This window comes from Lynx rufus, unplaced genomic scaffold (assembly GCF_022079265.1).
Source record: "Lynx rufus isolate CCGP_SWC_20201006 ecotype Redwood Valley unplaced genomic scaffold, mLynRuf1.p SCAF_8, whole genome shotgun sequence".
Lineage (NCBI taxonomy): Eukaryota > Metazoa > Chordata > Mammalia > Carnivora > Felidae > Lynx > Lynx rufus.
This window is the reverse complement of record NW_025814896.1, coordinates 763134-832294: the sequence shown is the minus strand read 5'-3', so window position 1 is coordinate 832294 and position 69161 is coordinate 763134. Positions and strand designations below refer to the sequence as shown.

Genomic DNA, 69161 nt, shown 5'->3' with positions numbered 1-69161 from the left:
CCCAGCAAACTGGGACGGCCCGGCTCTCCAGCTGCCTTCACGCCGCCCGGCTCCTCCCCCCGCCTGTGCCGTGGGGGCCACGCCCTCTGCGTCCCGTGATTCTGTACTTGCGGATCTGTGGCCGCACGACCCATTACCCCAAAACCCAGTGGCTTCCAACAACGACGACCAGGGGCGCCCAGCTGGCTCGGTCGGTGATGCATGCAGCTCCTGATCTCGAGGTTGTGAGTTTGAGCCCCATGGTGGATGCACAGATCACTTAGAAATAATAAAACTTGGGGCGCCTGGGTGGCGCAGTCGGTTAAGCGTCCGACTTCAGCCAGGTCACGATCTCGCGGTCCGTGAGTTCGAGCCCCGCGTCAGGCTCTGGGCTGATGGCTCAGAGCCTGGAGCCTGCTTCCGGTTCTGTGTCTCCCTCTCTCTCTGCCCCTCCCCCATTCATGCTCTGTCTCTCTCTGTCCCAAAAATAAATAAACGTTGAAAAAAAAAAAATTAAAAAAAAAAAAAAGAAATAATAAAACTTTAGAAGAAAACAAGCCACAGTGGCAAGCATGGGCTGTGTCTCCCGGTTCCTGTAGATCGGGACTCTGGACAGGACCCAGCAGGGACCGTGGTCTCTGCCCCAGTGTCCAGGGACTCCGCCGGGGGCTGGAAGCATCGGAAGGCTTTCCTCAGGCAGACGGGAGCCCTTCCCGTGGCCTCCCCACGCGGCTTCGGCTGGATTCCAGAGGCGAGCGTCCCAAGGGAGAGCCAGAGGGGAGGCACGTTGTCCTCCCTGCCCCGTCGTGCCCACAGGGGGTTCCTCTGGCTGTGCGGAGGCAGGTCTCACGTGCACGGGAGGAAGAACCCAGCCCTGCCTCACGGATTCTTGCTTCCAGCGCTGTTTTCAGAGAGCGTGGTGGGGCGGGGCTCCCCGAACCCCAGCGGGCCTCCTCGTGCTCCCGAAGGGAAGCCTGAACCTCCCCAGGTGGCTGCAGGGACCCCCTGAATCAGGTCCGGTACCTGGGACCCCACCCACCTACCTCTTCCCAGAAACGCTCTGTCCCACCCACACCTTCAGGGCCGTTGTCAGCCACGTCACTGACACTCATGGTCAAGGGCAGAGCCAGACAGGCCCGTTCAAACCCGCTCTGTTACCTCCTGGTGGCCACTTCCGGGCACTGCCGTCCTCTCCCCGGGCGCCTCTGGCCAGGATAGGCTCTTGGACACTCGGGTTCCTCTCCCGAACGGGGAGGGGGCTGGGAACACAGGGCACATGGCAAGTGGAGCACGAAGACCGGCGGGGGCTCATCCCGGAAGAGGCTCTCAGCGGTGGCCCCCTCAGGCCCTGCTTGTCCCCTCCCCTGGGCTTCTCCCCTTAACCGGCCCCTCCATCCCCACGCCCCACCCCATCAGAAGCTGGAAGGGGGGCAGGCGAGGCTGCGGGAAGGGTCCCTCCCGAGCAAACCCACAGGAGCAGGGGCAGTGTGGGCGCTCCCACCCAGCGCGCTCGTGTCAACCCATCCCCAGCCCCAGCTGGACCCATCTACAGGGGGCAAGCCTCTCCCCCCGGAGCTGGCAGGCCCTCATTTTGCGCCTGCTGCATGCACGGCGGAACCCAGGAGAGGGCCGGTGGAGAGGCACAGGTGCATTACCCTGCTGCAGGGAGGGGAGCGGGTGACTGCGGCTCGCTGGGCACCGCGTGTGCTGGCTCTGGGACAGGACGGAAAGCACCCAGCAGCCCTGAGCCCTGGAAGGTGGCGGGGGCTGGGTGCCGACACGAGGGAGCACCGGGGAAGGTGACCCGGGACCAGGCCCCCTCGGGGAAACTTCGTGGAGGAAGCCGCCCTCCAGCACCCCGTATGAGGTCGGAGGGCAGGGCAGAGGCTCCAGGTGCCCCCACAGGCTGGGTCTGCATCTGGGGGGTCCAGGGCCCCAGACCCTCCCTTGCACAGGGCAGGCCACGGGCAGGGTGGCCGCTCGGACTCTCAATGCCTGAGAGCCAGGAGGGTCTGGTCTGTGCAAGCGGCAAGGAGGAGGCTAACACAGACCGATTCTAGTGCAAATGTCAGACCAAGCGTGCGATGAACGTGAGCGGCTCTGAATGTCAGGGACAGCCCTGCTTCCAGCCGTGTGGCTCCGGAGGTGTTCGTCCAGCCCCCCGGGCCTCGGGGCCACCGCCCTCCTGTGAAGCCACAGGGAGCCAACCTCAGGCCTTGTTGTCTCCGGTGCAGAGCAAGAGCCCAGTCTGGGAAATCTGGCCCCAGGAGCAGGGTTCCCGAGAGCCTCCCTCCAAGAGCAGGGCTGCAGATGACAACATCAGGTCTGCTGAGTCCAGACCCAGAAGACAAAAGCTAATAGGTACAAAGTGACATCTGACCCAGAGTTGCCAAACCAACACCTGAATTCGCTGCCCTGGGCTGGAGTTGGGTCACGAGAAAAAGACTGAAGGTGTCAGTGGACCACAGGCTGCCCAGGACTTAATTTGGCTGCATCACAAGAGCTCTCCTACCTGGAATGAAGGAGGGGACAGGGCCTTTGGCCTTTGCCAGGGAGGGGGCCCTGGGGCCCTGGGTACAGCTGTGGGCTCCACGCCGAGGAGGGTGTGGGTGACTGAATTACCACAAGGCGGCCAACGCGGGTGTGAAAACTAGGTCATCTGAGGGCAGTGGACAGGCTGGGGCAACGGAGGCCGAGTGACCACCAGTCTTGGGACTGCAGGGCTGACCGTGTCCTGAGTCAGAGAGGATGGAGGTGACGTCTGGGGAAGGGAGACGAAGGCTGCCACCAGGACCACAAACCGCTGCCCCCCAGCTCCTCCGACCCAGAGCTCTGCGTGTCCCTGAGGCTCCCGCGGGCCCGGGACCCGGGGCGCCTGCGGCCGCTGCTCCTCAGTGCTCTCGGCGTCCTCCGGGCTGGGCCCCGTCTTGGTCCACTGGCCGACTGCACACCCCGGCGGGTGCCACCCAGGGTCGCTCCAGGCGGAGAGGCACTTGGGACAGCCCCGGTCTTCCGAGCCGCCCACCGGCCGACCCCTTCCCGCTCAGCCTGCCTCGGCCGTTCCCATGTGAAAGTGTCGGCAACAAGCCAGGCCCCAGCCTCGATGTTACACCTTCCTCTGCACGGAAGGAAAGGCCAATATCATGAGCTAGACCGTTTCATTTTTAAATTGAAAATTAAGTTACTTTTTTCGCGTCTTATAAAACCAGATAATGGCCGCAACCAGGAATGGATTCCCGAGGACCCAGCAGTGCCGGGCTTCTAGAACTTTCCTGGAGTCCACCCCTAGCATGTGCCCAAGGACTCGGGCGCCCAGGCCAGGGACAAGCGAAGGGACCTGGGCCTGGCTGGAGAAAAGACACTCAGGAGGCGGAGTCCTCAGAGAACGGGATAGGGCAGAACGAAGGGGCCACAGGTCACCCGCAGGATGCGGGTCCGGACGAGGGAGGGACCCCGGTGCAGAGCGCTGTGGGGACCCCCAGGAAGAGGCAGGGCTGGAGGAGGGCCTGGCGGGCCTAGGAGGATTTGGGAGGAGGGCAGAGGACAGGGAAGGAGGGAGGGGGCAGCACAGAGAGTGGAGCCCTCCTGGTGTGCTGGAGAGACGGGTGGTGAAGGCCCCCCCCGGGATGCTCCGGGTGAGACTTTCCCCTCCAGGCACTGGGGAGCCATGGAAGACTTCAGAGTAGGGAGTGCATGGCCAAAGGGGCAGAAGCCTTGAAGGAGGAGACTGAGGCCGGGAGAAGAGGAGGAGAGGGCCGGCCAGGTGGAGGGGAGCACAGAAAGTCTCACGGACTCGGGGGGGAAGCTGGGCACGTGCACACACACGGAAGAAACGTGGCCTTCCCTCTGTTGGGTGAGGCACGAACGGGCCTTTCCCTGGGCTCACCCTGGGGTCCCTCCTCTCTCTTAGTAAACTCTCTCTCCTGCCTGCGAAAGCTCGAAATTTCACAGTGGGACCCCGACTTGCCCGGTTTAACAGCTAGGGGCAGGTGTATGGGGCTGGGAGGAGCCCCCGCTGGCTCTGGGTCCTACCTGCCGCCTGGCCGGCCCCCCGCCCTGGCCGAGCAGCCCGGGGCCCTGTGGCCACCTGCAGCCCACTCTGAGGTCCAGCCCGGGTCTCGATTCCGCACCCGTGCTGGAGGGAGAAGGTGCAGGGGGAGGTGGGTGCGTGCAGAGGGCGAGGTGGGTTTCTCAGCAGGTCACGATGGGACAGCAGGGAGAGACCACGGCTGCAGACGGGGGCGACTGGGAGCCCGGCGTGGGCACGGTGCACAGGGGCCGCGGGAGAGTCTTCGAGAGGGGAGAGGGTGGGCTCCCGACGGCATTGAGGCCAGGGCACCGGACGAGGTACCCCAGACAATCCCAAGACTACCCGGCCTGGCTCAGCAAGGGAGCCCCTGATCCCCAGGCCCTCTGCCCCCAACACTCAGAGCCCCCCATGCCCGCCCTGAGGCCTGCTCAGACCCATAGGATCTGGGGCGGGGCTGGCTGGTGCTGGAGCAGGTGAGGAGGGTGGGGGGAGGCCCAGCCCCGGGGCGGAGCGGGAGGGAGGGCACGGTGCCCACGGCGGGGAGGAGGGTGCTGCCCCCTCACACAGCCCCCTCGGGCCTCCCTGTGGACCCCCGCCACACTCCACCGTGCTCCCCATAAAGGTGCTTTCAGAGGAGAGGGAGCGGGAGCTTGGGGTGCTGCTCCCTCCGCCAGGGCTCTGCGCAGTGGAGCCGGGCCCGGGGCGTGTGATAAAGGTCAGCAAACAAGCCTCGTGCGCCTGCGGGGACGGAGCTGAGGGGCGTCCGGAGAAGGTCAGGGGAGGTTTGTTCCGGGAGCTTCCAGAAAGTGAGACTATAATAACAGGTTCGTCCGGGGAGGGCTGGCGTCCGAGGTCGGGGGACAGGCCTGGGCTGGTGCCCCTTTTGTGCCCCAGGCTCTGGGTCCAGTGAAGCCCGACACAGCAGTCCCAGTAAGGAACGGCTCCTCCAGGGGCCCCCGGCGTTGGGTCCAGGCTGCTCCAAGGGCCCAGCGGAACCGCTGACCCAGGCTTGGCCGCTCGGGCCGGCCTGTGACCACCCCACCAAGCCGGTGCCGCCCCCGGGTCTCCACAAGGACCCCCTCCTGTCGGCTGCTTCACGGACGTCGCGGGGCCCATCCGGATCCCCGGAGCCTGGCCTCCCATCTTGCACACGCGTGTGCTCACACACGAGCCAGCGAGGTGGCGATAACCCCTCGGCCAAGGCCACCTGGAGGCCGGAGCTCTCCCGGCAGGAGCTCACACTGGCCTCGTTTGTGGACTGTGTCTGACTCTGACCTCAGTCGCAAGTGGGGGAGGGACAGGGACTGGTCTCCACCCAGGGTGAAGGTTCCAGAATCCCAGGCGGGAAGCTGGAGGGTCCACTCGGAGTCCCCTTGGCCTGGGCCTGGCCTGGCCCCGGCGGGCGGCCCTCCTCCCAGTGAGCGCTGCCCCCTAGTGGCGTCCTGGACGCAGCGGCTCCAGAAAGGGCAAGAGGGGGTGTCCAGGCGGCCGCGGGCAGTGGCATTCGCCCACCAGCCTCCCTCGAGCCACGCCCTCGTCCCATCTGCCCCCCGTCCCGTCCTCCCGCTGACTGCGGCCCCACTGACCCTCTGCCAGACATCATACGCACTCCTGGGTGCCCCCGGGGACGACACCTTCGGACACTCAGAGGCACCCGCAACCTGCCCCCACGCTCTGCTCCACAAGGACGCCCGCCCTGTGCCCCATCTGCAGCCGCCCCTCCCCCCCCCAGTCTGGACGCCAGTCAGGACGCCAGCTGCCCTCGTCCCAGCCGCCCCCACAGGCTGCCCAGATCCGGTTCCACCATCTGCAGCCTTCCCCCTCGTCCCCCACGGTGCTGGCCTCAGTGTCCAGCACTGGACAAGGGGGCCCATGGGCCCAGGAGACAGCGGGAGGCAGCCCTGTGCCTGGCGTACCGCGATGGGGACAAGGAACACGCAGACGTTCTCAGAAACCAGGGCCCCTGTGGCCGGGACACAGAGGGCGGCTCAGCTGGGGGCGGGCTCCCCTGTGAGTTGTGGCCGCTTCTCCACGCAGGCTCTGGGGCCACAAACCGGCCCCTACTTACCTCTCCCGCCTTGGTTCCCGCCCCGGGGAACGTGGTGATCCGTGCTCCCACCACATAGTGGGGCGGGGAGGGGGGCGGGTGTGCCCCGGCCGCCGCTGGCCTGACACACAGGGCTGTGCGGCCACGTGGGCTGGGCGCAGAGTGGCAAGGCAGGCCTGAATGTGTGGGGAGCAGCGGGGACCACGGGGTCACCCTCTGCCCTGTTCTTCCCCACTCTACTCTCTGCACCCTGTGGTCTGGAAGCCAGTGTCCACCCAGGGCGGGTGAGCCCTGCAGGGAGAACCTGGGCCGGGTGGGCTGCCAGAGAGCATAGGCGGGCACATGGCACCCGGCACGAAGGCCACATTTTCTGATCTTCTGTACAGATCGTCACTGGGTTTTAGCCAATGGAAGTAAGCAGAAGCTGTGTGTGTGTGTGTGTGTGTGTGTGTGTGTGTGTGTGTAACTTCAGAGACTGGTCCTTGAAGGGACAGGGTGTCCTTCCCTCACCCCCTGTTGCTGACTGGAATGAAGATGTAATGGCTGGACTCAAGCAGCCATGTTGGTCCTTGAGGTGACCCTGCGGAGAAAGTTATGTAGAGCACAGCCACAAATCAGGAGGGTCCTGGGTCCCTAGCACCAGAGGGCCACACTAGTCCAGACAGCCTCCCTCTGGACCATGAGAGACAAATATGAGTCTATTCTGTTGAACCCATGGTTACTTAAGGCTTCTCTGTTAGTCACAGCCAAACCTAACCCTAGCCCTAGGTGACAATTCTAGAGAAACTGAGCGAAACTTCTTGGCGCAGAGAAATGAGCCAAAGACCATCGAATGCAAGAGACAACGACCTTCTTCTCCCATGGCCACGGTGACGCTAGGGCGGTCACGGGCAGGCTCCTGCCTTCCTCCACAGCCTCCTCCGTGCAGTGCAGGGGGCCAGTGTGTGAGGGGGTAGCGAGGGACTCCTCCCCCCCCCCCAGAGCACATGGGAGCAGGGTTATTCACCAGGACCCCCAGAGCTGCAGAGAAATCTGGGCAGAGTGGATTGTGCTGGCCCAGACACCCAAGGGCCACACAGTGCAGGTTCCAGGGTTCCCGGGACGGCTCTGGAGCCCACGGCCCTCTGGCAGCAGCAGGGACGGGAAGGGGCTTTGGCGGGCTCGGGCCCAGGAATTCCTACTGCCTTAAGCTGACGACCTGCGGTCCTGTGTTATGGCAGCAAAGGACACGGACAGAGCCCAAGGCCTTGACCCTGGAGAGTCGGAGTCCCACCGTGGAGCACAGAGGCCTCACGCCGCCCGGCCCGTTGCGAGCAGGGCCAGAGGCCAGCAGCCCCGAGACGGCGTGCAAGAGGAAAGAGGCCACACACCGTGCAGGTTGAATCACTGTGTTTTACTAAGTGCACAGGTCCCTGTGGCAGTAGAACTTTCTGGAACTTTCCACATGCGTCCCTGCTGCCAGATTCCACCCCTGCGGTCCTGGGCAAAGCCGTACTGGGCCCCGCTCTCAGGTACAAGTGTCAACCTGACAGTGAGTTGAGTAAGTCAGCGTCTCGGCTGGTCCGTAGAAAACTAGAGTTCATTCCCTGGGCGTCTATCCCTAGAAAACGGACAATGCACAAGTCGAGGGTCAAGTGCGCGGTGGTAACACATTCACGAGAAGAAAGGCCGGTGGCAATGGTACAGGGGCGCGTACGAGTGGTGGAAAGTACACGGCAGTACTGAAGGCATTATGAGTATTCTTTGGAGCAAGAACAAAGTGCAGACAGCCAAGGCAGCGGCGCGGACAAAGGCTGCGGGGCGGCGAACGGGGCGCCGGGCGCGGGACGGGGCGCGGAAGGGCCCGGCGGACGTAAGGCTGGTGCCGGGTCCGCCGTCCGCTCTGCGTCCATCTGCGGAGCCGGCGGGGAGGAGGAGGCGGGGTCCTGTGTCGGTGCCCGGCAGACGCCGGGGGGCATGGGGCGACCTCGGTGAATTTCCGTCAACGTGCATTAAGGCAACGACATTATGAAACCCAGCCAGAGTTGGGCGTGTGGTGTGGCGGGGGAGGGCCAGCCGTGTGGGCCGCCCCTCTCGGGGCCCCCTCCCCCAGCACCTGACCTGCCGGTCCTGAGGGTCTCCCTGGCGTCCTCTGCCAGCCAGGGACACCACGCAGGGGTCCAAGACGAGAGGTCAGCCGGCTCCTCCGGTCCCACAGGTGCCTTGGAGAGGTTGACAGAGGGTCTCCCCTTCCAGGGAGTGTCTCTTCCGTGCTGTCTCTACCCTGTTTGCTAAAGCCTCTCTCCCTCCAACGTCTCCTCCTGGCGTCTGCGGTCAGCCCCCACCCCCACAAGATGGCATATCCCGTGACCCGCGGCCCCTGCTCGTGCACGCTCTGGGGGCTATGCAGCGTCCCGGCCTCGGCAGCTGGTGTTCCCAGGTCCCCTGGAGAGAGGAGAGGTGCAAGCCCCTAATCCCACCACACCACCTCCTACGGGAAGCCCTCCCTGGTCGTCTCTCCTACTTAGTGCTCAGCAGGGGCCCAGCGGAGCCTGCCCCCGGGGGCAGCCACACAGGCTCCCCTGGGCGCTAGAAGCAGGTAGCCCATTACTCCTGGGCCCTACCCAGCCCTCCCGCCCCTCACCCAGCATTGGTACATCCAAGCAGGTGGCCTGAGGACCGGCTCCGGGGTCACAGAGGGCAGGTCTGTCCACACCACCACCGGAGGCAGCGGGAGACCACGCAAGACAGCAAGTCAGTCGGGGAAGGGAGCGTCTGCCTCGGAGCCGGGGAGCATGGGGTGGGGGGAGGGGCACCAGGGGCACAGAGCCGTCCTGCTGCTCGGAACCCAGCCACCCTGCTCGGGTGCAAGATGTCCCCAAGCCCCCCAAGGGCTGTCAAACTGCCCCTCTGCACACCGTGTTTATTTCAAGGGCTTGTGACATCAGAGGGCGGGGACACTGTCGTCACTCTGGTCTCGCAGCATGACGTCAGAGGCAAACAAACGCCTGCACCACGGTCTGTACACTATTTACAGTTCGGGGTGAATACGAAATAGATACAAAGAGTCAGCATTTCTACAAAGGCCTCCCAGGAGCCCTCCACACCTCTGGGCTTCAGGAAGCATCTAGAACGGTCTCAGGGCCGAGTTCCATCCACAAACAGCAGAGGCAGGGGCACCTGCTTTATGGGGCGCCCCCTGAATGTGAGGGCCAGCAGAAGAGAGGGTGCCCCCCTCCCCCCCCCGCTTCTCTCCCGTGTTAACGTGCTGAATCCGTGAGCCTAATACAAGGGACAAGGTTAGTTCACGATGCTGCCCCACCTGGCTGGTTCGTGTGCTCGGGGACCAGGGGCAGCCACAGGGCAGTTCCCGCTCTAACCAGATGGGCTTCTACAGAGCACCCTTTGCAGTGTGGGGTCCCAGAGCGCAGGCACCTTTCCAGCCTCCAAACGGGCTTGAGGCGAGCGCCCCCGACGAGGGGAGCGCCCTCCCGTACGAGGGGCCAGGCGGGCAGGCCGAGGGAGGCCTCTGCCACCTGGCCAGGGCCCCTCCATCCTCCAGGGAGGCCCAGCGAGGCCATGGCTCATGAGTTCACGTGGGCAGGCAGGAGATGTTGGGCCAGAGGGTGCCGGTGAGGGACAGGGTGATGCCCGTGTGGCCAGGGAGGGCAGAGGGAGCCGGTCAGGGCCCCAGGGTTACAACCGGACACCCGGGCCTCCCCAGCCCAGCCCAAGTCACGTCGCGGCATCCGGCCGAACGGAGGCTCTGGACAGCCGCCGGGCCGGCTGACGTGAGGCGTGTGGGCCCCTGACGGGCCCCGGTGGCCCCTCTGCCAGACCTGCCCAGGAGCCCGGGACCGCCGGCCACCTGCCACTCGAAGTTGTTAGCTTCTCAGGGCGTAAAGCAGACAGATGCAGAGAGAGAGGTCAGACAAAGGGCCACCAAGGTCAGAAATGCGGCGTGCACGCACACCGGGCAAGCGTGTGAGAGTGCATGCACGTGGGCGTGTGCATGTGCGAGTACGTATGGGTGAGCGTGCATGTGTGAGCTTGTGTGCGAATGTGCACGCGTGCAGGTGAGCGTGTATGGGTGAGCGTGTGCATGTGAACTTGTGTGTGTATGAGTGTGTGTGAGCATGTGCGGGTGACCGTGTGCGTGTGAAGTTTGTGTGTGTGTGTGTGCGCGCACGTGTGCGCTTGTAAGCGTGTGTATGAGTGAGCCCGTGTGTGCGCATTGTGTGCATGTGTTGGTGGGCTGCACATGTGTACGTGTGCACGAGTGTGTGTGCACATGAGTGTGTGCGTGCATGTGAGCATGTGTGTGCCAAGTTACATCCCCGTGGGTGTGCTTGTGTATGTGCGTGTGCTGCACGTACGCAAGCGTGTACATGAGCACAGGGCCATGGGCTGGTGGGGGCACATACTCTGGCCTAACAAGTGCCCTTGTCTTAGGAAACCTTTGCCACATGTGCCAAGGGTGACTGGCCGGCTCCGTACTCCCATCACGCACACGCCCAACCAAGGGCTCAAGCTCCCTGCGGATGCCTCCAGCCTTTTCCTGCTATGCTTCTCTGAGGGTGGGACCCTGGGGCAGGGGGTGGGTGCCGTGAGGGACACGCACCGCCCAGGCCTCGGTCCGGGCGTCCCGAGAGGGGGCCTCTACGACATCATCTCCCAAAGCCGAGCCCCTAAACCATCCCCCAGAGCTGGGTGCCTCCTCCCTTCGGAGGGGCCAGAGATCTCAGGCAGGAGGTCTCTCATCCCCCCTGCGGACGTGGAACATGCCTGAGACCCCTCCTGCTGCGGCCTGAGAGACCCCTCCCCCTGTGCAGCGGCTCTGTGGACAGGGAACACGTCTGAGGCCAGCTCCTCCCGCCTGCAGGGACACACAACACAGGGAGCATGTGGGACGGGACAGCAACCTTTCTCTCGGGACAACAGGCGCCTCCACCCAGGGCGTGGAGTCCTCGATGGCCGAGACCCAACAAGGCGGGTCTGTCACTGGCGACATGCTCTAACTCTCACAGGGCCTCGAGATCCGACCCGGCCTTGCCTGGCTCAGGGGCCGCCCGCTCCTGCCCTGCCTGGCGGTCTGCAGCTGGAACCCCCCTCCCCCGTGCCGGGAGGGCGAAGGGGGCTCAGCCCAGAGGGAGATGGCGATGGGAGAGGCACCTTCCCCGGGCCACTCCGCACAGGCCACACCAAGGCCCACGGCGTCTGCACGGGCAGGGACTTTTCCCACCACCCTGAGGCCCGAGGCCGGAGAAACACAGCCCTGGAGAAGGACGGTCCTCAGCATGAGGGAGCCAGCACGGCCCCAGAAGCGCTCCTTCCCGGGCCCCGTGGCAACTTCCACACCTTCCCCTCCCGGAGGCTGGGCCCTGACAGCAACAGCGGTTTCCACCTCTGAGCCTGTGCCCTCCGCCCTCCGCCCTCCGCCCTCTGCTGTGGGCAAACACAGACCCAGCACAGCCACCTGCTGCCCGGCCAGCAAGAGGCGCCTATGGTGGGACCTGGGGTGTCCTGGCAAGGGGAGGGGACAGGCACAGAGCCCATAGCAATGGCCCCTGCCCGGTCAAGAGACATTACTCCCTAAAGAGCTCTGAGCACCTGGACCTCATGCCCGGGGCACATGACCCTCAGATACTGTTTTCCAAGCCCTTCTCCGAGGACAAAGGCAGACTCTCTCGCCAACCACTTCTGGTCCGAGTCATGACAGAGCTCCCCCAGGACCTAGTGTTTGGGGGGAAGTCACTCCATAGTGGGCTTGGCCGCGTCCAGCCCGACCACACGCAGGGGTCACTGCCGCAGAGATAGCCAGGGGCCCAGGCTGCGCTTCCAAATGCCAGATGCCTCCCACCCCACAGACTGCTGAGACTGGCTCAGAGCTGCTGTTCCTGGCGCCAAGGTGCCAACCACAGGAGACAAGGGCCCCTGCTCCCTGAGGCTCAGGCTGGAGATGGTCATCCTTGACTCCCAGGATACCAAGAAGTCACAGCCAAGGGACCAGTCAGTGCAGAGCGGGTGGGTGGACGGTCAGCCGCAGCAGGGACGAAGGAGGCACCCTACAGGACAGGGCTGCTTCAGCTCCACGGGGGGAGGGGGCCCCCCAACCTCTGGGGGGCTTTGAAGGCTTTCCCCAGGGGTTATAGCATCGTCCTGCCCTGGGTCCTGTTGAGGCACCAGTGGGGGAGCAGTGAGGCAGGGCCCCCAGGGAAAGACAGCACATGAACCTGCTCACCATGACCTACCCGGCCCTGGGGCCTAGAAACACCAGCCCGCAACCACCCAGCATGCTCCCTGCACACGGGGCTCTATCTGGTGCTGGCCGTGGCCTGGAGCACATGGGGGTGCCCATCCCCAGGTCTCCGGTGGCTGCAAGAGCCCCCCGCAACGGCCCCGTTCCAGAAGCCTGTGGAGCAGGCCCCTCCCCACAGGAGCCGAGGCCGGGAGGCCCTGAGGTCTCACCCCCTCCTCTGCAGGCCAGCAGCTCCCTGGAGGAGAGAAGGCGTCGTCGTGCCAGCCTCGCGGGGACAGAGGGACAAGACCAAGCCGCGCCCACGGGGCAACAGTGCTTCCTTCGGCCCAAGCTCCCTCCCCACGGGCCTCAAGGCCATCGATCCTGCCCCTCGCTGCCACCCTCACCGGGCCCTGCTCCTTGACCACACGCCTCTTCCCTACCGCCAGGGGTCTGTCCTCTGCCATCACCCCTGCTCACACCCCCGCCAGCGGTCTGCAGAGAGGGCACGGCCGGCCTGGCGGCCCCTTGTTAAGAAATAACTTCTGCCGGACTTCACTTCTCGAGACCAAGGCGCCCCCGCCCACGTCGCTGAGGAGCGTCCCGTCTGCAGACCTGGAAAGCCAGAGTCGGGGGGGAGGCGGGCGGGCGGCCTCACTTCCGCGGCCCGGCCCAGCCCACGTCGCCGAAAGGGCCCTCCCCGGTGGCGGAGCGCGGCGGGGGCCCGCACGGGGTGCACAGGTCCGAGTCCGTGTCCGACTCGCCCTCCGCGATGTAGGGTCTGACTGTGGCGCAGGGCGCCGCGGCCGCGTAGCAGCTGTGGAGGCCGTCCAGGTTCTCCTTGGACTGGGAGATGCTGAAGCCGCTGAAGGAACGTTCCAGCTCCTCGTGGTCCACGGACGGGATGGAGATAGACGTGTCGCTGTCCCGCAGGGCGGCCTCGTGCCGCAGGAACTCCGTGCTGGCCCTGTTGCCCCCGCTGCAGGCGGACAGCGAGCGCTCGTGGGCGGGCGGGGGCGGGATGCGCACCAGCGAGCCGTGGTCGCCCACAGGGGAGGTGCCGTGGCCCTGGCGCGGGTGGCACTGCTGCTGCCACGAGGTGGAGGGCGGGCACTGGGCCGGGGGCGCCGAGAAGTTCTTCTGGCCCGTGGAGCTGGCGGAACGGATCAGCTTGATGATGCAGCCGTTCCTGTCCCCGTGCTCGCGGCTGTCCTCGGGGCTGTGGTAGGGCGGCGCCGGCTCGGGCTCCTTGGCCCCGAAGTACGCCTCCGTCTCCGTCGGGGGGATGCCCATGCGCTGCATGTAGATGTTCACCAGAAAGTCCAGCTTCTTCTCCATGGACAACACCTGAAACAGGGGCCGCCGGACCAGGCCTGGAGCTGCCGGGAGGCGGGCGGGCACCCTCCCCCGCGTGGGCGCAGAAGCAAACGCACGAGGGGCTCTGCCCGCCCCCGACCCCACCCGCCAGCCTGTGTGGCCTCTGGGCCACCTTGCTGTCCACCGTGGGTCCACCCCTTGGAGCGAACCGTCCAGAGGGAAGGAAGGGCTGTGGCCTCCCCCGTTCCCCCCCCCCGCCCCCCACCTTGGGCTGGGGGGCCCTCCTACCTGCTTCTCCACCTTCCCCAGCCGGCCCATCATGCTGGGGTCCTCGGGCAACTCGGCCTCGGCTGGGCCCTTGGTGCGGTCCTTGTCTGTGATCGCCGGGCCCCGCCCCACGATCTGGTCCACTCTGCCGGGAAGAGACCCCACCCCCCAGCATGAGCTCGGGTGGGTGCGCCGGGGCCCGTGGCCCTTTCCTCCCGGGCCAGGCCATGGGCCCCCAGATCCAGGCTCCGGGCTGGGCCCGGAGCCGCCCGGGGCGTGGGGGGTGGGGGGCAGCAGGGCGCCAGGGCAGGTAGACGTGGGGCACCTGGTCTCGCCCTGCTCTCTGAGCCTGAGGGGCCTGCTCCCACCCACTGCGTTCCGGCGGGCGGCACATTAACGAGGAGTAAAGTGGAGAGGGATCGGACCGCTCACCCCTCAGCTGCCCTGCCCCCCGTGCCCCGCCCCCTCCCCTGAGCTTTACTCCTCTAAATGTGACCTCAGTCAGCCCAACCCGGGGAGGGGGGTGGGGGGGGCGGCCTGGGGAGGGCGGAGCTCCACGTCTGCGGCAGGAACAGAAGCAGATGATGAGGGCCGCGGCTCCATGCACACCGGACAGGGAGGGACACAGACCAACACAGGAAACCGCCGACGCACAACACGGGGTGGGGGCAGACAGAGCCACTGCCAACCAGTCTGTGCGCTCGCTGGGCGTGTGCACGTGTGTGTGTGTGCGTGTGCTCGCGCGTGTGGGACGGACAGCGCGGCTGAGCTCAACTCGAAGGAGGCCACGGGTCCCGAACGGCGGCCGGAGGTGGAAGGTTTCCATCTGGGAGGAGGACATCGGTACGATCCCCGGCCGAACGGGATGGGCCACCGACAGGCTCGGAAGGGGCCACCGCTGCGGTGTGGGCTCCTGACACTGAGCCAAGACCCACAGGTACGCGGGGGCTCACGCGGGAACAAAGGCCCGGGCTGTGTGCGAGCCGCTGGGTCAGCCCTCCGACCGGCCCGGCAAACGGCACCCCCACCGGGCGGTCGGGAGCCTCCAGCATGAGGCACACTCCTCAGGTCTCGGGGTGCAGGAGGCCACGTGAGCTGGCCGGGGCCACGTCTCGGCCTCCTTCCTCACCCACGGGCTGCTCTGTCTGCCTCTGAATGGGGAGCAGGGCTCGGGGGGATCGTTCTCTTTCTGTTGCACGAAGCAGAAGAGGGGTTCAGGCTTGCGTCAGCCACAGTACAGCCTCATGCTCTGTCTGAACTTCATGCTTGACTCATGCACGAAGGACCAGGAAGGGCGGGGGGCAGCGGGGGGACCCTCGGGCTCCAAGCAGACGCCAGTGGAGAGGGAGGAGGGTTCCCTGGTGTTTCCAAGTGTCCACACAGTCCAGGCACAGGTGCTCAGCGCCTTCACCCCTGCCACATGACGGGCCACCTGCCTGGCCGGTCCCCCCTGGGAGCCTGGAGCTGACGCTGCCGGGGCTTGGGGGAGGGGCCTCTAAGGGGCCTGTGCCCTCCCTCCCCCTGGCCTCGGGCTGAGGGGTCAGGCTAAACCCCCACGTGCCCACGCTGTGTCTCCGGCCCCTTCTCTGTGAGAATCTGCGTGTCCTCGGGCTGCAGCCGGTCCGGAGGCCCGGGCAGTTCCGAGGGCTACAGAACCTTCCCAGCTCACGGCTCTGGACGCCCACCCCTGCCCCCTGCACCATGCCCAGGACGGGCTGGCGTCTCAAGGCGGGAGAGGACGGGCAGAGCAGCGGACCAGCAAACACTGTCAGAGGCTGCCCTGGGTCAGGCCTCCTTCGTCAGGGACCCCTTTCTGACGGAAGAGCCACCAGGCTGAGAGGTCCAGCATGCTGACCCTCAGCCTCGCGTGCAGAAACCCTGGCACGCGGGGAGGACGGGTCAAACACACCAGTCCCTCCAGGGGCCAGCCTAGATCCACGTGGCAGTGTCCCTGCTGGCCTCCGGGACGCTCCTGGGCCCCTTTGCCCCTGAGCTGCCAGCAGGCCAGGGCATATCTGCCCTGGCCCTCCTCTCTGCCCTGGGGGCTCCGCTGTCCCTCAGCTGAGCAGCCCTGCCCAAGGGCCACAGGTTACGGCCACCATCTGTCCCAAGGAGGCAGAAAGGTACCGAAGTTTGAACTCGTCACTAGAACAGCTGCTTCTGTGAACTCCCCACCTAACCGTGCCCTCACCTTCCACTCCGCCCATCAGCCGGGACCGGCTTCCATACTATTCTGCCCACTGGAGATGACGCAGTGAACTGTCACGCGTCCCCTTGGCACCCAGCCGAGTGCTGGGTGCCTCGGGGGGGGCTTCCTTACTACTCTACCCGGGTGGCTCCAAGGCGGGAGAAGCAACAGGCGCTCCTCAGATCCGCGAGGCAGCCCAGGTGAGCCCTGCTGCAGGGAGGGCGCAGGGGGAAGGGGCAGGGGGGCTGGGGTGGGAAGGACACCGCCAGCTGGGGGGCCCCCGCCCAGGCTAGACGTCACTTGGGATGTCCGTGGAAAGGAGCCCCCCACGGAAAGCTTCCCCGGGACCCTGACACAGCACCCCCCCCCCGCCAGGAGCAGCCCCCCCGCCTCCCCGATGTCCCGTCGGGATACAGGCCAGGTGCTGCCGTCATGTGGCCTGGAGCGAAGGGGGCTGGCCGTTCCACAGACACAAGGCGGGAAGGGCTGGCGTCCTGACCTAGGTGAGTACTGGGGTGACTCTCTCGGAGGGGCCGCGGGTCCTTTGCTGGGGTACTTCTTGTGCCGGGGAGTTGAAGGGGGTGGGGGGCCCACAATCATATCTATCCTGGCGAGTGAACAAGAAAAGAGACACCACCAAATGCATCGTGAAACAGCGCGGAAGGCGCTCACCTAACCTGGGAGGCGCCCAAGCGAGCCCAGAACTAGGGGGGCCCGCAACCACGCGGCTGGCCCCAGGCCTGCCCGGGCCAGCAGGTGTGTGCGCCGGAGCCACCGCAGCCGGGGCACGGTGCCGAGGGTGCCGGCGAACCACGGTGGGGCCCTGCCAGTGAGGGGCAGGTATCCCAGGTCCTTGGGGCGGCCCATGTGCTTTGTTCTTCCGGTCAGAAGGGGGAGGGGGGCGGGTAGGACAGAGGAGCCTGGTTAACAAAATCAACCTCGGTGAGAGAGACATGGGAACAGGCCCAGCGGCCGAGCCGCTGCAGTACTCTGTCTCACACACCCCTGTGCACGTGCACGTCCACACTCTGCACGCCTCAGCTTGCACACACGCTGCACAGGCACACGTTTGCTTGCATGTGCATAATTGCACACGCACACACTCGCACCTCACGTATGCCCACGTGCACGGCACAGGTCTAGCTGCCGCCCGGGGGCGGTGGGGGACGGTGAGCAGCTGACCGCGCAGCCTCAGCCGTGTGGAGGACAGGGTCACCCCCCGTACCTGCCCGACGGGAGCAGCTTAAGGCCCAGAGAGACCCTTCCCTGGCGTCCAGGTGCGGGAGGGGCACACTGACCACCCCAGGACGAGGACTTCACTACCGCCAGGGCCTGGGGAGCTGGCTGAGCCCTACGACTGTCCCCTGACCGTCCGGACCCTGCTGCAGCCAGGACCCAGGTGGCCGGGGCAGACCAGTGGAGTCTGAGGGACCACGGGCAGGGGCGGGGCTCTTGCTGGCGGAAGCGTGTGACTCACTTCCGGGGAGACCACGGCAACAGCCACGTGGGCTCCTTACACCACACACACGTGTGTGCATGTGTCCGCGCCTGTGCTCGGGTGTGCGCCCGGGTCCGTGGACACACGTGTACGTGCCCTGCTGAGGCCAACCCCTCACACGTGTCCTGGAACGCAGGGGGCCGCCCGTGAGGGACGGGGGTGGACAAGCCCGTCCTAGAATAAGCAGCAGCTCCCGGCGGGGCTCGCAAAACCCCACGGCTCCCTCTCTCGAGACAACCACCCTCACCCCCAACACGCACGCACACCGGTGTGCACAGGTGCACACGTACATGCGTGGACCCACAGCACACACAGAGGCACATGCGCACGCCACACGCATGCATAACGTGTGCACACACGTGCACCTGTACCGTGGCCGCAGGTGCCCACACCCGTGCACGCGCGTGTGTGCGTTCACACGATACACGCACGCGCACACGTGCGTGTGAATGCACACACACGTACACGCTCGCCCACCAGAGCGGGGGCAGGAGGGCGAGAAGGGAGAGACAACGGAAAGGTTACAACAGACAGACCACACGAGGGTGTGCAGAAGGCCCACGGAGGGCCGGCGTGGGGCCCGAGAGGAAGGGCCCGGAGGCGGCGGCAGGCAGGGCCGACCACCGCGTCCCCACAGCCCTGTCCGCCACCCCCCCTCTGGGGGCGGCACGAGGACCCCCACGTCGCCCCCCACCCCCCCGTGCTGGCCCCTGAGGGACGCCACCCCGCCGGAGCCACCCCGGCCTCCGGAGCCACCCCAGCTGTGGCCCAGAAGGACCCGGCCTCCACGCCCCAGGGCTGGCGGGCGGGGCTCTTGCCTGGACTGCAGGTTCTTGATGCGGGACAGCATGTCCAGGTGGCCGGCCGAGTACTGCTCGATCACGTCCATCACGTCGTATGGCCGCAAGCTCTCTTTGAACTTCCGCTTGGACACCAGGAAGCGCATCACGCTGGGGTGGGGGCAGCCGTGAGCCCCGCGCACCCCCAGCACCTCCAAGAACAGGCACCGGCCGACGCCACGATCATCCGGGCCGGTCACCCACCCTCTGTGTACACGGGCCACTCCCGGGCCCCGGGGTGCAGATGACCCTTGTCCCCCCCCCCCACCGGTAGCCTCCGTGCTCTGCACCCAGGACGGGTAGGTGACAGCCGTGGCATGAGGGGCCACGGGAGCCACGAGGCACAGGTGTCTCACCAGAGCACACGCCCCCACGCCAGCCCCGAGGGCCCGCACCCCAGGGAGAGCGGAAGCTGAGTCCCTCACCACACGGCCCGGATGCTGACTTTGAGGCCTGGGGTCAGATCTTCGGTCACAAACTCGCAGTTACAGCTCTTGTTGTCCTCCGCGGCGTCCTCCCCGGGGAGGCTCGCTTCTGGGCGGGGGCGAGAAGCGGCCCGTGAGGGGCGGAGCTGCACCGAGGGCAGAGGGGCTGCCCCCCTCCCCCGAGCAGCGCCCTGATTCCCCGGGAAGCCACCTTCCAGCCCACCTGCTCCCCTCAGCCGAGCGGCTCACAGGACGGCTTCAAAGTGGACAGAAACCATGGAAGATCGTCCAGCCACGAACAGGCATGAAGCCGATTTGTGGCCCCGCACGGGCGTGTGAGCACACAGCACGTGACTCACTTGTGTGAAAAGTGCAGAGGAGGCCAAGGCACACGGGCAGCAGCAGCCTGGCAGTGGCCGGGGCTGGGAGGGGCCCTAACAGGTGCAGGTCTGCTCCGAGCCAAAGAATGTGCTGGAATGAAAGCTGAGCGTACTGCCACCAAAGTGCTCACTGTGATGTGGCTGACCTTACGTTACGGGAGTTGCACCTCAGAAGAAAGAGTCGAGGAGAGTCGCTGCTCAAAGGGGCTCCGGGGCCCCGGGTGGTGCTCGGGGGGCAGCGAGAGCGCAGGCAGACGGCGGCCTGACCCACCTTCTGAGTTCTGTCGGGACGCGGCGCCCTTGATCCGGAAGGCCTGGCGTGCCCGGCTGCGGTCCCCGAAGCTCCAGCTCTTCGGCACCTTGCTGGGACTGTCCTCCAGACTCTGGTCAGCACTGGGTGACCGGCGGACGGTCTGGGCCTGCGGGGACCCCTTCCCCTTGGCGGCCACGCCTCGGGGGCTGGAGAAGACACGGTCTTTCAAACTGACCTTCTGACTGCTCCCACGAGGACCGACAGGGGCGGACACACAGAAAGACAGCAAGAGAAGTCACTGTGCAAAGGACACTCACACCCCAACGTCCGCTCACAGCCCACGCCGACACGTGCACACACGGGCGCCCCTAGGGCCCCTCGGTGCTCGGCATGGCCGCGGGGGGGGGGGGGGCAGTGGACTCTTAAATCACTTTGGGTGCTACGGAAAGGTGCTGGGCCTTCTCCACACTGTCCTGCCAGGTCTCCAACCCCACGGTGACACTCTGCGGCACGAGGGCCCCAAAATGCCCCGTGGGTGTGGCTTTTCCCTGGCAACCTTCTCTGGTTTCCCTGCCTGCCCCTCCATACCCCGTAACTGCCCCAGGGTCTGGTGGGGGGTGAGGTCCACAGCTGCCAAAACCCCCTCTGCCAAACCCCGGGAGCCACCTGGAGAAAGGTTTGGAGCAGGAGCAGGAAGCAGGGAAGCATGGAGGGGGCCGGGGTGTCCCATGAGGCTCGTCCCCTCTCCCCGGCACCAGGGCCAGCACAGGCTCCCGCCCCCACATACAGGATGCATCCGGGAACTGAACGCCCACACTTCCAGGGGGTGGAAGGGACGTGCCACAGGGAGGGGCCACCGTGGCCAGCCAGGGGTCCTCGGGCCTCCCTGTGCAGTTGGGTCTGATACCCTCAGGGCAGCAGCCACGAGACAGGAGTGGGTCACTGTGGTCCGGGGGCAGGTCAGGCCCAGGGACCAGTTGGCCCCTGGCTTCCTCCCACTGGACAGTTTCCACTGTGGAAGAGCATGGCTCTTGTGAACTGTGAACCTGCTCACACCCAGCACATGCAAAGAGCCACAGAACTTTCTAGAACAGCCTCTGAGCAAAGCCCTGCGCTGCTCCCGGGGCCCGACGGGGGCCTCTGCTGTCACCGGGAAGCCACCATCACCTGCTCACCATTCAGACATCGCCAGACCCCACTGTGGCTCCCCCTGGGTCAGCCACCCCCATCGGCCCCAACCAGAACCCACAGCCGAGACAGGTCCCTGAGACGGCGCAGACATGACTGGCCACGGAGAAGAGACGGCCAGTGGCCTGGTCTACCCAGCCTGGACACAGCATCCCCTCCCACCTCCCCGAGCAGCTGAGATCACCCGTCTGCTAGTGAGCAGGTCTCCCCAGGACAGGGAAAAAGGGAAGAAAGGAGCCCGTAAGAGCTAGAAGTTGAGCTGCGGTGTGGATCCCACTCGGCTGGAGCAGACATCTGCTGGCTCAGGACACCGGCCCGAGCCCGTAACGGCTGTGCCCAGCACACGGCCAAGAAGGCCAGACGGGTGCGAGGGACGCCGGAATCCAGGCACCGTGCGGCCCTCCGCACAGACGACCTCCTCCTTCCCAACAGAGATCAACAGCTGGTCCAGGGAGACCGTACGAAGCAACGGCCCTGCTGAGCCCCTGGAGCTGGGCCCCATGCAGCCGTCTCGAGGACGGAGCCACAGGAAGGCCTTCCTGTCCCAGCTCTCGGAATGTGCAGACCGGTGAGGGACGCTCTGCCGCAAGAGGCCGCCATGTGGGTGCCCAGACTGCACAGCTCAGTGTGTGCAGCACCCGGCCCCCGGCCCCCCAGACCCGCCCCACGTCCAGGTGTCCACGCAGCCCCTGCTGCAGCAGGGGTCGAGGGAAGGGCTGCCTTAATAACCTCACAAGCCAAGGACAGAAGCAAACCAACGCGGGCTGGGGCTCTGGCCACCTGCTCCGGCGGAGAGACCCCTGGACGAGACCGCCGTGTGTGTGCAGGGGCGGTCTCTCCTGGCACCAGTGCTCTGGCATTCACACGGGACAAGGGGAGCAGGTTCCGGAGGGTCTGGGGGAGACAGCCAAGCCCCAGCCTTCTCCTCCCCTGCCTGCTGCCCACAGCGAAACCCTAAATACCCGGGGGAGGGGAGGGGGAGGGGAGGAGGCCCGCACCGACATCGGCCACGCTTGGGTCTGCACAGCCGGGGCCCAGCTCAGCGGGGAGGGAGCCAGCATCCGCGGGGAGGACCTCCCGCCCGCGCTCGACCACGGATGCCCAGGGAAAGTGCGAACGATGACGGGGCATCCGTGAGGCTGAGCTTGGCCTGGGCTCCTGGACTGGCCGTCTGGTCCCCCAGCAGCCTGACCACGGCCCCTTACCCGAGGGCCCAGCCTGTGGCCAGAAGCCCCCTGGACACAAGCTCTGGACAAGCGGGTCAGCTTCTGCCGGGGCCCAACGCCTCCGGTCCCGGAGCTGCGAGTGTCCCCCAAGCGCCGCCTCCGGTGGGGACTCGAGGCATGCAGAGATGCAGGTGGGCAAGCATGCCCCTGCCCCTGGTCCTGCTGCACAGCCCCTCCCCACGCCCGCCGCTCGACACCCGTGCGCCCAGGGCCAGCACCGCCACATGCACAAGATGACAGGCGAGTGCAGCTGCCCACACGCCGTGGGGCTGCGTGCTGCTCTGGCCGGGGAGGGGGGCAGGCGGGAGGGGGACGGGGCGGGGGTGGGGACCCAGAGCAAGCAGGACAGACGCTTCCACACACCCCACAGCAGACAGTGGACGGAGAGTAAAGGTGCGGACAAGGAGCCCACGGGGCAGGGGGCCGTTTCCGGTCCGCCCAAAACCAGGCCTGTAGGGGGAAGGGGGGGGCCGTGGGCCTCTGGCTTTCCGGCGCGTCTGGTGTGTCAGGGCCACGGGGAGCCCGCACACACAGGACGGAGATGCCTCCCGCAGGTGAGGCGGCCGGGGAGGAGTGGCCACCCTCGGTGCATAGTAGAGGTGCTAGATGGCGAGCCCCGGAGGGAAGGCTCACCGGAGAGCGATGAGGACCCCGGAAACCACCGGCGCCCTTCCTGGCCTCAGAGCCCCTGGCCGGCCCCCCCCCCCACCTCCTGCTTGGAGCAGGGCATCGTTTGGCTTGGGGACAAAAGCATCTGTGCCGCCAGCAGCCAGCACCGTCACCGGCCGTCATTTGGAATCAGAGGGGGCCCGGGGCTCCGCCGCGAGGGGCCGTGGAGGCCGAGTTGCCAATCAGAATTGGGGCCTGGGGGGCCGGGGCGGGGTGCCAGCCTCGCCCTCACTCATCTAGAACCTCTAATAAGCAGTGTTTGGAGCGGGAGAGGAGGTGGAGTACAGCCGTGCAGCAATGGTCGGTCCGTGCGACACGCCCGCGGTACCTAGAGTGTCCAGGGCAGCATCCACACAGGGACTCTCTGCACGGTCTGCCTTTACTGGAAATGAGGAGAGCACAGTTAGTCCTGGGCGCGCCCAGAGGGGCCTGGGCCGGGCGAGCGGGCAGAAAGCACAGGTAAACTGAGGCACCACGCCGACCCTGATGCAGCCCTGGGCTCAGGGTCCAGCAGCCGCACTTGGGTCTGAGCAATGACAGTGAGGGGCCTGTACAGAGAGTCTTCCGCCGGCCTGGAAAAGAAAATAGTGCCCTATTTTTGGAGAAAAAAATTCCCGTTTTTTTCCTCCAAAAATACCTTTTCCTTCCAGAGTCAGAGTTTTGGGCCACGTCTTCTTAAAAATGTATTATTTTTTGCTATCTTCATGCCAACCAAAAAATAATACACGGGCGAGACTTGGCAAAAGGCTTGTTCTAGATGGACAGGATTCCGGAAAGCACACATTTTAGGGGGGGAAAGCGTGCACTCTGGCGTCACAAACTGATCGCCGAGGCTTTGCCGAGCCCAGCCAGCCGCCGGTCAGCAGTGGCCTCGGCACATCCAGTGGCTGCCTGTCCCTGGAAGGACGCTCAGCAAAGGGGCCTTGGGGGCACCGCCCAAGTCGGTTCGTCTGGGTCTCGGTGCTGAAGCCCTGGGCTGGGCTGGGCTGGACCTGCCGGGCAGCTCAGAAAAGGCTCCCCCAGTGGTCTGCGGTCCCCAGGAACCTCCCCCGAAGGCCCCAGATCTCTCTGCACTAGATCGTGCACATTTTTAAGCAAAAGTGAAAACACACAAGAGTCTTTGGTCTTCCTGAGGCCACCCTCCCTCCCCCCACCCTTGCAGCTATGGCCTGAGACAGCTGCTCTCAAAACCGCGGGCACAGGAACCAGACACGCCGACCCCTCCCCTCCCCCCTGCTCACACAACCCAGCCCCAGGCAGGGCTGCCCGACGTCCACACACAAACACTGGCGGCACCTGCCGGCGTCCCCACAGGGCGCCTCCGGTCCCCAACACTTAGCTCTCCCACCAGTGCACAGCTCAGACTGCCCAGAGCGCTCCATGCCGGCCCAGGGGCCGAGGGCCATGGGCCCCCCAGCCCCCTCCCCTCCAGGGGGGACTTCCTCCCTGTGGGGTCCTCTCGGTGAGGGAACTGGGGTCCAGCTGTATCAGAAAGTGCCCTCACGTGGGGGCAAACTTCCCTGTGACTCAGTATCCCCAGGACCCAGACCACCCCCCCCCGCCCCCGCCACCTAGCAGCTCTGTCCACAGAAGACCCTCAAATTTGGGGCAAATGCTCTTGCCCAAGGCACACCCTTACGTCAGCCACAGTCCCACCACAGCTAAAGACTGAGAGCCCCTTGCTGCCTCCCCCCGCCCCCCGGGGCTCCCTGGGCCTGCACACGGCCCCGAGCCCCCACCACCCGGAGGCTCTGTCCAGGGCAAGAGGGTGATGGGGGGATGGGCTTTGCCTCCAGCGCCTTAGAAGGACCTTAGCTTTGTCCAACCCCCCAAACAGCTTTGCTGCCTTCAAAACTCCCAGCATAGACGCCGGCCCCGGAAGGGCCCAACACTGCCTGGGGACACGTTCCCAGCTGCACCAAAGACATAACCACCCACCTGTCCGCCCGCTGCCTGCTTCCTGAGCACCTGCGTCGGAGGACTGGCTCTCGTGTGTAGTAAAACCTGAACCGGTCACACGTGGCCAGCAGCGCCCCCATGGGACAGTGCGCTGAGAGCCTGACCAGAGCCGGGGGGTACCCACGGCCTCCCTGAGCGCTGCCCCACGGGCCTCGTGGCTCAAGGCCCCCCAACTCAGGGGCCCGTTCCTTCGGGGCTCAGGCCAGCGCTGGGGTTTTCCTGCCCGCAGCAGCCAAGTGGAGCTCCGGCCGGTCTGAGAACCGCCAGCAGACAGCAAGGGTCCGGGAGGGGTGGGCAGGCACGCCCAGGGGGCCTGGGGGTTGAGTGAGTGGAAGAGGCACCCACAGACACTCACCAAGACCAGACTGAACAGACAGGCACTCGGACACAGCACGTGGCTGCCTCGACGAGGAGGGACCCACACAGACAAGGGGAAAGCAGCTGGAGGATGGGGGGGGGTCTCCTCCAGGCACGGGGGGTGGGGGGCAGTGAGAAGTGGGATGGGGCAAAGGGCAGATCAGACACACCCAGAGCGGCACAGCCCGAGACCCCGCGGCCTGCCCCCCCCACCCTGCCCGGGCACAGACGGCCTTGGTCTGACACCGGCCCAGCCAAGGACCCCAACACAGCTGGGGCGCATGCCCGTCGTGAGCCAGGACTGGGAGGGGGTCTCACGGCAGCTGAGTGAGGGTCCCTGTGCCCACCCATCCACCTGCCCAGACTGGTGCGTGCCAGCGGGATCCTGGCACGCAGGTGGCAGGTGGCAGGAGGCCACTACCTCCCACTGCCATGCGGGAGGGGCTGGGGAACCACACCCCCGTTAGCACTTCACGGAACAGGGTCCCCTTGCCCGGCAGCCCCGGGACAGGCCCACCCCCTTGGGGGCCCTGGCGGCAGAAGAATTTCTGGCATCCCTACGGTGCTCTGGCTGCCGAAAAGGGGATCTGTGGCCACCCCGAGTGAGGGGACAGAAATGCTGCCCTCCGTCACCTAGCTGACAAGTGTATGTCCCAGGAGAGGCCTTCTGTCCCCAGGGCTCAGCCCGGGGTGCGCCAGGAGGAGGGCCGGGCCAGGCCAGCCCTCGGGGAAGCCACTGGGTCACGGGCAGGCAGGGACACATGGACACACAGGGAGGAGACAGAGGAGTGGTGTGCGGAAAGCAGGGAGAGGGGAGCCACGGAACGTACCGGAGAGCCCGGGGGAGGGCTCCCGTGTGTCCTCACCTTGAGTCCTGCTTTCAGGGTCAGCCACCTCCTCCCCAAAGACAGACGGACGTGAAAGGGGCCCAAGAAGGGCAGTGACAAGATTAAAGGCACTTGGGGGGGCAGGCAAGAGTGTCCAAATTGGGGGGAGGGCAGGAGAGAGAGAGAGAGAGAGACGCTGAGACGAGAGTCGTGGGGAGGAGAACGAGAGGCCGCATGAGGCCGGGGGGCCTCAGATGGACCGGGGCAGAGCTGCGGGCCCGCCTCCCCCGGGCTCAGGGTGCGGAAGGGCCGACACAGCAGCAGCGATGGGGACTGAGGACGTGGGGGGCAGCCCCCCCGGTCCCCCACACGCCAGGCCGTGCTGGGCATGTGCTCTGCATCCCCCCTGATGGTGAGCACGGGGTCTGTGTGCCGGGTAAAGCAGCCAGGTCCAGGGTCGGCTTTCTTAGCCGCTTTGCGGGGCTGGTCACCCTTGCTCCAGCGGCTGGTTCGGGGCAAGAGTGTGGCCAGTCTTCTGTCACCCCCTCTGGGGGAACGTGGGGGGAGGAGCGTGCCCTCCCCCGGTGCATGGAGAGGGCAGAGCTCAGCCTAACTTGAGTGGCCAGTTAAGTGGCCTGCGGTCCAGAAGGGACTAGACTCGCGGCAGGGTGTTGGGGGGAGGGGGGCGCACCCCAAGCTCAGCATGGTGATACACAGGCAGGCTGGGGTTTATCAGACTTGGAAGTCATGAAACAGTCGGTTTTCTTCTTAGTACAGGAAAACATCAGATTGCTATCAGCCCTTCTCTGCTCCCAGCAGAGATAGCCCTCGGAGTCCCCGCACACGGTGGGGTTGGGGGCGACCCCATCTCTAACCTGCCTGACTGCACACCGGAAGGCGGCACCTGCAGGGGCCGGACAGGCAAACACTCACAGGGCCAGGGCTCAGTTTCCACCAAAGAGGCATGAGGCAGGGAGAGGGCGTCTGGCCCTGCCCTGGACTAGGGGTGCTCGCAGAGGTCTCCTGCCTCAGGGCCAGGGGCGGACGGGGGGCGCTGAGCACAGGCAAAGTGATTTAAGGGCCCACAGCGTGGCCGGCAGGGTCCAGACACACAGTTCCACACGTGGGCACAGGGCCCGCGATGACAGTGCACAGACACGGAGGGGCCAGCCCCCACGCACGGCAGCATACCCGGGGCAGCGGGGGGCAAGCGGGCACTGACCTTGGAGAGGGCTCCGGCTGAGGCTCCTTCCTTTAAACAGAAGCGACAAGACTGTTAGCAGCAGGTCGGTCAGGCGGACCCCACCCCACGCAGGGCCCGGTGGACCCTCCCCCCAGCCCCACCCAGCCCCACCTCAGGCTCACCCGCCCCGAGAGCCCCTGGAGGGCCCGAGGAGGCAGGTCCTGGAGGAAAGAGGGAATTCTGGAAGTGCTCGAGGCCCCACGTGAGGGGCACACGTTTTAATGAGAACCGCCAACGTTAACTAAGTGAGCGTAGATGGAAACGCCGGAGGGTTCCGGCTCCACAGCCAAGGTTCGGGACGGACAGTTGCCCCAGTTCTGGCTCCCACTGTGGCTTCTTGGGGTCACTCTTCTCCGTGTTGTTTCCCAGCGGAGAGGCCAAGGGGCTGTGGTCCCGGGCCTGTGCTTGGCTCGGCCCAGGGCAATTCTCCAGCGCACCCCGACTGGGGGTAGGTGACTTCCAGGGCCCACGCTCTTCATGAACTGAATGGAAGGCTGGCGGCTTGGACTTTCCTCGGCTGAATCGCGGGGCAACCTCAGGTGACCCGAGTGGGCTCTTCGGGGCGTGTCCAAAGTCTTGGCAGAACAGGTACCGTCCTGCTGTGGCTGGCGGATCCGTGCACCAGAGGCGACGGGAGGGGTGCCAGACCGCCCACAGTCCAGCGACGCGGGGTGCAGAGGCCTCCGTGGGACCCCTCATGCCCGTCCTGTAGCCGCCCTGGAGCTCAGACGCCAAGAGCCGCGCGGTGAGTCTCCGGTGACGGTATTACAAAGACCCACAAATCTGGCGGCTTAAAACCACGGGAGCTTCTCTTCCAGTTTGGAGGCCAAAAGTCAGAAATCCAAGTGTCGGTCCGCAGCTCCCCGCCTGGGGCCGGAGCGTGGGGTCCCTCCTCCTCTCCCAGCCCCTGGGGGCCCCTTGCACTCCTGAGCTTGTGGCCGTGTCCCTCCAGTCTCCACCTCCCTGTCACAGGGCTTCTCTTCTGTGGCTGGTCTTTCCAGGACACGTGTCCCTGGGTCTAGGGGCACCCCAATCCAGGATGACCTTCCCTTGAGATCCTTAGCTACCTCTTCAAACCCCCCTTTCCCAAATGAGGTCCACTCACGGTTCAAGGGCATGGACATCTTCCAGGGGCCACCACTAAACCCACTACGGTCTGTGCCTTAGCACCCCAAAATTCATGTCCACCTTACACCCCAACACCCCAAAGTCTCAACCCATGACAGTATCAGCCCTACGTCCAAATCTCAACTAACGCTCAGTAGCTCAGAGAACCCATAATCGCGGGGTCTCGTTCATCTGGGCCAGGTGCAAGGAAAAGTGCATGTGATCCACACTTGGGTAAAAGTCCTCTCCAAGTGGGGACCCGTCAACTCTAGAAAACCAGTGATCTGTCCCCAAAATACAACAGGACAGACAGGCCCAGACAGGCCCACCCAAACAGGGAGAAGTTGGAAGGCATAAAGGGTCACCAGTGCCCAAGGTCTGAGACCCAGCAGGAAACCCCTCTTGGTCACAAGAGCCTCGGTGGTCTCCAGGGGCCCCGGCCCGAACCCGCCCCGCACCCGCCCGGGCCCCAGCCGTTCTCCCCTCGCCCCGAAGGCCCAGCGTGTTTGTGGCTGGGGAACTCCGTCAGCCTGTCTCCTGCCCGCGGGTCCCCAGACTGCCAAGCCCTCCTTCGCTCAGTCTGTCTGTCCCTGCCGGCCAGGGCATGCTGCTATAAATTCCTAACAGCTGCGTGGGCCTCCCGCACACGCCACGGGGACAGGCAGTTGTGCAGGAGGGCTCCCACACATCTCTCCCGGGTGACCCACCTTACCGCCTCTGCCAAGAGAGCTTAGACCCGCCCGTCAACACACGGAGCTCTCCCACCAAGGCTGTCCCCGCCCACGACCCTCCTTCCAGAGCGCATCTCCTAACTTTGTGTCCCCCGCGGTCTCGACGGGGCCGCGGCCCCGAGTCTTCAGGCACTGGCTTCTCTGCTCTGAGGTTGATTCAATTCCCCCTCACCGCCCCAGACAGTGTCTTCCATGAGGTTCGGCCTGTCTGCCACCGTCTGTGACAAGAGTGGCCTTCCTCCCGTGGCCAGCGATCCCCATTTCCATGCAAGACCTCACCAGCAGCGCGTACGGCACCCTCCAGCGGCCTGTGCCCTGACCAGACCGTCCCCGCCACGCTCCTCACTCCCCGGAGCTCTTACTGGAACCACCCCCACGGCCGTGTTTCCCGTCAATCATTTCCTCCAGGGAACCCAGGACTTTCCTGTGTCTTTTTTCCATTTCTTCCAGACCGTCCTCTCCCATATCCCATCCCAGGCACCGTGGGTAGTGCCACAGGCTCCTAACGTCTGGTTACAGACCTGCACTCATCTGCCAGGCCGCACAGGAGCACAAACCAGGCAGCCTACACAACACAGAGCTACTCCGTCGAGCTGGGGCGGCCGAGCTCCCCTGAGGCTCCGGGCGGGGCCTGGGGGGGGGGGTGTCCCTCCTGCCTCTCCCAGCTCCTGGTGGCCCCAGGCATCCTGGGCCCCTGGCCACATCCCTCCCACTCCTGCCTCCCCTCACGCAGGCACGCTGTCTTGGGATTTAGGGCCCATGCTACTCCAGAATGGTTTCATGTTGAGATCCTTCACATGATAACACCTGCAAAGCTTTTTTCCAAAGAAGGCTGTGTTCACGGGTTCCGGGGCGCAGACATACCTTCAGGGGATGGGGGCCACCGCTCAACCCTTACGGGCGGCCCACCCCGCTGACCCCTCTTCAGAGGTGGCAAGCCGCGCGGGGCAGCCCTCTGCACGGGGGCCCAGGCGGCCACTCCTCCACACACCCGGCTCTGTGCCCCTGCACTCGAGTCGCAGATTTGGGGGGATTACAAGAGAACCAGCAGGCACCGTAGCGTGTGCGTCCGCCCGCTGCTCCAGAGAGATGTAGGGATGGACTCTCCCCCGCCTGGGGCTGGCACGCCAGCCACGAGAGGAGCCCCTGGCCCCACACGGAGCAGCACCCTCTGTGCCCACCCCCCACACCGGCCACCCTCTGGAGATCGGAGCCTCAACCAGGTCAGCAGAAGCTTTGGAAACCACCAAGACCACCAGGCCCCGTGGCCAGCAGTGCCGGGGACCGCCTGTGGCTGCCTGCCCCTCACCGAGGACCCCCAGGAGGGCTGAGACCCCCCCCCCCCCCCGCTGCTCCCTGAGCTCCAGCCCAGGCGCCCTCTGCTGACCTGAAGGTGAGCCCAGATTTACTCTTGAGGTTCCGAAGCAGCTCCAGCTGGTTGAGCGGCGGGATCAGTCTGTGGCGAGAAGAGGCACAGTGAGCTTCTGGCCGCCTAGGCCTGGGGGACCCTCACCCCTGCTCTCACCAGCGCCCACTGCACACACAGGCACCTCCGGTGTTAATGCTGGGGGCATGGGTGTGGCCTGTCCCAGGCAGAGGGAGGGGACGGCTCCCCGGCAGTGGTGGCCCTGGGGGGCCACCCGCACTCTCTGGGCTACACCTCTCCTGGGGTCCGTGGCGCTGGAGGCGGGCAGTGAGCAACATGCACGGCAGGGGGCAGGAACAGCACCCGGGCCGTCCATGGAGAGTGTGGGGAGGGTCTAGAAGGGCACCGGAGGACAGGCTGGGGGGCCATGTACTGTCTCCCCTCCCTTCCCAATCCCTGAACACCCCCGAGGGGCAGTACCGTTGCAAACAGCATCCCAACATACTCATGGTCCCAGATCCCTCCCTGCAAAGCCAGGGCAGGGACCGAGGTCACAGAAAAGGGCTTTGCTGGGCAGAGAGAAGCCCGCTGCAGATGGGCGGCCTGGACAGCTGGAAGAAAAGGCTCTGCTCCAAGCCCCCTCTTCCCAGGCCAGGCCACGCCCACCCAGGACAGCCTGCTGCCCAGCCCCCGCCCGCAGGTGGGCGTTCGCCCATGTGGCCACTGGGCAGCTCCAGGCAGGACTTCCACAGGAGCCAAGGGGACAGTCAAGTCTCCGCCTTGACACCAAGGCAGAGATCTGTAAATCCTGCCAGGTTCCTGGGGGACCTCGGGCCTCCCCGACCCCAGCCGCAGGACCAGAGGGGCTAACGGGGGGGGGGGGGACCCCAGTCCCCTCCCAACTCCTGGGGCAAGTTCCGTCCCTCCTCACCCACCCTCCCCTGACTCGGGAGCTCACCACTTTCTGCCCTCACACATTTCTCATCTCAGCGTAAGGAGGAAACGCCCCTGCTCCTTCCTGACCCAGCCCCCATCCTGCACTGTGACCCCCCCACCCAGCTCTGTGACCCCTACTCGTCCTCAAGTGGAGTCCCAACCACTCCTTTAAAACCATGCTCAAAGACCCCCACCCAGCCTCAGCCCCGATCCCTATCGTCCTGTCCTCAGCCCCTGTCCTTCCTGACCCTGGGGACCACTGCCCCGTCCAGACCCCCCTTGGCCCTGGTCAAGGATCAGCGTCGGAGCCTTTACTTGGTGTGGAGGGCACGGCCACTTCCGGCTCAGCCCTCACCCGCTATCAGGTGTGATCCGCTCCACCCCCCCACCCCCCACCACCCGCCTTCACGTGACGTCACTCAATGGCTCCCCCATGCCTCCACAGTAGGCTTGCTGGCTGCCCTGAGTCCTCTGTGCTGACGGCCAGGCCTCTCCACACCCCTCCTTGTCCGGCCACACTTCCCTGAGGGCGGCCTGCCCTTGGTCTGAGGTCACAGCCTCAGAGCTGGCTGCGAAGGGGAGACCAGTGAGCTCGCTCCCCCTCCCCCCCTTCCCTCCCCGCAGGGCTGTCCCAGTCCCAGTGGGTCAGGACGAAGCAGGAGGTATGTGGGCAGTCAGGCTGGCTCACGGCATGGGCACAGCAGAGGCCCCAGGACTGGACATGGGGACAGAACTGGCCTCCCCACTGCCCCTCAGGCACCCACCCCTGGGCCTGGAGCAGAGACCCTGGACAGCACCCCCCACTCGGCCCCCACACACGCAGGTCCAAGTTCAGGGACACACAGATACGCAGATAGGACGTCATGCCTTGGACACAGAAGCAGGGGACAGAACACAGAGGGGCAGGGTCACGGGCAGGGACGTGCACGCAGCACACAGCCCCGATGACGCTGAGGGCGGTTGTGGAGGACGCGGAGTAGGGACATGAGGGGGTGCCCCACAGGAGAGAGTGGCGGCTGGCCGGGGGTCAGCCAGCTCCGAGAGGACACCTCCAACCACCCAGGCCGGGGAGAGGCTGCTCCAGACGGGGGCCAGGGACCGGCTGGACAAGACGGACAAGGGAGGAGAGAGGCCTGTAGCAGGGAACCCCCAACTGCCCGGGCAGCGATGGGTCAGTACACAGGGGGGTGGGGGGATGTACACTGACCCCCCACCCTCTCCTCTGGGCGAGGTCTCTGGGGTGTACGGCCAGTAAAGGGCAGGTGCTGGGGTGGAGGTGCCCGTGGGATTCGGGGGCTGCCCGGCCCTGCCCCCACAGCACCCCCCTCTTCTGGAACGTTCAATCAGTCCCCACGCAGGGCACCACAGGCAAGAGCTTTTGCCAGGGGGATCCCAGGCTTGGTCTACACAGGGAGGGTGGGCCCTGGGTCCGCAGGCCTGTGCCCGATGCCCCACCCATCCCGCAGGGAAGGGCCTGCAGAGACGCTGCCCTGTGCAGCAGCTAAAGGTCAGCGGGAGTGAGAGCCCCACCCCCACCCCGTGCAGACACAGCCATTGGGACAGCGCTCACGGTCCTCCCGGGTCCAGGGAGGGAGCACCCCTGGCTGGGACAGCGGAAGCCGTGTCCACCCGCTCTGCACTCTGCACATGGGGCCTGTGGGGAGGGGGGGAGGGCGGGGAGGGGCTCAGCTACTGAGACGAGGCAGAAGCAGGACGAGGAACAGAAGACAAGGCAGGACAGACGGATCCAGCCGGAGAAAGCAGCTGACGGGGGAGGGGACCAGTCAAGGGGGGAACCGGGCTCCAGGCAGGGAGGCCACAGGGGGACCAGGGCAGCGCCTGCGCCCGGCGTGGGGGACACAGGCTGGGCACGGGTACAGGGCTGCAGGCCGGGGCGGGCCGGGGGCCGGGGGCCGGGGCGGCCCTGCACCGTCCCAGACAGAGAACAACCACACCACACACGCTGTCCGTCCCATGCATCTCCTACCTGGAGGCCCCGTAGGATTGAGTTTGCGAGCTTTCAAGTGTTTTCACACACACACAAAGGGAAGAGAACGGAAATTTTAAAAGAACGGGATAAGAAAAAGAAAATTAACCAAATGGTTGAGGAAAGTGGGGGAAACAACAGAACAAAGAAAATTAGCGCCAGGGTCGGCCCACTCAGGCCCGAGGGACGGTGCCGGGAAAGCCAGAGCCTTCAGCACTCCCGGGGAAGGGGGACGTTCCGGAGAGTGCCCGCCAGCGTGGCTGCTGAAGGAGGGGCGGGGCCACGGCCTCTGCCCAGGTGACAGAGCGGGGCGGTGGTACCCTGCCTGGACATCGCTACCTCAGGATCCCCAGGGGGACGTCGTCCCAGCCCAGAGCCCCGACCCGCTCTGGCAGCCCACCCACTCTCCCGGTGAGGGCTCCTGGCTGGACACCAGTAGGTACAGGTAAGGGACATCCAGGGGCTCGGACGCCCCCGGGCTCAGCTTCGCCCCCGCACCCCGCCCCAGGCAAGGATGGGCCTGCAGGGCAGTGTCTGCCCCGAGGGTCCCCAGCCCCCCTCGCCTGAGACCTTGTTCTAAGCCAGAGCCCAGCACAGACAAATCCTGGGGGTGGCCGGGACTGCCAGCTGCTGGTGACCACGCTGCCTCCACCAACTGCCCCCAGCGCGGGCTTCCGGCCCTTCTGTCCCACCCAAGGGCGCCCTCGAGCGTCTGTGTGCTCTGTGCTGTTGGGGACTCCTGCTCCTACAGCCTCGACGTGGCCCCTCCCCCACACAGAGACCCTGGTCCTCGCTGAAGGACAGAGGTTACCCTTCACTTCCAAAGCTCCGGGGCCCGCCCTGGTGGGCACTACGCCGGGCCGCCGGCCTCCGCGAGTTCTCGGGAGGGGCCTGTCTTCACGATGCTCACAACATAACGTGACCCACAGCAAGGAAGGGAAGCAAAGGGTGGGTGGAGGTGGAAAGTAAGAGCCACGAGCTATAAAACAAAGAACAAAATTAATGCTGCGAAATAAATCACACACAGAACTCCGTGGAAAGTACACACGTTGTTTAAAAAAAAAGGAAAACTCAATTAAAATAATGAACAACCAAAAAATGGGGCTTCAGAACAGACACGATGACAAGCAGGCGGTGTGCCGTGGGGCGGGGTCCCGGCGGGCGGGCGGTACCTGTACATGGGCACGGTCACCGTGCGTTCATAGTACTGCCACGTCGAGTGCAGGTCTGTGCGAGACAGGTTGGTGGCATAGAACCTCCAGGCGGACTGCGGATGGGAAGCGGGCGAGGGTCAGACCATGCCCACGCCCCTGAAGGCCTCGCCCCTGCCCGGGCCCCGTCCGGCCCCACTCCCGCCTCAGTTTACCCTCTGGAGGAGGGGCACACGCCACCACAGGTCACGCTCGCAGCCCGTCTACAGCGAGCCTTTCGTCGTCCGCCTCACCCGACCCTTGGCGGTTGGGACCTGCCACGGTGGCCGCTCCTGCGCTCCCCGAGCCTGATGGGGACGCCACCCTGGGTGCGGGCGGGGGGGTGACTCAGGAGCCGGGGGGCAGGGGCAGAGCCAGGGACACACAGCCGGACCCTCCCCAGTGCAGTGGCCCAGCCTCAGCCCGGCCTGGGCTCCCGTTCCCTTTCCTTTCGATTGTGGCAAAATACACAGAGCACAGGCTCCGCCGTCTCAAAGCGCGCAATCCGGGGGCAACAGGTCCACTCACACTGCCGTGCAACCACCCCCATCTCGCTCCACACTCGCATCCCCCCAAAGGGGCACACGCCCCACTGCGGGGGCGTCGGGCATCACCCGCACCCGTCTCTACGGCGTCCTGTCCTGGACACAACCACACAACACGTGGCCTTTCGTGACCGGCTGTTTTCACGAAGGTTTCAAGGCCCGTGCACATCGTAGTGAGTGTTAGCGTTCTGTTCTAACGATTGAATGACGTTCAACGGCACGGAAACACCGCATTTTGTTCGTCTGTTCGCGGACATTCGAGTCGTTTCCACTTTCTGGCTGCTGTGAATTCCCCAGGAGCAAATGTTTGCGGAAAAGTTGTTGGTCGAATATCTGTTTTCAGTTCTTCTGGGTACACACCTGGGGGGTTTGCTGTGACGTAAGGCAGCACTTACCCCTCTGAGGCACCACCCAGGGTTGTCAAGGGGCTGCACCCCTGCACCCGCCACCAGCAATGCGCCAGCAGCCCGCTCCCGCCACATTCCCACCGCCTGAGGCGCTTCTGACTCGCGTTTCTCTCACGAATGACGTCGAGCATCTTTTCACGTGCCGACTAGCCGCCTGGACATCTTCTCTGGAGCCACGTCTGTCCGAAGTCATCTCCCAACTGGTTTGTCTTTTTGTCGTTCGATTGCTGGAGCCCCCTTATGCGTTCTGGATACCAGCATCTCACTGGAAACAGGATTTGCAAATGCTTTCTCCCATTCTGTGGGTTAGCTTCTCGCTCTCTCTACAGCGTCCTTTGAGGCACAAAAGGTTTTAACTTTGACGAATTCCCACGTATTTTTCTTTTCTGCCTGCGCTTCAGGTATCAGATCTGAGAAACCAAAACCATGGAGCTCTACGCCTATTTTCTTGCAAGGATTGTATAGTTTCGGCTCTCAAATTTAGGTTTTGGCCCATTTTGAGTAAATTCTGCATGAAAGTAAAACTTCACTCTTAAAATTGGATCTTCAGCAGTCAGAGACATTCTTTCCCATTGGAGGTTTGCAACATCACAGTTTGGGGGCTTTTTTGGGGGCCTAAAACATGGTCTATCCTGGGGAATACTCCCGTGGGGCTGACAGGATGTGGGGGGCTGCCCTGGGGGTATTTGCAGGTCCTCTACATCCTGCGTCCTTGTACCGAGGATGGGGGGTGGGGTGCTGACATCTCCAGCTATTATTACACAAGCATCTAGGTCGCGCTGTAATTCTGTCAGGTGTTGGCTGCACATACTCTGGGGTTCTGCCCCCAGTGTGGACACGTCTACCCCTGTCCCTGCAGTCGGACTCTTGTCATCACCTCCTTGGTCTCTCTTAACAGTGTTTGCCTTAGTGTGTTTTGTCTGCTCCGACCACAGCCCTCCCAGCCCCCTTCGGGCCACCGTTCCCTGAGGGGTTCCTGTCTTCGTTGCTGCACTTTTCAGCCTGTCGCTGTCCTTGGGTCTGAGGAGTCTCCACAGACAGCACACCGCCAGGCACACCTCAAATCCGTTCTCTCAACTGCTGCCTTTCAAGTGGGAGAGGGGGGTGCACTTACGTGCAAACTGGTCACGGACAGAGCCCTCTGTGTGTGCGGGCTCCCAGCGCCTCGTTTCTGCCTTCGGTGCTCGCTTTTTCTGCTAGGTTATCTTGAGCCTCTTCTGAATTTTTAGCAATTGTTTTCTTAATGGCGACCGTGTGCCTCACGGTGAGCGTCTCACACAAGCATCTAGTCTGAACCAGCTTAGCTGCCACGGCGCGCGAACGCGCCCCTCCCCCACCCCCTGCCTCTCCTCCACCCCCTGGTGTTGAGCCCCTTACATCTCTACACGCTGCACGCCAGAAAAACGGATCTGTGATCACTGCCCTATGCGTCTGCCTTTTAAATCACATGAAGAAACAAAAGACGAGTCACAAGTCAAAAGCACACCACGGCCAGCTTTGACATTTACCCCGCGGTTACCTTCTTACCAACGCTCACAGCCCCGGGGCCGCTCCAGCCCTGAGGTCTCCAGGCGGACAAAACACAGGCAAAGCCCTGTGCTGACCTTCTGGAACAAGGCCACGCCAGGGACTCCCCAGGGCGGACGGCAGGGGCAGGCAGGTGCCTTTAACCCCACACACAGCCCACAGTCCTGTGCTCACAAGCACCCCCTCCCCTGGTTGTTGTAAAATTCTGATTTGGCTCCTGAGTCCCCAAAACAGGATCCGGACAGGTTTGCTAATCCGCGTGCCTTTAGCACAGAAATGAGGTGCCGGAATTCTGTCCCCCGCCGCGTCCAGTGACCTCCTTGGTCCCTAAGCTTTAATCCAAACCCTCGACTCGAAGGTGGGGTCTTGAAAGAGAAGCTCCGGACCCCTGCTCCTGTAGTCTGAGCGGTGCCTCCCCATCACCTGCCCACCGGCCCCGGGGACTCCCCAACGGGCTCTCCACGGCTCGGGGCCCCCATGCTGCCCCCTTCCCTGCCTGTGATGTTCAGGGCCCGGTATCCTCTGCACACACATCTCCTCTCCTGCACCTCTGCGTCCAGCCAGGGCCTCACCCCTCCACTCCAGGCCTCTGGCCAGCCGCTGTGCGCACCTGCCCTTGAGGGCCGACCGGCTTCCCAAACCCCACACTCCAAACCTCCTCCCAACCTCTCCATCCTCCTGGACGCTCCTAGCAAAGCCTGGGGCATCTCCTTCTGCCCTCCCCTCCCTCCCTCTCTGGGTCTTGTCCCTCCTGCCCCTCCCTCTCCAGGCCCCCGTCTGGGCCCACCCTCAACCCGGATTCACAGAGAACACCAGAGCACCTTGCCCACCTGTGGGGACCTCAGCATAGGGCAGGGGATGCCTCCCCTCCCTGTCCCGCTGCTATTCAGAGCCTGTCCCGGGCCCTCCGAGGGAGGATGTCCATTCCCTTGGCGGGGGGGGGGGGGGGGGGCACTCTGGCAAACTGTGGACCACGTGCAAAGGCAATGAGGTGGATACCTGCCCGGGCACCTTAGCTGCCAGAAGGACACAGACCATTGGAGACTTCCAGACCATAGAGGGCCCGGGCCTCTGCTGGGGCTTCCCCCGCTGGTCTGTTCCCGTCTGGGCGCCGGGAATCGCAGCCAGGTGACCAGCTACGCAGCTGTGCAGCTGTCCCAGCCTGTAATCCCGAGCAGCGGGGCTGCGGTCCCACCACCTGTCTCCAAAGAAGGATCCAGGCACCGCCCTCCGACCAGCAGTCCCCCGAGGCATCGCCCGTGACCGCGCGCCAGTCGTGCACTGGGACTCCCTGCAGCCCCGCCCACAAGCTCAGTGTCCATCCACCGGGTGGACACGCGAGCCTCGCCCCTGAGCTGCCTGAGTCCTGACGGGGCACAGGCACGCAGGACACTCACGGGGGGAAGCAGGACAGGCGTGCGGCTGCTAAGAGGGCCTCCAACCTCGGCGCCACGTGCACGTGCGCGGTGAGGCCGTGGCCCTTGTCGCTCACGCTCTTTCGCGTTTGAAAAATGGCCACTTGCAGCTTTTATGGTGAAAGGTAAACGCGCACGCGCGCGCGCTCGCACGCACGCCGCCTGTGCGCACGCGCACGCCGCCTGTGCGCACGCGCACGCCGCCTGTGCGCACGCGCACGCCGCCTGTGCGCACGCGCACGCCGCCTGTGCGCACGCGCACGCCGCCTGTGCGCACGCGCACGCCGCCTGTGCGCACGCGCAGGAGGCTGTTCCCCAGGGAAGACCACGGTTCCCCAGGCCCGCCGGCGCCCATGGGCTTTGGAGGGGCCCCTCGGGCAGCCTGCTGCTCAGGCTCGGGAGGCACTGCTAGATCCCGAGGGCCCCCTGTGTCCCCAGCAGTGGGACGGGCTGCGTGAGCGCGGGCAGCGAAGCTGAGACGCCACACCTACCCGGCAGGGGCCCCGTGAGCGGCACGTCAGTGGTACCTGTGACCGCCTGGTCTAGGGCCCGGGGCCCACGCAGGACGACGGCCACACCCTCCCTCCCCCCCCCCCCCCCGGGTGTCACTACAGGTACTGCAGCCTTAGGCGTCTGCACCTGGCTTCCGTGCCCAACACGTTCCTGCAAAGGAACAAGGGCCGTGCACGTCGCCGGGGCAGGGGAGACACGGGGGCCAAGGTGGCCCCCCCTTAGCAGGGCCGTGCCAGGAGCGCCCCGGGAATCCCATGTGGGGCCACCTGGACTCACCTGGATCAGGCCCGCTGCAGGGTTCCGCCTCTTCTCAAAGTGCTTCTGCCGGTGCTGCTCTTGAACTTTCAGAGCAAAGCCAGATCCCAAAATGCCCTGCAGATCATCAGGGTCAGACCACATGCTGGGGACCACAGCCCCACCCCCGCCCCAGCCTGTACACCCCGGGGCCTCGCCGGCTCTGCCTTCCCTCCTCCTCAGTCGCCCATCACCTGGGGACCATGCTGGGGAGAAACACTCGGATTTAGGGTAAAGGAAAACCTCCACCTTGTGGGAGTGGGCCGGGCCCACAGATTACCCTCCCTCCCGGTTGGCCTGCACTGAAGCAAGTGCAGCCCAAGCTCTGGGTGGCAGCCACCTGAGACAGCTGTGTCCCTACCAGCCACCCCTCTGACCTGTCCAGCTGTGAGTGACACCAGAAACACCCCCCCTCCCCCCGCCGGAGATCTGACAAGGCAGCCTCATCACCACTAAGCACGCTCTGGCTCACAGGGACCCCACTGGTCAATCCCATAGGGCTGGGAGGTGCTGACAGTGACCACAGATGCAGGGTCTGAAGCCACAGCTGGAGGAAGGTCAGTGTGCTCCCACGGAGGCTCACAGAAGCCACCCGCACCCTGCCTGCACAGCCCGGGAAAGGGTGTCCTTGCACCATACCTGCTGCCTGCGGCTCCTGGGGTGCCAGGGACCCTGCTGGCAGCCACGCTCCCGTCCCATGGACCCCAAGTGGACAGGTGCCCCAAGCTGCGTGTGGCCACCCAGGGGCTCGCCAAGGCAAGAGGGGCCACAGGACTTACCGCAGGAAGAGCAAAGAAGGAGACGCCAATGAGGGTGAACGTTGCAGCCAGGAGCCTCCCGTTCCAGGTCTGGGGGTACTTGTCCCCATAACCAATGGTCGTCAGAGTGATCTGTAGGGCGGCAAGGCCAGTCACTCGGCCAGCTTGGCAGTGACCGCCGTGGACACCTGCAACCCCGAGCTGGACACTTCCAAAGCCCCCGGGAGTCTTACACGCAGCGACCTCCCACACCGCTCGGCGTGAGCTGGACAGGCACGGGGACCACCCTCCCACGCCACCCATACGAGGCCCAGGGGACCAGGGTCCCCATCACCATCCTTCCCCCCTGCAACAACCACATCAGAACTCTCCGGATCCTTTGTCTTGCCCTACGTGCCAGGGCAGGATGTGGGGGTCACCGGAAGCCTGTGTTACCATTTCACACGCATGAGGGCAGAAGAACCCATCAAAGCGGCCTCCCCCAGGACGGAGGCGGGGGCAGCTCTGGGCTCAAGGCCAGGCAGCAGCCAGGAAGTGCAGAGTCAGGGGCTGGACAGGAATGGTGCTGAGCAGGAGCCCCGGGGGACAGATGATGGGGACAGGATGGGGACCGTGTGGTGGGACGTGTGGAGGTGACATAAGGCCAGAACGGGAAGGGTCCCCAGAGGTGTGGCCGGAGTGCAAGCTGCCCTGTTGTACAGTGGGGAGAACAGCACCGACGCAGAGGGGTGCTTGGGCACACAGGAGGGCCCGCTGCCCGTGGAGCAAGCCCCAGGTGGCCCCTAGCAGACTTGCCAGTGGGGATGGGCTCACGCTGTTGGGGACAGGGGCACCTGTCACCACCCACCTGCAGCCCCTGGAAGCTGTCCCCGGGTGCTGCACAGGGCCTGCCATGAGTCTGGGAGACGCCCTGGGTAAATGGAGGCCCCGGGGGTAGGACCTTCAGGGCCTGTTTACATACAGCAAGAAACAGGCCCAGGCGAGGGGCCACCGTCCCCATTCCCGCCAGTGCAGAAAGTTCTGGAAAGTCACAGGTAATGAGGAAGGGCAGCCAGGAGTGGGTGTGGGCAGGAAGGAGACCCACTTCTCACCATAAAGCTTCCCTGGTAGAATCTTCACCTTGTGTGAGGATTACAGTTAAGATTTTTAACATAAACTAAGCGTATTTTAAAGACAGGAAACGCTTCAAACCACCACTCTCTGCAAAAACGCCAAAGTTGTGCAAAGAAGCCTGGAGAGCAAGGGTAGGACCTGGAGGAGGGGCTCAGGGTCAGGAGGTGGGAAGAAACCTGGAGTCCACGGGGCCACTCTGTGGCCGGACACCTTGGTCCTCACACAGAAGAAATCATATCCATATGACAAAGGAATCTTGAAAATGAAATTAAAATCAAGCAGGCGGAGATGTACGGCTCCAGACGCCTCCTCGGGACCGCACAAGGGGTGAGGAGACAGACAGAGATAAGAGGACACATCCTGAAGCCCGTTGGGCCCGGAGGGAGGGCAACGAGGTAGCTCACGTGCACAGGAGAACCCCCCCACCCAGCCACATTCCAGAAACACGTGGGAGAGGATCCCGGAAGTGTGGCTCCCGACAGCCGGGAGGGCGTGGGAGTGGGACCTCGCAGACGCCCGGGTCTGAGAAAACTCTCAGAAAGCCATCGGCCTGCTCCTCCAAAATGAGGGCAGATTCGAGGTGGGCATCGGGGCGGGCCTGGGCGGGACGAGCTGTGGAGACTCCCCAACCCCCGCGAGGGTCCCCCACAGCCGCGCAGGCCTACAGGGCAGAAGAAAGGGGAGGCTCAGGCTGGACGTTTTCCAAGAATGACGAGCACAGGGGACGGGGCACCACCTCATTCTGTCACAGCACAGAGTGAATAATTCACGTCTGAAGTTTAAATCCGGAAACAGCAGCGTAAGCATATTGTTGGGAGCATGGAGGCAAACCCCGAGAAAAGCCACAGGAGCCCTGCCCAGAGGGCGGGGAGGGAGTGCGGGGGAACTGCGTGGTCACTCTAACACGCACACACTATTCATCATGTTTAAGTACTACTTGGATAAAACACTTAAGTAGCCGTTTCGGTTCCATTCTTCAAGATGGGAAGGCCATGGCCCACGAACCAGGCCTGGGGCAGGGCAAGCCTGGTCACCGGCGACTGGCCCATGGCCCACCCTGCTCCTTCCCGCTCGGCTAGGGCACAGCACACAGACTCCAGGCTGCACGGCAATCGATAAGGTGATTCTGGACAAAGTGCGTTCTCACTGAGATGCGTGTAAAAGCTACATATTCCTTTCGCCACTGGATCTGAAGTATCTGCCCAAGGCCACGCAGCCAGCATTTGTGGAAGGGGGCATGGGGTCCCAGGACCAGCCACTCATCCCCAGGCCAAGCGCCTGGCACCCTTGGGGCATTCCAGCACCCTGCCTGGGGACATCCGTGGTTTTGGGCAAGGAGCCAGGCCAGGCTCCATCCAGCTAATGGGGATGACGCCCACAGGGCAGGGCCACAGACACAGCGCTACCCCATGCAGGGTGGGAGGGCCCCTTCAGAGGCTGGCCCAGGAAGAGGCGGGTGACAGGGGAGGGGCGCTCCGGGGCCCTGGGAGCTGGGTGGCCGTGAGCAGGGGCTGTGGGCCCACAGACTCTCTGCCTGCCCTGACGGGCAGCCTGGAAGGTGAGGCCCAGGAGGGCCAGGGGCTCGATTTCGCTTTTCCAGACTCTCCGTGTGACAGAAGGGCTGTCCCCTCCTCCCTCCAGCACAGAGGCCTCACACATCGGTGGCCAGTAAGGAAGGTGGGTGACCAGGCAGGGCCTCTCCGCCCACTGCCCAGCCCCAGAGAGACCTCTGCAGCCAGAGAGCCCCTGTGACTCTGCCATGCCCTGGGGGCAGGGGGCACATCCTGGAGGTGGGGTGGGGGACAGCAGGAGGAGGGCCCCCAAGGAAGGCGGTGCCAAGCAAGCGGGTCCCCAGTGAAGGACGATGACCCCAGCTGCCAGGACTCACCAGGCCCCACCAGAGGGCATCGGCGTAGGTATCAAAGTGATCGTTCTCGCCCTTCTCTGCCAAGTACACCAGAAACGAGGCCAGGATGAGGCAGAGGAAGCCGATGTACCAGGCAGTCACCAGCTCCTGAAAGAGAGGGTCACATCCTGGCTCCCTGGCCCCAGCAGGCACCGCGCCCAATCCAGCTCTCTGTCCCCACAGAGCCCTCGGCAGCCCCGGCCGGCACCTGCTTGGCCGCATGGCCCTTAGCACAGGGCTGCTGCGGGGGCGGGAGGGATGGTGTGTGTGTGGTCCTGGCTGTGTGGTCCCTCTGCCACGTGGCCCCCGCACCTGCTCACCCAAACCCAGAGGACGGCCGCTCAGTACAGCCCGGCTCACCCCGGCCACCAGGTATGGGGAGGCATTCCCGCTGCAGATCTGGGACTGCTGAGAACCTGTCGCACCTCCCCACGCCTGGAGCAGGCCTCCTTGGGGACAGACCCCCGCCCCGTCCAGCCTCAGGACTCAGACAGGGACAGCAAAGGAGGCCATGTGGGCTGGCGGGGTGCAGTGTGGGCCTCGGGGGGGGGGGGGCTGCCTGGGACACAGGGCCGGGCTCCTGCCAGGACGTGGGGCAGGGGGCGCCTCGGGGCAGCCGCTGGGAGCCCGGGCGGCACAGACCCAGGCTCACCCGCCAAGCACAGAGCGAGAGCCGCAGAACAGCCGCTCTGGAGGGAGACGGCCAGACGGACCGGGTCCCGGAGAGACGCCCCCAGAAGAGGGGGTGGGCCGGTTCCCAGCTGACCCGCCCCCTGGGCTCGGTCCAGCGGGGCTGTGACCCCGCGCCAGCGCTCACCTTGCTGTGGGCGTAGACCACGGAGCCCAGCAGCTTCCAGGTGCCGCCGCGCCGGTCCATGCGGATCATCCTGAGGATCTGCAGGAAGCGCAGGCTCCGGAGAGCCGACGTGGCGAACACGTTGCCCTGGGAGCCAGCGGCCAGCACGGCGATGGAGGCGATGAGCACCATGATGTCTGCGGGGGACGTCGCGGCTCGAGGCGGGGCCGGCCCCCTGCACCTCTGTGCCTGGCGCAGACGGGGGCGGGGCCCCCAGCCACGTGGACGCGTGGCAGCACACGGGGACGCCACGGCCGTCCACCTGGTCCCGCCTTGCCCGGCGCGGCTGCCGCCCTGCCACCTGTCCCCTCCTCCCGCCACCAGGCCGGGCTCACCACGGGCTCGGATGCCAAGAGGGCAGCTGGGAGAAACTTCCAGAAGGAGCCAGTCCTCAGCTTCAGCCTCAGCCCGCCTCCCGTGCCCACGCACACTCAGCTCTTCCCGGAGCTGGCAGCCCCCGCCTGCATGCACACGTGCACACACACACACACACACACGCCCCGCTCACCTGTCACACACACACACGTGCACACACACACACACACACGCCCCGCTCACCTGTCACACACACACACGTGCACACACACGTGCACACGCGCACCCCGCTCACCTATTACGCAGAAAGGCTTCCGGGCAAACTTGAGCCGCCCCCTCCAGCCACGGTACCGGCAGCAGCAGCCGGCCGCCCAGATCCGCACGAAGTACTCCACCCCGAACACCACGATGGTCACGATTTCCTGCAGGAGAGGCCGCGTTGAGCCACCCCCGGGCCTGCGTCAGGGCTGGGACCAGCCTGGCTGAGCGGGAGTTAGGGTGGGGGGGCCCGGCCTGTGTGGGCCGGTGTCAGTGGGAGGGGTCCCACACTCTGGACCCGGATCAGCCTCCTCGAGCGGCCCCTCTGTCGCCAACGGCAACGGAGACATCGCTCTGTGGTTGCCATGGCGCCCGCCCCTGCCTGTCAATTGCTGTCAGCTTCTCAACCCCCGTCCCACGCCCACGCCCGCCAGGAAACACCCCACACCTCGGGGCCAGGGGGCCGCCTGGGCCCTCAGGCTCCAGTGAGCAGGGGGGGAAGCGGTGGGGGAGTGGGGTGGCTGTCAGATGCTGTGGGGACACAGGGAGGGCAGCGGGGTGGACCGTGTGTGGGGAGAAGTGGGTGGGAGCACTGTGACAGTCGTGGCGGACGCTGCGAGATGGCTCATGTCAGGAGGTGAGGCCGGAAGGGGCCCAGGTCCACCAGGCTGGAGCTGGAAGAGCACGGGCCACAGTGGGGGGGGGGGGGGGAGGGCGTCTCTGCGGGGGAGGCCAGGCTCATGCAGGAGCAGGTTGGGGGGGGGGGGGTCAGAGGCTCGGAGGGATGGGGATGGACCAGCAACCACAGCCTCCGTGGCTGCACACCCGCGGGGGCTCACCAAGATATAGAGTGCGCCCTCGGAGCTCTTCTCGTACTCCTTGATGGTGGAGAAGACGGACAGCACGAGGCAGGAGAAAACCAGCAGGAAGCTGCAGGCAGAGGCAGAGGGTGTCAGCGGCCGCCACAGAGGGGCCAGGGAAAAGCACGCCGCACGCACGCCCACAGCGCCCCCGGGACTCCTGCCTCAACAGCCCTGGGCTTTGAGACGGCCCCCAGGCTCTCGGGGGGACACCGGCTACCGCGTGGACATCCCTCAATGAAACTCATCCTCCTTGTTCGTAACATCCCTTTCTCGGCTCCGAAACGGAAACCGCCGATCTTCCAAGGAGCACCGGCCCGGGGCCTTGGCCGCAGACCCGCGTCCGGGCCGCACCCAGCGGGTGCGCAGAAGACCCATCGGTTCCCGAGAGGTGGAACCAGGAGGCCCCATCTGACACCAGCCAGGGTGTCTGTCCAAAGGCTGAAGGTGGGGTCTGAGGGCACAAAGCACACAGTGTGGGGAAGCCGGACAGGGGCCCGCACACCACACCCCTCCCGTGTGTTACTGCCACCCTGGACGTGCCAGGGGGAGAGACCACAGTGGGGAGGCTGCTGCGTGGTCCGCCACGAGCCCTGCCCCCCGGCCGCCTGCAGCTGGACGTCCTGCCGGCACACGCAGCCCCCAGACGTCAGGGCATCGGCCGGATCCCAGGGCATCTCGGGCAGTCGGCCCCACGCTCCCCGAAGATGGGCAACCGCGTGCAGGGACACACGACCCTCCCAGGAGCGTGGCTGGTGAGGGCGCTCCCGGCGCGCACCCCACTCCGGAGCAGAGGCACGGACAGCAGATGACGAAGGCAAAGCCGGTGCCCGCTGGCACACACAAAACCACGCGAAGAAACAGTCACATCTCAAAACCACAATTAATTTCCTTTGCTCATTAGACAATTTATTCAATTAACCGAGCGCTGGAAAAAAAACGTCCAGCTATCTCATGTGTCTTATATTTATTCATAATTCTCTGCCTGGTGGTATTTTTTCCCGACTCAGTCAGCGGGGAAGCAGCATTTACACACAGTGCCTCTGCCAAGAATGGGGGACCCGGAGACTCCAGGGCTCTGGGTCAGGACCCCGGAGGCCCGGGTGACGGGAGAGCCCACGGCAAGGAGGCCACCCAGCCCAGCTTGGCCCGGGGCAGAGGTGCAGAGAGCCCAGGGGAGACATGAAATCTGGCAGGCTTCCCTGAGAAGGTGTCCACAAAGGCAAAAAGGAATCAGTGGGGCCAAGAAGGGAGAAGGGAAGGGGTGGTCCAGAGAAAGGGAGGACAGGGGGTCCCAGGACTCAGCAGAGGGCAAGTCCAACGAGACTAAAGAATGGGGCCTGATGGGCCTGATGCCACTGTCATCCATGTGGGGGGACCCGGAGAGTCCACACTCAGACTCACACTGTACAAAAACATTACCCTGATGTAAAAAGGGAAGGCCCAAGTCCCAAAGCAACCGGGCCCTCCCGGCCCTGCTTCCCGAGGGCAGCTCTGACTGGCATCTTGGAACATTCCAGAATGGCCTGGCCGTGCTCTACGGACGCAGAGCCCTTCCCAGAAGGCAGGGACTGGGATGTCCAGGGCCACACCAGCAATACAGGAGAAGAAAAACCCGAAGCCAGACACGGTGAATGTTCCTAGGCCACCAGGTGAGCAGAGTGAACCCGAGCAGAAGCCACCCGGCTTCTGAGGTTTTGGAGCAGGTGGCCACAGACGGCAGGCGGGGGAAAGGGGTGGGGCCTGCCCACCCGTGAGGAGGAGGAAGGAGGCAGGCAGCCACGTGGGGCACCCCACACCCGCAGCAAAGACAAGCAGATCCCCACGGGGAGAGGCCGCCCACCCGCCCAGCCTCCAGGCCCAGGACTCGAGTCTCCCACAGATCCCAGAGCCTTCCCTCGCTCCCCAGCTGGCCCTGCAGGCCGCTGAGCAACGGGGAGTGCACTTCTTTCCAGGCCTCTTCCCAACTGCAGGCACCTAGGTGACAAGGGTGCCCTGCCACGCCCCCTGCCACATCCACACTCATACCCACCTTACACAGGGGAACACTGAGTCTCAGAAAGGTGGTAGGGGGCTCTGCCTCTGGCCTCATGATGCCAGAGCACAGTGTCCTTGGTGATGGGGACACGTGGGTGGGGTCCAGCCCTGGGGAGCCTGGAGGAGGGGCCAGCCTCCTGCAAGGCAACAGGGGAGAGTCACCAAAGCCCCGCAGCCCATGGCGGGGCCCCTGGGCTGCAGCGGTTGGGGCCCTGGGCAGACCTGGAGTTTCCTGTGGGTGCTCAGGGGTCTGCAAATGGCCAGTGTTCCCACAGTCCTTTCCCTCAGTGACCCCGTGACCCTCAGTCCCGGCTCCTGACAGCTGTGGGAGGAAGGGGCCCTTCTTCCCACCCCTCGCCCTAGGAGAGGTGTTGGGGACGGTGCACAGGGAAGACCAGCACCACCGCGGGGGCCCCTCACGGCACGGCCACGTGCTCAGAGTGTGTCCCCTCCAGGCCCCGAGGACCGACGTGGCTCACGAGGAAGCGTTCAGATAGAAATCTGCGCTGTGCTGGCGCAGGATGGCTGGTCTGCTTCCTCCTGATGGGGACAGGTGAGTGGCTCTACCCACCCCACAGGCTCATCCCAGCCTGGTCCCTCCGGCACCCAAAGGCCCGGGGTGGGGGAGGGCCTTCTCATGCCCTCCAGCCTGGGAACCGTCCAGGCTGCAGGGAAAGAAAGGAGGGAGGAAGCGTCCCCGGTGCCAGAATGGGGCGGTTTCCCCGCAGCCCGAGAATGGTTATGATCGCGAATTCTCCGGCAGCGGTTGCCAAGGAGACCAGTATCTCAAGCAGCCCAGATTCCAGGGGCCGGGATGGGGGGGGGGGGGGTGAGGAGGGGGAGCCAGGGTGACAAGGGACCTCAGATGACGCTCACGAGCAGCGAGGAAGCGGGCCACCTGGAGACGCAGCTCTGGCTGGAAGCACACCCCCGCTGGCTGCCTGCCGCTGCGCCCCAGGACCCACAGCAAACACTGTCTGCACCGGGCAGCAGGAGAAACCGCAGCCAGACGCCAGGAGGGACATGTGAGCCACAGCCCGAGCTCTGAGCAGAGGACTGGCAGGGTCCTGAGGGCTGGGGTCCTGACACACGGACAGCGGTGCGGGGAGGGGCCCAGAGCAGACGCGAGGTGACAGGAGAGACAGAGGACGGTGGAGGCAGTCACAGTGGCCAGAGGGGCCCCTCCTGGTGGTCAGCCTGCAGCCACACCTGCACGTCACGGGGTGCGCTCTGTGGGCGTGTGCGCGGGTGCGGGCGTGCGCGCGCCTGTGCGGGTGTGCGCACATGCGTGCTCTGCCTGCCCCTGCACTTGAGACAGAGGGGCAGCGCCCACCTCCGGGGAGAGACTCCTCTGCTTCTGTTTCCGTCTCCCCGTCCCACACCCTCGCCCCATCTGGCAGCAGGGAATTATTTATTTTCTGGGAAAATATGACAGAACCCCTGCCACCTGGCTCCTCAGTCCTGATTCACTGCCGTGGGGCCAACTGGGAGGGTCCCTCGGCACTGGCAGGGCAAAGCCCCCGTGGTCAGGCCCGCCCCAGACCCCTTCACAGCCTCCAGAGACTAACTCAGGAGATGGCTGGGGCTGTTAATCTCGTCTGTGTACTTAGTGAGATCACCATCTAACAAGGGAGCAGCCGGGATCGGAGAAGGTTGCCAGCACACCACTGTCCCTCCGGCCCCCACCAGCTGCTCTTCAGCAAGTGGGGAAGGGTCTCTGACATCCAGCCCCGCCCCTCCAGGCTAGAATTCACAGTGAGTCTACTTGCACCAGGCCCACGACAACCCTAAAGGCAGAAAATGTTCTCACCCATTTAACAGATGGGAAAACAGAGGCTCTGAAGCAGCTCACCGTGGCCGTTCAGGGTCGAGCCTGAGCACCGTCTTCCGCTGTAGACATTCCCTCTCCCCAGAATAATGTCCATCCCAATCAGGCTGTGCCTCCCTGGGGGCTGGGTGGCCCAGAAGCCCAGCAGGGCCCGGGGCTGGGCTAGCTTCCAGTGTGAGGCCAAAGCAGGCCCTCCCGTCCAGACTGGCCGCGGGGCCGCGGGAGCCTCCCGCTCACCTCGTCCGCTAGGACTGCAGCCGGCGCTACAGCCCGGAATCTAATTTCGCCCCTAATGAACTGCTCTGCCTGCAGGACACGCTGCCACTTGCAATCTCCAGTAGCGACGGAGCCCGGACTGCTGACGGCTGCTCCAGGCGTAAACCAGATGTGAAAAATCACTTTGAGATCCCGCCAGCGTTGGAGGGAGGCCAAGGCCGCACTCCTGAGACCCCTCTTCTGGAGCCAAGTCTCACCCGTGGGCGCGGCCTGCCCCCAGCCCACCTGAGCCTGCTAATCAGAGAACGGAGGCTTCTTGGTGGCACCTACCTGCACCTAAGGCTGGGGAGGTGATGGAGGTGCGACGAATGCCTCAACTCAGGAAGTCCCAGACCTCAGAAGGTCCGGCTCTTGGTCTGGCCCTTGAGTCCCCGATAAACAGCCTTGGCCTGCCCAGACCCCACCCCCACCTCACTGCACCCATCCACCAACTGGCGCCCGCGGCCACCCCACAGCCACACCTTTCACACGAATGCCCCTTCCTCTCCCAACACCCAGGGCAGGAAGGTGCTCTCAGGGGACCCCTTGAAGTCCCCCACTGGCCAGTGACCCCAGGATGGCCAAGGTCCCTCCAAGGTCTCTCTGGACAGGGGGCCATGCAGGTCAGATGTCCTTCCCTCCCTGAGCCTCGCCCCTTAGTCATCCACCCATCAGAAGCCCCAAGTTCACAGGGGCCCCCAGCCCCCCTTTTGCCCACTGCAGACCTTGCCCCCCTCCCCAAGAGAGCCAGCATCCTGGTGAAGCGCCAGGTGCTCCAGGACTGGGAGGTGTGCAAAGGGACTGAACCCAAGGGGCCCGGGCAGGAAGCCCGCTGGCTCAGCACACGACAAAGGCCATTTCCCCAGGTGCCTCCTGCTCGATCCTGGGAGACCGGGGTAATTACCACCTGGCTCACGCGAGCACAGCCGAGGGGCTCCCCCCACCCCACACCCCGCCCACACAGGGGCTGCGCCGCAGTCCCTACTTTGCGCTCCTGGGTCTTCTCTGCCTCCCCAACCCCACCCTTCTCATAGGCGATTGTGACCTCCTCCAGGCTCACAGCCTCCAGTCAGAACCCTTCTAGGTGTCTCCCTTCCTCCAAAGACCTCATCTTGGCTCTTCCATCTGATGCACCCTGTGTCCCGTGTCCACCATGCCCCACTGCAAACACCTGCCACCCCCACCAGAGACCCCCACCAGAGATAGGAAGTGTGCTTCGCTCCCCTCTTGTCTTATTTCTCAGCTTCCGCAAGCCAGCGTCCCTGCCCCAGGGCCTTTGCACACACTCCTCTTACTGCCTGGAGTTCTTTCCTGCTTGCACATCCACCATAGGGCTGCCTCCTCCTTGTCCTCAGGTTTCTGACAGGCTGCCCAGCCTTCCTACACTGGTACCCTCTGAGCAGGGGTCCATTCATTTCCTCTCCTGCTCTCTCTGCTGGCCCCCGAGTACACAGCCAGAACCCACACACAGGGGTGGCATGTGCATCCTGACGCATGCCAGCCAAGATGGCCCTCGTGAGGTCAGATCCAACTGGAGAGCAGCCCCTGGCCCCATTCAGACAAGGCTCAGTGGTGCATCCTGAGCAGTCTCTAAACACCACTGGTAAGAACTGGAAAGAAGGGGCCCGTGGGTAGGAGGCCTGTGTCCTAGAGGGACCCAGAGAGCTTCCAAAGGCAGAGCATGGGGGTCCTGAGACCAGGAGGGGCTTGGCCCTGTCTGAGGAGCCTGGCCACACAGGAACCCACAACAGGGTAGATGTGGCTCACTTCCAGCAAGGCCACACCCCAGAGGAAATGACGGAGGTAACTCATGCCCGTCCGTACAATCACAGGGGAGCCTCGTGCAGGACGAGGAGGGTTCCTCTGAGGCAGCCAGCACTGCTGTGGATGTGAGCTCTGGGGTCAGGACACAGCAGAACTGTCATCTGCTGAGAAGACATCAGCTTTTGGGGAGAAGGTGCTCAGCAGTGGGATCAGTTAGGACCATGCCCCACAAAACATCCCACGTTCCCTACATGAGCACAGGAACCAACAGACCTGCCTCCCTGCCCCACTGCCCCCTGATGTTGATGGGACAGCCAGGCCTGCCTCCCCCAGGGTCAGTCTCCCCCAGACTCTTCCTGAAGAGCCTCCAACTGGCCCTTGGGCTGGCCCATCCCCTGTGCTCCCACGGCTCACAGCTCTGGCATACCGGTCCCCTAAAATCATCCCTAGTGAGTGTTTTCTTGGACTCCACTCACATGCCTCCAAGTGACAGGAGGCTCACCCACAGGCAGAACCCCTTTTTAACATGCCCCCTCCTCGGTCCCAGTCCTCCCCCAGGCATGTGCGTGGGGTCCATTCTCCAGGCCAGCACCCACAGCCACTGTCTCCTCCCAAGCTATAAGCCACTGAGGGCACAAGGTGAGGGGAGTCAGGGACAGGGCCACCTTGTCACCCAGGGAGCACCAGGAGCTCTTATGACAGAGACAAAGTCCAGTGCTCGCCAAACAGGCACATGTAATTCCAAAGGGAAACTTCACAATACGTCGTTAGCGTGGAAAAGGATTAGAGAAGTCTGAATCCTATCTCGTTTAAAAAACGCATAGGATGGGCACAGATGCCTGAAAATAAGTCAGGTGACACAAACGTTCTTCCCGTGTTTGACTGTATCTTCCCAGCTCCCCACGAGGGGTGTGTATTATTTCTGTCATCAGCAAAGACGACAGACCATACCCAATGGTTTAAGAAGCTGCTGGCGCCCCTCACTCAGGCAGGGTTGAAACACCTGCTTTCCGTCCATGCCACATTCATACAGCTTTTGGCTAGTTAAACCACACATGCCTCAGACACGCAGGCAAGAATGCTAACTGGGAAGAAAGGATCGCTGGGAGCACAAGCTAAATCTGGAGATGCAAGCAAGTGGTCCAGGTGAAAAGGGCTGGTGCTTGTGCAGCCTCCCCAGCCCCTTCCCCAGCACCAGCCAAGGGGCCAAGGGGCCCCTCACGCCCCACGGGCCTTGGCTGGTGCCCATGAAGGGCCAGGGCCGTGGGCTCCTGTTCAGCACCGTGGCCAGCACCATGGCCAGCACCATGGCCAGCACCCTCTCCTGCCCACAGGCCTGGGATAGGCCAAGGGAAACCCACCTGCCTTCTTCTAAACCCCATCTGGGACCTAAGCTCCAAAATGCTCCCCTGCTCTGCCCTTGTGCACGTGATGAACAGCACACTGGGTCAGGCCCTGCCCTCCTGAGGGAGGCTCACTGAGGCTCTGTCTGTGGGTGAACAAACTCCCATGGGCCCGGCAGGCTCCTGTGCCAACCCGTCGGCTGCTGGGCCAGAATCGGCACTTCCACATCCTCTCCCAGTGAACCGGCTTCTCTCTGCGCCTCCCGCAGCTTGTCACCACCTCCCCACAAACCTGGGGTCCCAGGAGAAACTGGCCTTTTCCTCCAAACACTTCAAACATTTTTTTCCAAGCCTAAATGGAAAAGCAAACTCACAAGTTCTAAGCTCTCTAATTCCGTGGACGGAAAGAGCAAAGCAGACAAGACCTAGGGGGAAGGAGTGCAGCCGGGCAGGGGACGGCCGCACCCTGCAGGCCACCAGGAACAATCCAGGGGGACGCCCTCTGCGGCCGGGCTCACTCGGCACTACCCATCCATCCACTGTGAGCAGCCGACCTGCCACCATCACAGATGACTAAGGGACATCCGGGTACACTGTTCCCAATGACTCCCATTAGGACTTTCTGTACATTTACAACATTATTCCAAGTAATCCAAAAAAATTAGAGACCTAATTGTATTCAGGCTAGATAACCAGTAAAGACTAATGACACTCAGCTCTGCAGCACGTCCTGGAGATGAAAGTCAGGCTCAGGGCTGACCCGGAACACACCCATCCCCCATTTCCCCCAAGGGGAGCAGCCGTGGCCCCAACCTCCATGGTCTCTGCAAGGAGCCGCCTGGAAAGCCAGGGCCCTGTCCCCCCAGCATCCCTTCCCTTCAACCAACCCCAGGTGCTAAGCAGTGGGACGAAGATTCTGGGCAGCTGGTGGCTGGGGGGGAAGCCAGAACCCCCCCCCCAAAGTCAGGTCACCTCTCCCATTTGTGGGGGCTGTTGGAGAAGGCCATGACCTCTTTGACCCAGCACCTGCCAGGCCTGAATCCCGGCTGCCCCACTTACCATCAAGTGGCCTTGAGTCCATGACCACTCGCCTGGGGTCCTAACCTCAGCATCTGGGGGCTGATGGACAGCAGGTGTGTGGAGCACCTGAAAACAATCCTGTTCCCACCCCTGCTCATCATCCTGGAGACTCGGGGAAGTGTCAGAGGACCCCCTTTCTGAGACCTGACTGCCCCTGTGACTGAAGCTCGCAGGAACCAGAGTCCGGGGGGCAAGAGGAAGGGTTAGGTTCAACACCGCACTGGGGCCAGCATCCCCAAGGGCCACAGTCCCCTCTCTGCACCGGGAAAGGGTGAGGCTACAGGTGTATGGCAGGGTTGGTGGTGGATTGGTTTAGGGACAAGAGGCTCCTTAATCAGCACTCAGACCCACAGCCAGTGCCCATCAGTGTGACTATACCAGGCCCTTCCTTCCCCACAATGAGCCCCCAGCCTAGTCCCCTTGGGCGCCCCACGAGGACCCATCCTGCCACGCTCAGCAAGACGCTTGCAGAGAAAGCCGCACAAACTTACTGAGAGCAAATCATTCTAGGAGCACCTACTCCCCTGGAAATGTGGAGCGGACAGCTGCCCCTGGGCAGCTCAGCCGGAGGGCCCCCAGTCCAGGGACCCTGCAGTCCTCAGGGCCTTCAGCATGACCTAGACCAGCTTCAAACAATAAAAACTCCAGCCCTCCCTGCCCCCAGCTCCAGACCAGTCCATCTACTGAACAGCCCGTAGACCCCCTCCCCTCCGACTCTGTGGCCCCGGCTTTTTAAATTCACATGAGGAACAGGCTACAGGGAGAGCCATCTCTGCCACTGCTGACCCTCTCTGACACGCACGCACCTCCCCAAGAACTACAGAAGGAGAGCAAACTCACTCCGGGGGTTCACCACTGTGCCACCAGCAGCCGGGAAAGGGAGCTGAGAACGAACGGATCAGTGCGACGCACCACCACCGCGAAGGGTGGGGCCCAGCTGCTGAAAGGGGCCCCGGGGACAAGGACAAACGGGACTCATTTCCAGAAGCACTGCTTTCTTCAAAACCCTCCCCCCAGCACAGACGACGTTGTTCTCTGGGGACAATCTTAGGTCTGCACGGCCCTCTTCTTCGTACCTAGGACCCAGCTAAGCTGTTCCAGCTTTGCTGGGCAGGGTCGACGGGTGCCACACAGCCACAACAGGAAGACACACTTCCTCCCGCAGCGACGGCCCGGCGCATCGTCACAAGTGAGGAGCCGTTTTAAGAGGCTGCTGGAGCTGTCAGCGCATTGCTGCTGGAAAGCACCACTGAGCTCCAGCCTTGCAGAAGAAAGCAGCCGTGCCCGCAGCGTCTCCCACGCTCTGGGGACAGCGCGGTCGAAGGTGGGCTCAGCCTTGAGGCCCACACACACCTAAGTCACTACATGACTTAGCCGAGGATGGTTGGGGGGGGGGGGCTGGTCAGGCCCCCCGGGTGGAGACCAGATGTCCCCGGCGAAGTTCTTTCGGGTCCCAAGAGTCCGCCCGTCCAACCCACCCGCGACGGTGTTCTTCGAGCCCAAACCGTTCTGCCTCCATGTCTGGAGGTTCAGGATGCTGGGGATGTGTGCCATTCGGCTGCGAACAGAAGACGTGTCCCCGGACCCAGGCGGCTGTAGAGCAAGCAACTTCCTTCAGGAAAACAGCAGGTCCCCCTGCAACACACAAGCAAGCGTCTGAAGTGTCAGAGGCCTCAAGTTTACGTGCGGGCTCGTTGACAGCAGCCACAACCCTCCTGATCCAGGCCCGGCTACTGGCTGATGGCTGAGGACTGGCCGTGGCTGGGCCGAGGGGCAGATGGCTGAGGGCGCTGTCCAGGACATGCTTGCTGACCGTTGTCCACCTGTCTGACCAGTCTCTATGCAGGACGACGCTTTTCATTTTGCTAAGCCACAACCACGGAGACCTGGCAACAACGGCCACGAGCTTCGTGAGCGCCACACACATCAAACACCACGCCGAATGATTTGCAGGAGATGAACACGGAGCTCTTAGCCCCCGTTACAGACAAGAAGACTCAGTCCCGGGACGTCAGTGGAGGCAGGACCCCAGTCAGGTGAGCCTAGAGCTAGGGGTCCCCACCACTCGCCGTCTTTCACAGGAACGTGCCCTCTGGACCATCTCCACTGGCTACAACGTCACGCCATGAATAGTGAGCGGTTAAGTGACACACCCAATAGGAGGAATTGAGACAGCATGACCTCAGCGAGGGCGAACGTGGTGACATCTGCTACCAACGCGCCCCCTGCAACGTCCATCCAGGAACGACCCAACATTTGTACTTGAGAATACTTAAAAAGAGCCACCTGAGAGGTATCCCAGCACCATCACGGTAACAAGACATTGGGCACACACCAGTCACCGATGTCCCTTATAAGCTCTGCCCCCGAAGGGGAACAGCCTGCAGCCCAGGGCCCATCCGCCATCATGAGCCTTCTAACAGGACGGGTCCTGACGCCCAGACCTGCCTCTGGCCCCACCCGCCCTGTCCAGCCTCGGGCAGACGCTCAGGGGGCACAGAACACGCACTCCGTGGGCTTCCCTGTCCCGCACGAAGGTTCAAGCCTCTGAGGGGTCTCCCCTCCCCTCAGCCAAGACCCCGTTGTCAGTGCCTCCCGTGAAATGTCCCAAAAGCTCAGTCCTCTGGACCTTATACCTTCTACGGGACGGGTAGAAAGCCAGCTCCCAAAGGCAGCCCTGTGGCTCCACTAACAAGGACCCAGAACATCTGCCGAGTAACGCTCATGCAGAGACCCACGGGGCCTGCCTCGGTCAGGCAGGAGCGCACGTATTAACAAAGATCTGCGGATTAACGTGTTAACTAAAATAAACTGGTAAAACCCAACCTGGAAGCACTCCATCCAGGGGCGCCTGGGGGACTCAGTCAGTTAAGCATCCGACTCTTGATTTCAGCTCAGGTCATGATCTCGAAATTCATGGGTTCAAGCCCCATGTCAAGCTCTGTGCTGTCAGCACAGAGCCTGCTTGGGATTCTCTCTCTCCCTGTCTCTCTGCCCCTCCCCGACTTGTTCCTCTTCCTCTCTCCCTCTGTCCCTCTCTCTCTCTCTCTCTCTCAAAATAAATAAAAATAAACTTTAAAAAAAGAAAAAAAAGGAACTCCATCCGGACTCAGCCTATGCCTCCTGGAAGTAATCTGGCTCAGTAACCTGACCTTCTGGGGTTTAAGCTTTGTTAGAAGCAGGGTGGCTCTCCCACCACATGGTGAGCATCTGGGGTCTCAGGGTCCCCAACACACAGTGGTGCCCACGTCACCAGCCAAGCCGAGCCTCCCTCCTTCTGAGACTTCGGACTTGGAATATTTGACTTGTACGGATTTCTAATAAAACCGAGATTTTTTTTCTGCTTGAATCTGTGAAGCTGTCCAGCACTGAGCCTCCCACCTACCCTATCGCCTTGCAGACCCAAGAATGTGTGTGGAGACTGACCCCGTGTGACAGTGGACAGTGATCAAAAAATGTTATACTGGTACAGAGTGATCTCACTTTCAACGGAGGGTGGGAAGTTCTGCAAAGACGCCCGAGGTCTCCAGGCCAGCGAGGATGGTCTGCTAAGCCCCGGTTTCCCTGGAAACCACAACTCTCCTGGCATTCCCACCTTTGTGGAAATTTCCATAAGATTCTCCAAGTCCCAGTGGACACTTTCTCCCCAGGCCTATAGAGAGGTCTGCGACTGGAAAGCAGTTGAGAATACAGCCTTCTTCCGGAAACACAGAATGCTCCGTCAGCAGAGGAGGGACCCTGCCACCCACCGCCCCGGGGCCACACTCAACCCCCAAATGCGGTCAGACCAAGGAACAGAGTGGCCAACACTCAGGGTCAAGGCTGAGGGCCAAGGCTCCACCTCCCACCCAGGTGGCCCACCGGTGGCAGATGAGCGGGAGGGGACAGCAGGCGGCCTGTGCGGGCCAACAGTGTGACCCCACTTGGGTTAGCCAAGGCCACGCAGGGGACTGGAGCAAGGCCATGAAGCCCCGGACCCCAGCCTGCTGCTGGGGGGGGGGGCAAGAGGTCACACGGGGCCCCACAGCCCCCAGCACCGGCCCCACAGCAGATGCCATCTGAGGACACAGAGGGCTTGGCAGTCGAGCCCAAGAGAAAACAGCTCACAAAAAGTGAGCCAGTCAAGTGAGCCCAGACTTCACGGGCTCAGCCCCGTGGCCGTCACCGGCATTTTCCACCCGGCCTATTTTAAATGCAATTTCATCCTGGCAACTTAAAGTGGCTTTCAGATGTTGGAAAGGTTAAGCAATCTGTACCCCCAAACTCTCATCTCCAAGGCAGAGACCCCTTTCGGCCTGAGTGGGGCAGCTCCGGAACCCTCTCAACCTGGCCTGTCCTCAGTCTCCCCACCAGTGAGAATGGGCACCTCCCAGGCTCCCAGGGACACATCCGAGACCCGCACACTGTAGACACAAAATAAACCCCACCCCCAGCTGCAGCCAGAGAGACCACCCTAAGGAGATCCCCCTGAAGGACTCCCATCGAGCGCGGGGGACACACCCCTGAAAGGTGGCCTAGGCCTTTTCTGTGGCTCACGACCGCTTTGAGAAAGTCATGGAAACTCCAGACCTTCTATCTCGAAAACCCTCTCACACAAAAACGCCCCCGCTGTCAGGGTGCACAGAACGTCCGAACCCTGAGGCTCCAGCCTGAGGAGTGAGGAGGGGCAGGCAGTGGGGAGGAGAGGAGGGGGGTGGGGAAAATCTGTGGGCCTCCTGCAGCTGAGTCTGGCCCCTTTCCCACCCCACACGCCCAGGTCCTCAACACAGGGCCCCACCCAGTGCTGACAACACGGTCAGGTCCCCGGCAACCTCACCCCGGACCCACGTGCAGCCTGGGCTGCTCACCCGAATCTGGGTGGGCCGTCACATGGGGCAGGTCAGCCGGGGCCGGCTGTCTATCTCGCTACGAGCAGAGGAAGGGACCCTCCAGGGGCGTCAGGGCTGGGGGGGGGGGGAGTGCCAGCTGTTTCTGCCCAGGAGGGCCCACACCTCAGCCGGTGTCGGATCCCCCCTGACGCAGGGAAGGCTCCTGTCTCCAGAAGCAGGTCTCAAAAAGCTCACACCAGGAAGGAGTGATGGCCATAGCTCTGGTCCCAGAGGCGTGTCTTCGGAGAAAGCCCCTTCCACAGACGGAAGAGGGGGAACCTGCCTGAGGCCCACCAAGCCGGGAGGCCACAGGGCGGCCACCCTCCCTCCCCACCTCTGAGAACCACTGCCCCCAGGATCCCCTGGGACACCCAGAGGGGCTGGCACACCTCCATCTTCCAGAAGCCAGGCTGTGGTGGCAAAAGGAGAAGAAACGTGGTCCCAGGGGGCTCAGGGCTGCCCCAGGCCCGAGGACTCCTTTCTGGCCGGAACAGACCGTATAGGCCTTGTGCCTGCCCTCCACTGGCTTCCCCAGGCCCACTCAGTGCCAGGCAGGGAAGAGGGGCTTGGACTTCATTTAATTAATGAATCAACAAACCAAATGACACTCAGATTCGGGCCAGTCCTTGTGCCGGGCAAGGGGATGCGAGGGTTGCCGCACCGTCGAGTAACTTGGGCCTCGAGCAGGAGACCAGCACCAGGGTGGGGCTGGACCCCAAGCACGGGCACAGGGACGGGGGAGAACTCCACACCTGGGGGCCTGGGGGCTGAGTAGGAGCTACAAAAACAGGCAGGAGACACGTCACCATCCGGGGAGAGCCACCGGGCCACCCTGAGAGAGCAGCTCAGGTCCCCGGGGCCCTGGGAACAGGGAGTATGATGCCCATTTCACTGTGGGAAGACTGAGGCCTGCACATTCCGTGACTGCACTCAAGTGTCGAACCCAGCAGCTGCCGAGACCTCTGCTCCCCTCCTGCCAGTGAGCGAGGCGGGGGGGGGGGGTTGGGGGGGGTTGGGGGGGGTTGGGGGGGGGAGGGGTGCGGAGAGAGCTCTGTGCCCTCGGTAGAGAAGCAGGAAGGGGCTGAGCAGGCCGCCTGGGCAGCGAGGACCACTGTCCCCCATGCCCCCACACGCCGCAGGTCTGGACATCCAGGCTCACAGACACCTGAGGTGGACCCCAGCACAGACCCCACGGACACGAGAGCCGCCACCAGACTCGGGCATCCCTCACGCTCTGCTTTGCTCTGCTCCCCATTCTGGGTGCTGCAGCTTTTAGGGGGCAGGAGGGGCTGGCTGCTTCAGGCCCCGGCGGGGAGGAGCCACTCAGGGCTGGAGACGGGGCCACACAGACGGGGGACCCCCCCAGGACGTCCTGCCAGCCAGGGACGTGCAGCCGCACCACGGGTCTGGCAGAGGCACCCAGGGGCTGGGGGCGGGCTCGGGCCACGTACTGGAGGCCACGTTGGGCCGCGACCCGGATGACCAGAGCTGGCCCCACCAGGCGGGGAGGGAGGTGGTGATAGGAGGGCCACTGCTGAGGAGACACAGGGCTCTTCCCAGGCTGAACGGCATACCTGAGCACACCTACCTGAGCACACCTACGTGGGAAGAGCCAGTCCCCTCACTGGGGCCGGTGGGGGGGGGACACTCATGTTGCCAGAGCAGCCCCGCCCGTCTGGACTCCCGGGTGGTTCAGCGGCGCTGGGCCTGGAGACGGCCCGAGGCAACTGCCAGGGCCGTGGTCCCTCCCCAAGACACCCTCCCCTCCAGCACTTCCCTCCCAGGGTGTTCTCCCCCATCCCACGGAGGATCTGTCCAGGGCACACACTCACAGGCACACGGGCACATGCATGGGGCACACACGCCTCCCGTCCCGAGGGGGCACATGGAGGTGCCTTCCCAGAATCCGTCCCTCGATCCCATCCCAAAATGCCTCTTTCGTACAAAATGGCCGAGTCCCGGTCCCAGTCTAACTGGGATGGCAGAGAGCGCCTGCCTGCTCAGAGACTGTGCACGCCAACGGCCCAGTCCACACGCAGCAGCTCCCGCAACACCACACACGTGAACACTCACGTGCGCACAAGGCCGGTCCGAGACCACCGGACCTGCCCCAGGAGCCAGGAGTTCCCTGAACAGGGCCTGGGAAACCAAGAGCCCGTTCCTGGGCCAGCAGCACCGCTCCTCCTGGGTGACCACTCTACCAAGGAGGGGCTCCAGAGCCCAGAATGTGCACTGCGTTAGACACATACCTGCCCCTCCAGCTGACAGGGGTCAGGGCTGCTGTGTGCGGGGGGGGGGGGGGGGGTGTCCAGGCCGGGCCAAGGAGAAGGGCAGGAACCGCGGGGCAAGGCAGACCACAACCCTCAGCCTAGAGCTGGGAGAGGGAGGTAATATTTGGACACCCCTCCTCCCCATTTCAGCAGCCCTGAGGCTCACCCTAGCTGGAGAGTGAGCGGCTTGGGGGTTGAGGAACAGCGGGCCAGCCCCTTCCCCCAGCGCCTTGCCCCCTTCCTTGGGGGAGTCTAGGCCACAGGGGGCCTCCAGGAGTCCAGATCCAGTGGCAGGACCCGCAGCGCCACCCTCCCTCCCGGCTGGCCCTTTGTTCAGCGCAGCGGCCGTGGGGAGGGGCCTCGGGCCGAGGAAGGGAGGCTGGGGCGCCGCACATCTCCCCATCCTGCGGGGGAGGGGCTGATGAAACCCAACCAGGCCGCTGGCGGTAGGGGGATGGCTCCCCCACACCCGCCTGAACGCCCGGGCCCCAGAACTCCTTCCAAATCGCACTACCGTCTCCGCCCTTCGCTTTAGCCAGGGAACGCGGTCCCCCGGCTCAGAGCACGGCACCGGCGTGACCGACACGGGCGCTCGGACACACAGAGGCCCCCCCCCACCGCCCCGCGCCCCCCCGCCGGCGTGCACTCATAGAGCCCCCCCCCACCGCCGTGCGCCCCGCGACCCCGCCGGCGCTCACTCACACATAGGCCCCCCACGCTGCCCAGCGACCCCGCGTCCGCGTCCCCCGAGACCCCCGCCGGCGCGCACTCACCCGTGGGCCCCCCCACCGCCCGAGCCCCCCGCTGGCGCGCGCTCACCTGCAGACCCCCCCCGCCGCCCCCCGCCGGCGCGCACTCACCCGTAGGCCCCCCACCACCCTCCGCGGGTGCGCACTCACCCGTGGGCCCCCCCACCGCCCCTCGCGCCCCCCGTCGGCGCGCACTCACCCGTAGACCCCCCCCCACCGCCCCTCGCGCCCCCCGCCGGCGCGCACTCACACGTAGGCGTGGTAGACGAACGCCCAGCCGCGCGGCCGCTCCAGCACGTTGTAGAGGAAATTCTGCAGCTTGCGGTAGAAGGCGTTGCGCTTGGGGGGCTTCCCGGCGCCCGCGCCTCCCGCGCGCGGCTTGCTCAGGATGCTGCCGCGCTTGGGGGCCTCGGAGCCGGCGATGAGCAGCGCGCCGTCCCGGGTGGAGTCGGGCGCGCCGGGGTCCAACCCCACGAAGCCCACCTTGAGCTTCTTCTCCCCGCTCGGGCCGGGGTACACGCCGCCGTTGCGCGACTTCTGCACCATGGTGCCGGGCGGCGCCCCGGCGGGCGCGGGCTCAGCGGGCGAGGCGCGCGGGGGGCGGCGCGGGCCCGAGCCCAGGCCCCCGGCCCGGGAGCCGCATGGCCGAGGCGGCGGCGGCGGCGGCTCCGCGCTCCTGCCGGCCCGGGCCGCGCGCCGGGGACGCTGCGGCCGCCTGGCTCCGCCCGCCGCCTCGCCCCGCCCCCGTTAACCCCCGCGACGCCGCGCCGGCCGCGGGAGGGGAGGGGGGAGGGGACCCGGCTGCTCCAGGCGTCCGGCCGCCCCGGGCCGCCTGGCCCCGCTCCCGCGGCCCGGTGTGCCCTGACGAGGGAATCGGGCCCCCTGGTCGTTCCCTGGCCAGACAAGCGCGCCGCCTGAGCGGCCCCCAGCTCTCCGTGGATCGGAGCGCCTGGCCCCAGTCGGATTCTTACCAGCTGGGCCCCTGGACTGGACGCCTGGGAGCAGGACGGAGGGACGCCCAGGACGGAGAGACAGGCACCGGCTCTTGCCGGACCCTCCGTGAAGGCCCAGCCCACTAGGAACTTACGCCCTTGGCCTCTAGGTGGGCCAGGCATGAAGACCCCTTAGACGCAGGTCCCCCCTGAGTGTACAGGGAGGCATCTGGAGACACTTCCCAAGAGGTTACCTGAACTGGGCTTTGGAGAAGGAGTCCTGAAGGGAGGCAGCAGGGGAAAGGCGAGGAGGGTTTGCAGAGGCCCCTGCGGCAGGAAGAGGGGCAAAGGTGGTCAGAGAGGTGAGACCTGAGACACTTGCCCCTGGGGGGCCTGGGCTTTCTAAGGCAGACCCCAGAAAGGGCCCGCGGCAGGGGGGTGGCCGGTGGGCCCCAGGGCAAGACACAGGCCGGAGGCCAATGGGGAAACCGATGCCACAGTCCAGGAGGGAAGGTTCTGGACACAGATGGCATGGAGTCCTCCTGAGGGCAGTTGGCAGAGGTTGCCTCCTACAGCCAGGAAGCCAGGGTGTCCTGGGGGGGAGGGGTCTTTCTAGAACCTGCTTCTGGGAAGCCAAAGGACCCATGCCTCAGCCACTTAGAGGCCCCGGTGCACTCCATGCTGACAGTCCCCACCGTGTCCCCCCCCCCCCGAGCCTCCCTCTGTCCCCCGTGGATGGTGTTGGCCGCAGGTGCCTCTCCCGACGGCAACCAGCCTCTCCCCGCATTTGCCCGGCACCGAGGGGTCCACTGAGAGAGGCCCTGTGCTGAACCGTCCTCTCCAGCCACTAGGCTCACAAGCCAGCACGCTCTACCGCACTGGGTCCGCTGTGTCGTTTGCCCCTTTCTTTCTATAGCTTTCTATATTCAGCGGAAAACAGAATGGTCGATGCAGGCACAGTGCTCATTTGTAAGTCATCTAGAATGTTGGGGACGGAGTGCCACTTAGGCCCCACATACACCTGTGCACACAGGTGTGTCCCAGGGACCACACTCTTGACCCCTACCTCCCTGCCCCTCGGTCATTAGCTGCGATCAGCCAGCATGTCCCCAAATGGCTGCAGTTTTCTTGAGTATGTGTACCATCGCTGAGGTCGAGCGCAGGAAGGGGGACCCACCTGGTCACTTCGAGGGGAAGACAATGGCCTAGATCGCAAAAGGAAAGAAGCTGCCGAGACTGGCCCTGCTGCTCGGACTCTGAGCAGCCCTCGTTCCCCCTCATCCTGTTAAGGGGAAGCCCCGGTTTGTGGCGTGCCACGTATGCTGGGCATGGCCTTTCCTCGGGGAGCCCCTTGTCAGGGTTCAATGTGAGAGTGAAGTGGATCCGTGGTTAGGGTCGTTTCGCAGAGGATGAAGGAGTGACTCCCAGGTATCGTTTTTGCAGACGCATGAGCATTGAGTGGGAGCGAAGTCTGTGCCGTCTGGCGTCCAGGACAAGACGTGGGTCTAAGCGTCTACTTTAGAAAGGTGTTCGGTGCTGTTACGCCCTGGACACAGGCGAACCACATTTTTAAACGCTATTTCTACTGTTGCGTGACATCGTTTGATAGCGGTGAGACCCCAGACCCCTCCTTGGACGCTAGGTGTCTGCTTTACTCATCACCTGCGAGCATTTTTTTAAAAAGGTGTTCCTAGTATTTCTGTTTGTCCAAGTTGTTCACCCATACCCCACCGCGTGCGCACAGGCTTCTCTCCTCCGTGACGGTTCCCACCAGGTGACCCGACGTTGTTCCCTGTTGTAGGTGGACTCGGTGAAGCTGACCTGGAGACATCGGTTCCCAGCCTACATCACCAACTTGGTCTCCATTGTCTTCGTGGTAAGTTCCGGAAGGCTAAGGCGGGAGAGATCAGGGAGGCCCACAGGGAGAGTTGTGTGCTCGCCGAGACCAGAGTCAGGCGTCAACGTGACATTTGTTCTCATCCCAGAGTGTAGGGTGCCCCGAAGGTGGGAGGGGACCAGGATTCCGCGGGGACCCCAAGGGGACCCACATGCCCCAGGTTGCCTTCACAGTCCCCTGGGGGAGGCCCCTCCAGCAGGAGCACCGACAGCCAGGCTGGAGGGGAGGCTGCCGGGGACGCGCAAGGCCGCTGTTCTCTTGCTCACGCAGCTTTGCCTCGACCCTCAGGGGCTGTGGCGCGCGAAGCCCACCTCAAGGCGTGAAGATCTTTGCTTCCTCTGTCTAGGACGTCCTTTCAGTGAGCTGGCTCATTGAACATGTATGCTTTCAGTGTTGTGCCACGTACAAGGACTGCATTGTCGGCAACCTGGTCAACAGTGCCCTCCACCCCTGCAGCCCAGGGAAGCAGTTCGTTGAAAATGCTCAGTTGGGGTGAATTCCATACAAGAGACAGGAATTTCATTTATTTAAAAATAGATGGGAAAGACTTTCAGGCTCAAGCCATCTTTGCCAAAACTGCACTATGGGATCCAGGAAAGAGAAGTGGAAAAATCCAGATGCACGCGGCACCCAGCTCGGGTCCGGAGGGACCTTTCACCGGGACGCGGGCGGGCAGGCTGGGCTGTGCGCTGTCTTTTCAGCACCTCCAGCTCCGGTCACTCCCCCCAGAACCTAGGGCCTAGCACCCTGCTCCTGGCTCTCCTCTCGGTTCCTCCTCCTGTCCCCACATCGCTGGCTACACCAAGCAGCCGAGATCGGACTCCTGAGCTGAGAAACGAACGTTGGCCACCGTTGCCGTCTTACGGAAGGACAGCTCCGAGTTCTCACAAGTCCCCACCTGCCCCCAAAGCGCTCCTGCATGTTCCCTTCCGATCAGGGACTCACCACACGGGGCTGTGAGCCCGCTTCCCAGCCTGGCACCCCTGCCTTTGTGTGTGTCCTTCCGTGTCCCCCAGAGCCTGGCACAGGGTCCACAATGTGTGGACGGTATATATCACGGCTGCCGCTGGTGCAGGCCAGCGTGGAGAAGCTACACGGTGACTCTTCCCACAGTGGTCAGGCCAGGGAGTGGGCTTGGCATCTCCTGGAATGCAGTCCTGGGAAGTCACGACCCTAGTCTCACAGACGACACGTGACGGCGGGTCCAGAAGACATCAGAGTGCAGGGGAAGTGAGTCTAGAAGGAACAGGCTTCCACTGGCTGCTTGTCCTGGCCGAGGGAGGTCAGCGGTGAGGCTGCACTGGCCCTTCCGTGGTAGAGTAGGGGCTGCCCTGTCACCCTGCCCGTGGGGGCCCTTCTAGCACAGCCCCAGCCTGATGCTCTGTTGACAGAGAAGATATTTATGCCCAGGTGTCTGGAGACACTTGAGTTCCGTGGGCCAGTGACCATGGGGACACTGGGGACAGACACTGAAAATCAGACTTCCCTGTACCCACCCGCCTCCTCCCAGTAGAGGAGGACCAAGCTCCTTCCCCAATCGCGGTGCCTTCAGGAAAACAGATGATCCTGGCGGAGGCCCAGAGAGGACACTCACCAGGCCAAGGAACAAGACTTAATTTGGGGAAATGAGAAGAGACAGGCTCTCAATCTCCTAACCTGGGTCGGAGCTGTTGTCTTAATTCTGTAATTTGGACAACAGGAAGTGCCTACCCGACAGAAAGTCCCAGCCCTCCCCTCCGGGGAATTTTCCATCATTAGGAGGAGGAAGGGCTGAATTTATCCAGTTCATGGGGGAGCAGGACAATAAGGAAAAGATTCAATACGAAAGCATTGATTTTTTTGAAACATCTCACGCTAAAGTCAATGAAAATCTAACGTATAGGCTTTTTTTCAAGGATCAGAGCCCCCAACAAGCTTCCCCAGCCCCCAGCAGAACAGCTAATCATATGAGGGCTGATTTGTATTTATCAGCCACAGGCCCTTCCTTGCACAGCCTGTGACAGTGGAAACGGGCTGGGGAGTAGAGGTGGATCTGGACAAGGTTTTGGGCCTTCAAGGGAACCCCCTGCTCGCGGCCCCACGCCCTCCCACCCCCTTGCCGCCCTCTCCAGGAGGGAACACGGAACACACAGGGTGGCGGTTGGGAGGGATAACCCCTGGCCTGACCTCTGCCGCAGCCGCCGGCACAGGGAGGTCTCTGGGCATCTTCTCTGGGAGGCCCTGCTTACGGGTCTTCCCTGAAGTGGACCCCCGCCCTCCTTCTCAGCTCTGGTTCCCCAGCGTGGTAGGAAGCCGTGTCACGTGTTTGCTGCCTCCTGTTCATCTCCCCACTGGACAGGCAGTACACATACTCACAGCCCCCTGCACACACTCACAGCCCACAGAAGCCGTTCATCAACATTCTGTGAATGACAGTCACTTTGTTCTAGGGCTGGACATCGCTTGGAGCCTCGAGCCAGGATGTGCCCTTGATGACTGCAGCCTGGGGCTTGCGTGGCTCAGGGGCTGCCGGGGTAGACCATGGAGGACATGGGCAGCTGGAGCTCAATGCCATGGAGACTGGCTCCCTGCCAGCAGAGTGGTCAGCTCCCCCACACACAGGCTGTCAGCATCTGGGCCCTGGCTGCCCGCCCACTGCTGGCCTGGGCTCGTTTGAGTGCCCTGCCTGCTTGGCCAGATGTCCAGTAGGCTTTGGACAGAGCCATCTAACCTGGGGCAGAACCCATGGGCTGTCACAGGCCTTCACCCACCCCTTCACCCAGCACAAGGTCACCACCGAGCCAAGCTAGGAGGAAGGGACAGAAAGACTGGACTCTCCAGCCAGCAGACCGGCGACACGTCGGCCCAGACAGAGCTGGAGTCCTTGGCCAGCACCAAGGGCTCTGCTGGGGTGGCCCCTGATGACCCACTCTGCCAGCAGCACCAGGCTGCGCCCCGACACCAGGCTGCGCCCCGTAGCATCACCGGAGGCAGGGTGTTGTTGCTGCAGAGTACAGCACTGAGATGGCCCGGTGAGCTCATCTGAGCTCTGAGACCTTGGGCAGACCAGGTAAGCGAGCTGGCAGGGCCCTGGCTCCCTCACTGGTCAGGCGGAGAGAAATGGCTCCCACCTGGTGGGGCTGCGGGGGCACTGAATGGAGCAGAGCAGCACAGTGCCCTGAGCAGCGTCGGCTGAGTGGTGTCCGGGGTCTGTGGCGGGGGGGGGGGGGGGGGCAGGAGGTGCCCCAGCAGCCCCGGTTCCCCACTTGGAGGCTCCCTCTCCCCTCATTTCTTACAGACCTCCACACACAGGCTGCAGTTGAAGAAAGTGCCCCATCCTTCCTCCCAGCTCAGATGTGCTGACCCCATCCCTTCCTGACGTCCTACCCACAGAGATGAGATCCATCAGGCCAGTCGCTCTCCCCTAGGGGTGGTCTCGTTCCCCGGAGACATCTTTGTCTAACATGCCTGGGGCAGGTGTTACTGGCCCCTCCTACAAGGCACAGAAAAGCCCTCCCACCGCCACAACAGAGAATTATCTATCCCTGGATGTCAATAGGTTAGAGGTTAAGACACCATGATTTAGGTTAACCAGGTCTTCTCTTAAAATGCAAATATTTCTGGTAAGTTAACCATCCACACCTTAGCATAAAATAGTGCAAATACGTGGATTTTTCTCCCTAAGGCTCCTAACAATACGCAAGCCAAGCGACGAGCATCTTCATGGGAAAGGAGGCAGGAATCTGGGAGGGGTTGGAAAGGAGGGCGCCCCGCCAAGGGCTTTGGGCAGGCGAGCATCTGTGTGAGGGTCCACACAGGTCGGGCTCATCATCAGCTCGTGGTCAGAACATAACACAGTAGCCCCGCACCTTCCACGATGCTTTTTTCTAGCTTGATGACAAAACACTACTCTCACCCCATCACTGAACAATGGAGTCTTTGCAGTTTCACAGTTCGGAGGCTTAATTTACATGTGTGACTTTGGGCAAGTTGCTGAACCTCTCTGTACCACGGTTCCTCAGCCTGTAAATGGGGCTAATAACAGTACATACATCACAGGGTTGTTACGACAGTGAGATGAGTTAAGGTTTGTAAAGCATTTAGACCGTGCCTGGCACGAGGGAGACTTCTATCAGCATCAAAGGAAACACAAATGAATCCGTCCCAGGGCGGGCTCTGAGTGCATTGAATCTACAGCGTGTACTGCCTTCCTCCACCAAGATGAAGACCGTGGGTGTCGGGAGACACACAGAGTGAAGACAGGGAGGAGGGAGGGCACCCAAGGCACCCAACGTCCCGGGAGCACCCCCACCCCAGCAGAGACGGCCGCAGCCTTCCGGGAAAGCTGGGGGACACGGGAGAGCCATTTTACCCAGACGGCAGCCCTAAGGGTGCAGACAGCTGCCGTGCGGGCCCCACCCGCTCTGGGGAGCAAGAGGTTTGCTCAAAGGCCAGGACGTGAACGGAGACATTTTACAACCCCCCACCACGGGACCCCTCTGCGCCACCTCCCCTCCCTCCGCGTGCCCCCGGCTCCCCGTTTGGTTCAGCGCTGCCCTACACCGTGCAGGCAGCTGAGCCCTGGAACCCAGGGGCCCCGGCCCGCCTGACAGGCGCAGTTTCGAGTGGCGGCTGGCAGTCGCCAGATCCCAGGGTGGGCTCTCCGGGCCAGGCACCCCACCAGGGCCATCGGGCACTGTGTGCCAGCCCACAGCCCCCAAGCCCCCTCCTGGGAGCCTGGGGGAACAAAGCTCCCCTTCCAACCAGAGCTGCCAGCATCGACCCCTCCGAGTCTCTTCAGGGCCACAGCCCAGAGACTGACTGGCACTCGCCCTCACTGACCCCTCCGGGCCCACCCACTCTGCCCAAGGCGGACACGGGATAAGGAGAACCCAGATGCCGTCACCTCCCCCAACCCTTGCTTTGGCCCCCGCTCAGACCCAGTCCGGGCCCAGACCCTGCTGTGATGAGGCTGATTGGGCCTCCTTGCTGGCCGCCACCACGGCCCGACTCCCGGCCCACGAGCCCGTGTCTGGGCTGGTCTTGACTCGAGGCCCCCTCCACCCTCTTTCACCTCCTCCCCCGCTGACCCCCACGGTGAGACACCAGGAGCAGCAGTGAGGCCAGGAAAGGAGCCGGCACCCTGAGTCTCCTACTGACACCGTG

General features: G+C 64.0%; 1 protein-coding gene across 1 annotated transcript; it reads right to left on the bottom strand.

Moving 5' to 3' along the window:
- Positions 1-9282: 9282 nt before the first annotated feature.
- KCNQ2 (potassium voltage-gated channel subfamily Q member 2) lies at positions 9283-61733 on the bottom strand. The gene is made up of 16 exons (XM_047069374.1): positions 61438-61733; positions 44973-45063; positions 44171-44297; positions 43522-43697; positions 42687-42812; positions 39707-39817; positions 38910-39005; positions 34209-34303; positions 30135-30203; positions 26889-26918; positions 19459-19682; positions 18808-18916; positions 18362-18493; positions 16545-16652; positions 13879-14002; positions 9283-13620 (listed from the first exon to the last, which is right to left on the bottom strand). The coding sequence occupies exons 1-16, from the start codon at positions 61731-61733 to the stop codon at positions 12928-12930; spliced, it is 2607 nt and encodes an 868-aa protein (XP_046925330.1). The 3' UTR covers positions 9283-12927.
- Between the last annotated feature and the right edge of the window lie 7428 nt (positions 61734-69161).

What these genes read in the sequence shown, in the direction of transcription:
- KCNQ2 (XM_047069374.1), bottom strand. Translation starts at nt 61,733, where the DNA reads ATGGTGCAGAAGTCGCGCAACGGCGGCGTGTACCCCGGCCCGAGCGGG. An exon ending in GAAGCCTTTCTGCGTAATAG is followed by an intron (nt 43,698 to 44,170) that starts GTGAGCGGGGTG and finishes CGTCCCCCGCAG; the next exon opens with ACATCATGGTGCTCATCGCC. An exon ending in GTCCCGACAGAACTCAGAAG is followed by an intron (nt 18,917 to 19,458) that starts GTGGGTCAGGCC and finishes GCCCCCGCCCAG; the next exon opens with AAGCGAGCCTCCCCGGGGAG.